Below are 61,422 nucleotides of genomic sequence, written 5' to 3' on the forward strand. Positions count from 1 at the left end.
TTCAACACGATATCGTAATCACATGTTAGGCATGTATTTTGCCAATACATGCAAATAATATATATTCAAAGTAGGTAAGCACAATAAAATAATGTCTATGATATTTACGATGAAATGTATGCGGGTAATTATGGAAATTGAATAGCCCCGAAAATTACTTAAAATCACTCATATTCCGTTGTAATGAGGTTCCCTTTTCGGGATTATGCGCCATTTTTTTGTGCTTTTTCCTTACGGAATATACCCGAATACACTTGGTAGTTTTTACTGCTTTAATAACCCTCCAAATTGTAAACAACGTAATGATAACTTTTTGTAGCAATACATCTGACGCAGGTGGAGATTTGGCCTCTCAGAGATAAACTCGGATGGTAAACAACCTCTAACAACGAATCGTAATATCGCTGCGTCAGTACGCAGCGATATTAACATTGGTAGACCTTAGGTCGTTGAATTAAGGCACAGGAATGGTTGACTGTGTCGAGGATGGTACCTACGTACAAGCCAATACTTACTGTTATCTATAACATGATAAACCTCTCAATCAACAGTCGCCGTTGTTTTGTCAACTGAGGCCCATTCAAGACGTTTTGATGGCCGCTGGTAATATTGCCGATACTCTGATATGGTAGCCATTCGTGTCATATGGCGGCAGACCAAACTTTCTAGAATTAATAGCTAGAATTATTAACAACCTACAGGGTGGGGTTCTCTGACCAACTCTCTGGAGTCTGGTAGTTAACTCACTGTTGGAAGAACTAAACAAAGGCCCAATGCATACGGTAGGGTATGCAGATGATTTAGTGATTCTTGTACCTTTCTTGTTTGACGACCGGTCTGGCCTAGTGGGTAGTGACCCCGCCTATGAAGCCGAATCCTGGTAAGGGCATTTATTTGTATGATGATACAGATATTTGTTCCTGAGTCATGGTTGTTTTCTATGTATTTAAGTATTTAGATATTATATATATCGTTGTCTGAGTACCCACAACACAAGCCTTCTTGAGCTTACCGTGGGGCTTAGTCAATTTGTGTAAGAATGTCCCTATAATATTTATTTATTTATTTATTATTATTGTACCTAAACGGCAAAGTCCCGGGAACAGTATCGGAAATCATGAATAAAGCACTGAAGCAAGTGGAGAGATGGTGCAACTGTCATCAACTCTCCATAAACCCAGGCAAAACAGTGGTAATCGGGGGGCACGGCAGTGCCCCCGCCAAGTCGAGCGCGAAGCAAACACTGCCGTACCATCCTTTACTGGAACCATTTCGCCGCATTTTCAGGTCCCTATTTGAGAATCTCTGGATAAGACCAGAACGCAGAAATTTTCGTCATCCAGTAAGCTATAATCACATACTTAAAATCCAAAATTTCAAGTCTGTAGGTCATTTAGTTCCGAAGTTAAGCGAAAGCAAAGTTTCGCATTTATGACACACACTCACTCACTTATGATCATCAGAATAGAACTAGTACTTCCCATAAACTCAGAGAGCTGAAATTTGGTACAGAGTTAGGGTTTAATGGCCACATAAAGGGAAAACTATAAAAACTAGGATAATCGAAGATCTGGAGTACCTGGTGACCCTGATTAGAAAACACAAAAGCCCAACCAAACTATTGTAGATCGACATACCGCCTTTACAAAAAATATTTAAATTGGTGGGCCGCTTTATTTGATGTCAAAAATCGAAGGTCTGAAGTATCTGATGAAGAACCCTCAGCTGGTCTCAGCTGTATTAAGGCTCCGTCAGACATAGGCGTTTTGCTTGGTGCAACATATGTACACACTGTTTTGGTCATCCGACACGCCTTGATGAGCATTTGGGAAAGTAGTACCCAAGATGGAGCTGATGCTGAACCCTGGCTGTACCTAGTGGAACTCAGGCTTGGTGCAACATATGCACACACTGTTTTGGTCATCCGACACGCCTTGATGAGCCTTTGGGAGAGTAGTACCCAAGATGGAGCTGATGCTGAACCCTGGCTGTACCTAGTGGAACTCAGGTTTGGTGCAACATACGCCCACGCTATTTTGGTCATCCGTCACATCTTGATGAGCACTTGGGAGAGCAGTACCCAAGATAGAGCTGATGCTGAACCCTGGCTGTACCTAGTGGAACTCAGGTTTGGTACAACATAGGCCCACGCTATTTTGGTCATCCGTTACATCTTGATGAGCACTTGGGAACGCAGTACCCAAGATAGAGCTGATGCTGAACCCTGGCTGTACCTACTGGAACTCAGGTTTGGTGCAACATAGGCCCACGCTATTTTGGTCATCCGTCACATCTTGATGAGCACTTGGGAGAGCAGTACCTGAAATAGAGCTGATGCTGAACGCTAGCTGTACCTAGTGGAACTCAGGTTTGGTGCAACATAGGCCAACGCTATTTTGGTCATCCGTCACATCTTGATGAGCACTTGGGAGAGCAGTATCCAAGATAGAGCTAATGCTGAACCCTGGCTGTACCTAGTGGAACTTAGGTTTGGTGCAACATAGCCCCACGCTATTTTGGTCATCCGTTACATTTTGATGACCGCCTAGTGGAACTCTGCAACAGGCACACGACGACAAGTCGGTTAACCAAAACAAAGTGTGCCTATGTTGCACCAAACCTGAGTTCCACTAGGTACAGCCAGGGTTCAGCATCAGCTCTATCTTGGGTACTGCTCTCCCAAGTGCTCATCAAGATGTGACGGATGACCGAAATAGCGTGGGCTTATGTTGTACCAAACCTGAGTTCCACTAGGTACAGCCAGGGTTCAGCATCAGCTCTGTCTAAGGTACTGCTCTCCCAAGTGCTCATCAAGATGTGACGGATGACCAAAATAGCGTGGGCTTATGTTGCACCAAACCTGAGTTCCACTAGGTACAACCAGGGTTCAGCATCAGCTCAGATCTATGTATACTAAAACCTTTACCAGAATGTAACAAACACTTTTCTGAAAACCGCATCAAAATCGGTTCAGCCAAACGCGAGATAATCGCGAACAAACATACATACGGGTCAAACTGAGAACCTTTATTTTAAGGCGGTTAAAAATACATCAACTTTGACATTTTTGGCAGTAATGCGCCGCAGTCGGCAGCTATACTGCAGCAGGATTGCAGCATGCACTACTGCCGACTGAATTACTGAGGTAAATATCAAAAATTCGGTCAGCATCATCGTATTTGACATTTGCTGCAGTAATGCAGTCGGCAGTATTGTCGCAATATACTGTTGCAGGCTACAAAACGCTCGTGAAACTATTCAACGTCCATGATCATGCTTTCCAACGTCCAACGTTCAGTAATCGAGTGACCGCTCGCTGTACATCATTCGATACCTCCCATTTAGGGAGGTATGAGAGGCCGTGCCCGCCTTTCGGCTGCGACGGCTGTGGCGGGTCGCTCCCCACCGCGTGGGGAGGTCAGTCGTCATCGTTTTGGGGATGACAGTGTTGCTGGTGACCGCTCGCAACACGCGCTGTGTTGTGTGTGACTGCGCGGGCGTGATCAAAGCGGGTCGCGCGCGCAGCGCGCCGGCGGGCCGCTGCGTCCAAGCGCAGATCGCGAGCGCCACGCGCTCGCGTCACGCTCGCATCGTGCCCCGCTCACGCCGCGCTTTGAAAACGCTCATGTGTGACGGAGCCTTTAGAGATATGGTAATAAAAAAACTACTCCTAAAAAGAAAAAAAATGTGTCAAATAAGAAAATCTAATAAAATAAATCAATATGCCCACGTTTCTACAAAAAGAAGTGAAATCCCACCAAAAACATTCTGTAAAAAACTAGCCAAGTCTCGATGGAGCTGCTTGTTTATCTCTAAAAAGTAATGAAATCTAGACAAAGTCGTGCCAAGTCTAAGGTTCCTTACTGCGATTTCTTTATTATTATAGTTAATGTTGTGTGACTTGGCCGTTGAAGGGTACACAAGGGTACAAAACCAGGTGCTCCATGACACCAAACATACAGTATAAAAAATTATTTCCAGTACAGACGGACTTCTAATCATTGATAGAAGTCCGTCTGTACGTCTATTTTATGTTAGATCGATGGTCGATTTGACGCTTCAAAAAGAAGTGTTTGTTTCAGGCTCGCCTATATCAAGCCTACAATTGACTGGTTATTGAATCAACGTTTTCCAAGTGGCAATTTTCCATCGTCAATGGGTAGCGTTTCTGGCGACAGATTGGTGCAATGGTGTCATGGAGCACCTGGTTTTGTACCCTTGTGTACCCTTCAACGGCCAAGTCACACAACATTAACTATAATAATAAAGAAATCGCAGTAAGGAACCTTAGACTTGGCACGACTTTGTCTAGATTTCATTACTTTTTAGAGATAAACAAGCAGCTCCATCGAGACTTGGCTAGTTTTTTACAGAATGTTTTTGGTGGGATACCGTTTACCAGGAAAAAGACCCGTAATGGCATGAAGCAGCTGAAGCTTTATGGAAGGGTACTGGAAATGTCCAATGAAGTGAAATATCTAGGCGTTACACTAGATAAAGAACTGAACTGGAGAAAGCATGTCGATCTTACAATCACCAAGTCACTTAGAGTGTTTGGAATGTGTAGATCGGCTTATGGCAAAACGTGGGGTCTAAACCCAAAGGTACTAAGATGGATCTATACCATGATGGTAAGACCAATCATCTTGTACGGATGCCTGGCATGGTGGCCAAGGACACTAAAGAGCACATGCAGGGATGCCCTTATGCAAATACAAAGAACGGCATCATGCATGGCTATTACTGGCGCGTTTATTAGAACGACGCCAACAGCGGCGATGGAGGTACTACTAGACCTCCCGCTGCTACAGGTTGGCCCTAACAGGCATCTGGAGCGATAGCAAGCCACACAAACATGGAATGTGACAATTTCATGAAAAGGATTACGAATATGGGCTGCGATAAGATGCAACCCAAGTTTGTATTCCATAAGAATTTTAACGTTAAAATTCCAACAAGGGCTTAATGGACCGAAGGTCTTGAAGCACCAATCTCTGATGAAAACGACATCATATGGTACAGACGGGTCTAAGACTGAATCTGGTACGGGGGCAGGCATTTATGCAAATGACTTTAGTAGTAGTAGTGAGCCAGTTCATGGTGTTTGAGTGCGGTCGCAAGAAGACAATGGAAGTTCCTGCCATTTGCCTCAATGGTACCCCTATAGATAGAGTGGACCATTTTAAGTACTTAGGCCATGTGATCACGACCGACCTCAAAGACGACCTGGACATGGAAAGGGAACGAAGGGCCCTGTCGGTCAGGGCGAATATGATCGCCCGCAGATTTGCAAGGTGCTCTAAAGAGGTGAAGGTTACTTTGTTTAAGGCGTTTTGCACTTCCCTCTACACCTGCAATCTGTGGGCGGCGTATACGCAACGGGCATATGGGTCCAGTACAATAATGCGTTCCGGGTGTTGATGGGACTGCCTCGTTTCTGTAGCGCATCAGGGATGTTCGCGGCGGCGCGCGTGGATTGTTTCTATACTACCATGCGTGCACGCGCAGCATCCCTGGTGCGCCGTGTGCGTGGCAGTCCCAACAGCGTCCTTCGCATGATAGCGGATAGGGTTGACTGTCCCTACTTGTTACACTGTGAGGGATTCCATTCGCCCATCAGTGTTGTTTTGTTTTAAAAAAATAACCCTGTACCTACTAACCCCTTAGTTTGTAAGCATTACTAATAAAAATTGTGTCCATGTGTTACACGTAATAAATAAAAATATTCATTCATATTCATAAACATGGGCAATTACGCCACTGTCTTCCAAGCCGAGACATTCGCTATAATTGCCTGTGTATATGAGAATATAGTTAGGCAAACCCAAGGGAAGAAATCTATATACTCAGCGAGAGTCAGGCTGCACTCAAAGCGCTTGAAGCGCCTAGAGTGGACTCTAGACGGGTATATAATGGCGTCCAAGCTCTGAACGAGCTTGGAAGGCAAAACAGAGTGCAACTGATATAGATAACACAACAGACACAGAGTGTAACTGGTGACTGAGTTAAAAAATGTCACTCAGTTCAGGTATCTGGGGCACTGGGTCACCGAGGACCTATCTGACGACCTTGATGTGGAGCGGGAGCGTAGGGCATTGGCGGTGAGAAGCAACATGTTGGCTCGCAGGTTTGCACGTTGCACGAGGACCGTCAAAATAACTCTTTTTAGAGCATTTTGTCAGTCTTTTTATACGTGCAGCCTGTGGGTCAAGTGTACGCAGAGATCTCTCAATGCCTTACGCATTCAGTATAATAACGGTTTCAGGGTGCTGTTGGGGTTGCCTCGATTTTGCAGCGCGTCGGGGATGTTTGCCGAAGCTCGCGTGGATGGCTTCCAAGCCATAATGCGCAAGAGAGTGGCCTCCCTGATGCGCCGAGTTAGGGACAGCCCCAGCAGCCTTCTGAACACTGTTATTGACAATTTACAGTGTCCAATAGTGCTCAAATGGAACGCTATGCACATGGACCATAATAGAGGTGCTAATTTAGTTATTTAAGTTATTTAAGAAATAGTTTTAGTTTAATTAAATTTATTGTATGGATCTTGTTATCTGAATTAAATATTATTATATTAAATATAGATCCCACGGCACGAGGGATTCATAGGCAATGCATGAAAATACAGGAACTTGCCAGAGCCGGATCTGTAAGTAACCTTATAGGTCCGGAACCATTCGTGGGGCTCTCACAGGGAACTATCACAACGGCTATTAGAGACCATACCAAGACTAAACATCAGGAAGAATGGGACAGTCTGACGGGTCTAAAGTATGCAAAGCTCTTTATGCAAGGAGTAGACTCCGGCTGGAGCAAAAAGCTTTGGAAACTTAGCAAAAGACAACTCCAAATCATAACGGGGGTGTTTACCAGCCATTACGGGGTCCAAGGAATTAAGTCTGGCCAAGATGGGACACTCTGACAACACCGATTTAGTGTGGCGAAGAGGAAGAGACAGTGAAACATTTAATGTGTGCTGAATGTCACGCCCTCGCCAGACAAAGAATAAAGGACTTTGGAGCAGGATATCTGGAACCAAAGGACTTTAAAACGCTACCCGTGAGCTCCATCATCCAACACATGGATATGGTGGGAAAAGCTCTTGAGTAGTTGACAGATCTTCTCTAGGGGGTAATTGCACAAAATATCCCTATGGGTCGAAGTGTATCCGCAAGGGCCCCCGAAAACAATATAATAAGATTACCAACCTAATAAAGGTTCCGTCACACAGGCGCGTTTTCCGGGCGGGGCGTGAGCGTTTTATATGTAAAAGCGGCGCGCCCCGCTCACGTCCCGCCCGCAAAACGCGCCTGTGTGACGGAGCCTTAATATCTCGATATACCTACCTGTATAAACTTACAAAATAAAATAAACTCAAATCGCCCTGTGTTTTTTTATTAATCTTAATTTAATTGTATTTTATCTAGTACCTATGTAAATGTAAACGTTTAATCTTATATGGACATTTTTTCTGCAATTAAATACGTGAAATCGTGAATGTCATTTATTCATGGCATTTAAACATTTTTTTTTTCGAACACCCCGTGTTTATAATGTTCGTTATATCACTATTAACTATCAAACTACTCGAATCGCGCCCTATTGCGTGAACGCTATTTCATAAAATAACGTAGGTATCTAATCTACGTAGCAAGTACACCTACGTACGTTTCTAAATCGCTTTAATACATATAATATGTGGATGGAGGTACCTTATGTCACCATGCAAATTATAGTTATTACTATCCATGCGATGTTTTATTTCAATGAGTCTGCTGTTTGATAACGACACGTCTTGGACATAAAAATAATATACAGTATTATGTATTGTTTAGATGGCGTATAATACATACCTACCTGCATCGCCTAACACATGTAGTTAAGCACAGGCAGTGCAGTGGCAGATACCACGGAGAGATGAGATACGATCACAAATCGCAGGCACAAGCAGGGCGCCCGCGCCCGCCACTCAGGGATCGCACGGGCCACTAGTCTGAGTATTGTGACCCATCAGCGTAACAGCTGCAACAGCTATTGAATTGAAAACTCAGTAATTTATTGTTTACCATATTCTCGGGCAATAAATAAGTTCTTAATTCAAACTAGTGTTCTATATAATGGATGTTGAGACTGTTTATGAGCAGTGAGCGTAAATAGGCAAGTTTGCTTTTAAATACATGTGAGAAAGGTGCATCCCTGATACTGTCCGGTAGCTTACTGTATATTAGAGGGCCGAGGACATACGAGGACAGACTGATCGTTTGGATTTCGCGAGCTTGTGGGGCACGGGGGCAAGCTGGCCCGCGTTTTTATTGCTACGCAGACTATATTTTGTGTTAGCTGATTTAGTTGCAAACTCTTTGCTATTATTGTGCGTAAATATTGCCACATTTTGGATTAATAAAGATAGAAGTGTTAGTATGCTAAATTGTCGAAAGTACTCGCGAGCAGAGACATCGTCAGGGACACCTGCTATTGCCCGAACAGCTCGCTTTTGGAGTACAAATACCCTGTGCCAGTCTGCTGGTGTAGCCCAAAGTTCGGTACCGTACGTGATATACGCGTGTACTGTGGCAAAGTAGCAGCTCCTGACGACATCTCTGGTCGCAGTACTAGCGAGGCGCTTCAGCGCGTAGCACGCGCTCCCCAGCTTGGCGCACAGCTGGTCGATGTGCGCGTCCCACCGTAACCCGCTGTCTATAGTGAAACCCAAAAGTTTTGTTTCGGTTACCTGCTGGACAGCGTCATCACCGGCGCACACCGTCGATCGTTGGATCACGTGACTGTTAAGCCTAAACTTCGTCCAGAAAGTCTTACTTTTGTTGAGGGCCAACCCGTTCGCGTTAAACCATTGGCTCAGTTGGTGAAGGGTACTGTTGACGTTTGTTTCCAATTGTTCGTGGGATGCGCCTGTGACGACAGCTGTCACGTCATCAACATAGATATAAATGTTGGGGCCCTTTATGGCCTGTGGGAGGTCATTGAGGAGAATACTGAATAGGGTATTCGAGAGGCACGAGCTTTGAGGTACCCCGAGTAGGCATTTCATTTCCTCTGACCAAACGCGACCGCCATCACCTACGACCACTTGGCATCTATCGGACATAAAAGACATAAGTAATGCTAGTGCCGGCCCACGAACACCATAGTGCCCTAGTTTGCGCGCGATAGGGCGGTGGTCGGCGGTATCGAAGGCGCGCGAGAGGTCGCCGCACACCACGGCCACCTGCAGCGCGGCCTCTCGCGCGCTCAACACGTCCCACACCACCTCGCGCCCCAGGTCGGTAGTCGAGCGCCCGTGACGGTATGCGAATTGTCTATCTGACAACGTATTTTGTGTATACGTTAATACTTACTTAGATATCGTCAGTCTGTCTCTACCTATTTACAGCATTGAAATGCGCCTCAGGGGCCTTTATTTGTCTCATTTTTTTAAATGTAAATTAGAAAATACCGATGTAATTATGGGTATAATGTATAAATTATTAGTATCTGCTATGTCGGTTGTGTTGCGTGTGAAGCAGAGGGCGCCATGAAGCGGTCAGCGTGGCCTTGTCAGATAAAGGGATCGGCGTCTGCTGCGGTCTGCGGACAGCGGTGGGCCTTTACTGGGAACAACTAATATGCTTGATTAGTACTTAGTAGATGACGATTCAAAAATCGCTGTAAGCATAAGTATGTAAAATTTGAAGTGTTTATTTTTAAATATTTCAGTCGGTTAAAATCCATATTCAAAGTGCTTGTTCAATGGCTGATAAGACAGTTGTTCGTGGCCCCCAAGTTCCCCAACATGTCTCGTATTCCAAATTATTAGCTCCACTCCTCTCGATCATAAAAGAGCCTATCAATAACCAAATTGAGTCCCGGAACTGGTGTGTAGTGGAATGGAGATGGTTCAGAGTTCAAATTAATCAGAGTTTGACGCACGGGAATGGGTCGTCACGACTCACGGCTCGTCAGGAGGGAGATGACTCAATCAGTGGTCAATAACAGACGCTGCGATGTCGTCGTCTTTACGGTGTCGATTAAATGTCGTCATTAAAGTTGAAACATATCAAGGTAGTTACTGTGCGTATGTTATTGTCAAACCACAATACTACTACTGGAATATATAGGAGCACTATAGCATTCGACTAAGTATAGTTCATCAGTTTCAGCTGCTGGAAAAAAAATCTTAGATGACCATTAAACCTTCAAGAACTTACAACCCCTCTGGTGGTGTGGTGTGTTACGGGTGTCCATGGGCGACGGTCATTACTTACCATCAGGCGATACGTCTGCTCGTTTGCCTCCTATATCATAAAAAATCCACAGATCTCGTGCCTCTCACGACCTTCGGGTACATTGCAAATGAATTAAAATAAATCAGTTTTAAACATTTTTATTTCTTAAAAATTCTTAACAATTAAAATAATACGATACTCGAAAAGAAAAATAGTAAAGAAGTAACTACCCCGCATGCGCTCCTAAATGACACAAGATAAATAGTAAAGAAATATACGTTGCACTATAAGTGTACAAATTATTTTAGATAGTAGATTATATAGATATAATAAAAAACAAAAAAACAGAGCCACACGGATGAAACAAAACTACCACACGTGGGCTCCTAAATGACACGCTTAAACTTAGTTATATTTTTATTCGAAATCACTTTTTTATTTATCGAAAAATCTTTACAATTAAAATTATACGATACTCAAAAAAAAGGAAAGAAATATACTATGCACTTGAAGTGTACAAATTATTTGAGTTTAAACACACTTGTACACACACATTTTCACTTCAGAAGTGAGAACGTAAATATTAGACATCCTGAACCTGAAAATTTTAGGTAATCCTTCTTCATCACACAGTAGAACACGAGATCAAAGTTATTTACATCTCGTGCGCTTTTGAGTCCCTAACTAAATATGCAGGAATTGTTTCTACTGAGTTTTACAGAGTAAAGTAACGCAAGTCTTACCGTTTGTTTACATTAGGGAATATTTTGTTGTTATAGTCAGGCAAGAATTCTTATCACTGGGGTTTCAAGTTGCAGTTACCAATGACTGTTGTTGTATTTCGAGGTAACTTTAAGTGGTTCATTCATACCCACTTATAAGGGTATATGGGCGCTGTGAATATGAAAAGTAATAACGCGAGTAATTTTTTTTTAATTTGGCTGAATAAGGTTGAATGTTGAATGACTTTATATTTGAAACAAATTTTACCGGATTATATCGCGTATAGTATTTAGGTTGTCCACGTATGAATTCTGAGCTGTTGCAATTATTATTAGCGCGTTAGGTACCGATGTTCGTTTTATGTTGACGCAAATTGCAATGCACACCACTAACACATTTTGAGAGTGCATTGGAATCTAAGAATGACTGGCCTTTTTTGAGCGATCTTTCGAAGTGATTCGACGTAGTGTGGTCAAGTGGTTATGGCTTGCATGTGTAGGGGCGCTCGGTCTGCGCTTTTTTTCCCTTGCCTGCCCGACAGCACAAAACAGTGTTCCTGTGTGTTACACCAACAATGCTGAGTCAAATAAACTTACAACTTAATTACAGAAGCTACCGTACTAGATTCGTAGATAATTATTGTTAGTTATCTTTGATTTCGAACATCACTACATTTTAATACTTCCATCAATTGCCAACGGGAATGCTCCTTCCTGCTTTTCCAAGGCGAACCCTCTTGACGTCTGAGGGCCTACCGCGAACCATGTTCGAGGTGTTGCCTCTCTGCCGCACTTGTTAAATTGTACGTAAGTGTGACAGGAAGCCAACACGTCGAACGTGGTTCGCGGTAAGCCCTCTGACGTCTATCCGAATTTTCTCGACGTATGTACCTATAAACTAAATTGTTTTAGACTCTAGTCCCACTAAACAGATCTCACACAGAATCGAATCACTCTCCAACACCACTAATCACTGATCACCAACACAGTAAGTAAACAAATGTTGAAATCACACTTACCTATAACAAACAATGTCAGTAATTATGTGCACTCATGAGCACACTTAGATATTAAACCATCTAAATAATTTTGGAAAGAAATAATAGTTTTGGAAATTATTTAAAAAAATCACCATTTATATTTATTTCAATAACATATCAAGCTTTAACTATACAATAATCAACAAACTTCAATCATACTACTTGTATAGGTATCCCGCGCCGCGCACGCCTCCTGCGGTATCCTGACATTTCGCTACATAAAGGATAAGCCACAGCCTAGGCCGTAAGAGATAGAGAGGTCCGGTTTTTTTCAAAATGTAGCCTAACTCGATACCCCGAGGGTTTTTTTTCATTTCGATATCGCTTTTCGTTTTCGATAAATTGTCGATTTAGTGCGAAAAGACACCGAAAAAATGCGTCATTTTTCTACATTTTTGAGATTTACGAAAAGAGTTTTAGACTATTTCAAAATATTTTTTCACCATATTGTAGCCCTTGTTAAGACGAATCTTTTGAGACCTGTACGGTTACCATCAGTTTGTCACTGACATAAACGCCGTCGAGAACGTAATTTACTTTCTATACATCTCGCTCGCACTCGCATATTAGTGCGAACGGGATGTATAGAAAGTAAATTACGTTCTCGACGGCGTTTATGTCAGTGACAAACTGATGGTAACCGTACTGGACCATTCATGTAGCCCTAAAACTCACGAAACCAGGGCGATGTCTCACTCTGGCTGAAATTGGAGGGCTATAATACTGATGCGATCGAAAAAACATTTTCAATGTTAAAAGGCAATGTTGTACATACAAGTAGGTACGTAATAAGCGCGTAAGTATAACGGTTGGCGCTGCGGGGGGGCGGGCTGGTCGCGAGTGTCGCGACGGCGAATAATTCGGCAGCGCCCCACGGCGCACGGAGCCCGGCTCCCGCGGAGGCCGCACCGGCACCCGCGGGGTAACACCTCGTAAAGTCTGCCGCGCCCCGCCCGCTTTACCGCTGATAATTAAACATGTGCCACAAGAACCTATTATATATGATACACGTGTGTGCCAAAATGAACTGGGATAACTTTCTCTGGAGACTGGACGAACACGAAACTGAACTGAACTTTCCGTCATTGCGTTACTAATCGAACTGAGAATATTATCCTTACCCTTGAATCTTGACTTTAGGTACATATTGACAGCAGTAAGAAGGCAACTTTTATCCAACGGTCTATATGTATAATATTAAAGGACCGAATGAATACACAGCAAACTCTTTGTTAACGTAATATAGAAGTAAGAAATGCCTTCCAAGGCCAATTCGAACAATGCTTATAAGGCGTCACAGCGGTACGATACTGATCTGTCAGTGTCAAGTGACATTTCTTCAACCTACAATACAACATAAATTTGACACTGACAGACTGCCATTAGGCCGAATGTGACGCTTTCCAGCCGGAGAGCAGAAAAAGTTTTTTCAAACTTCATGGTTGAAGCTTCAGTAAGATTTTTTTACAGTTTTGTATGGAGATTGGGGTGCCAGATATTAGAGGTACTAGGTGCCAAAATTTAATTTAGGGCCTATTGATTAGAGTTAAGTGGGAGTTCATACATTTACTACCTACTTGAGTTTAGTAGTATAAATAAATAAATAAATAAAATAAATAAATATTATAGGACATTTTTACACAAATTGACTAAGCCCCACGGGTGCCCACGGTAAGCTCAAGAAGGCTTGTGTTGTGGGTACTCAGACAACGATATATATAATATATAAATACTTAAATACATAGAAAACAACCATGACTCAGGAACAAATATCTGTATCATCATACAAATAAATACCCTTACCAGGATTCGAACCCGGGACCATCGGCTTCATAGGCAGGGTCACTACCCACTAGGCCAGACCGGTCGTCAACCACCAGTCGGTCGTCAGTATAAGTTGAACTAAACACTCATGTATAAATCTGTACGCCCTTAGGTAAGCTAGGTAGGCATGGAATGGATTGTCGACTAACGTACTAGCATTTTAATATGTTCTGTTACACACTAGATGATGAATATAATAGATAGGTAGGTAAAGAATAAAAATATGAATAAAGGAACCTGTAAATACTATAGTAGATAGTCATGTCAACCATGATTTCATCACCCATTGTGGTGGGTTAGTTAATCTTTGAATGGTTTTATTGCCATGTTAATAGTCATGTTTTCAGGTGACTCGATAATATATCTAGTACATAAGACGATTGTAGGTATATGTATAACACACGTGTAAACCACATTTTACGTACCTATTGATAAAGTGCTGTAATTTCTGGCGCCTATTTCACCACGGTGACAGGTGCGACAATTGTCGACATCACTGTTGTCGACGTCACAGCTAGGCCTCCATAGGCTACAGTAACCACTTACCATCGGACGGGCGGTGTACTTGTTTGCCACCAACACTTTGATTTAAAAAAACTCCATTATATCGCCAATAAATAAGTATGTACTTATTTTGCGAAGCTAATGACAATTGTCACAAGAAACAAGAAACACGACAATTGTCACGAAATTTCGACAGAGAACTCATTTCCTGTCAAGAATTACCGAAAATTCTTTTAAATCTTGTGACAACTGTCATCATCGTCATCATAAACTTCGCAAGAGAAATACCTATTTTTTGCCGATATACCTCACCTCACCTCCGTTGGCTCTTGGCTCAGCGACTCAAAATGAGACTTGGCCTCCGACACAAGACAGCGCCACTTTTCTCGGTCCTGTGTGACCTCTCGCCAATTGTTGACTCGAAGTTCGCGCAGGTCCGCCTCCACCATGTCGCACCAGCGATATCTGGGGCGTCCGATAGGACGTCTTCCTGCTGGTTGTGATATAATAAAGTTTTTTTTAATAATACAATTATGGTGACAAACAGGAATACAGCCCGCCCGATGGTAAACGGTAACCGTAGCCCATGGAAGCCTGTGACGTCAGCAACAGTGACATTTGTCGAATTGTCGCACCTGTCACCGTGGTGAAATAGGGGCCTGGGTTTTTCCCGTCGTGCAACGTTTCCCTGTCATGCGACATTGGGGCTCACCAGCCAGCCCGCTGGATACGACGTTTGCTATCTCATCAGTACTCATCACACAAGATGGTTGGGCTTTTATCGATTACCATCGTCAGTTTATGTTTTTCATGATGTAAACATATCACCGAGGCAAGGATGTTTAAACACAATGAAGTGTAAGTAGGTACCTAGCCTAGCTAGAGTAACACTAACGACAATTACTTATAGGTAAGAGGAGAAGTTCTAGGTCAGAATGCGATCTTTACTTTCACAAGTACTCTCTAGCAGACATGCAGGTACCTACTCGCGTTGCAATACCTCGCAATCAACCTCGGAAAAATGTCTGATAACAGCTCTTGAACTGCTGATAACAAATCAATGACATCCGCCATTAAATAATACTGATTGATCTTATCTGTGACATCTAACGATAACAATAAAGACACGTTCCAAGATTTTTTGCGTTTATTGAAAAAAATAGGTACAGAAGACCTACCTAATAGGTATATGAATACATCATACATTATAACATGGAATACATATACTGAAAGGTCAAGTAGAAAAGATTCCTGCGATAAGTGCTTTCAATTTGGGTTATCCCAATATAAATAGCAGTTAACTTATGTTTTGTATAATAAAAAGTGCCAGTAGAGTTGGTGGAATCTAATAGGATTGACAGTAGGTAAAGCAAAACTTAAATAGCAAGTGGTCAATCCCATGACACGGCAAGGAAAGTATTTAGGAACGTAAACTAGCAATTGTTATGTAAGTTATTCATGCTCTAATGATAGAACAACGTCCACGGCGATCGCTCCCGAGCTGCAGTGGTCGTTAATGGGTAGGTACTATTTATATCACCGGCGCCGCGCCGCGGGCCGGACGGCCGCGGGTCAACGGAGGCGCGCTACAATTGATCTCCAATTTACGGACTAAATTGAAAAGCAATTACTTACTGAGCCATTGAATTGTATCAACGAGCGTTCCGCCGAGAACGCACTGTGATGTACTAACAGTAAGACTACCTGACAATAATACACCTTATATTGTTACAATAAGATTGACGAGTGGTCGGTGAACTGTGTCAACAATGGTATCTCCTGCTGCCGGCGCGGCGTCGCAAATGCGAGCTCATTTCATTTTATTTGCGACGCACATCCACGAAATGCGGAACCGTTATTCAGCAGATAGTAAGTAAGTAGGTATTTATCTCAATTTTCTGAATTTGGTTATTTTTTGCGAATGATGCTGGTCATGCTGGTGGCTTTTATGTGATTGAACATCTAAATAGTATTAATTTACCTGCAAAAACATTTACTAAATAAGTGCTACTGCCAAACCCGGAGTCGGGGAGATAAGTTATATTCTTATTGTGTTTAAAGGAAATGCCGCAAGATTGGTTGCTTGTGGAGTTCCAATCATTCCAACATGATTATGTTGTTCTGCTAACATATTGCAGTTCTCTATAATTGAGCAAATTAATTATCTACAGGGAAGTGGGAGTATGTAGGTACCCACAGGTGGCAAGCGTCACTCGCTTGTTCGCTCAGACCTGTAGGTACAGCCAGCAACATAGTGGACAGAACATCGGTAGATCTTACACCCTTACAATAAAGGCTATGAAAGGTCAGAGCTATGTCCATGGTCGTAACTAGTACAAGCACAGAGCCCTCCGACCAGCCTCCGACACGTCGTCGTCGAACGCCAAACAGTGCGTCGAGATTTTTATCGCATGACGCGTTTCTTGATATACTAGTACGTACATAGGTACTCACGTATGTAATTATTGAAGCGACTATCATTGTTATTATTGAATCAAACACCAACGTCAATATTTGCCGGTAATGCACTGTAAACTTCTGTTTAAATGTGATCCTACTAGCTTTATATTCAAGACAAAAGTTGAATTGGTCAAAACAGTCGACATCAGAGGTCATATGATCATATTCATATATGTACTTAATATGTGAGACACGCCATGAAGTCATATAATAATTTCGTGCTTTATGCCAAGACTCGAAATGATATATTTATACATATAAGGCCATTATAAGGCAATGGAGTGTATAAACATACAAACGTACCCACATAGCATTAAGTACATAACATCTCTCGGCTGAAGGGAGCTTGTTCTATGATTGCTCACATGATAGCGGCATTGACAAACATGTACTTAAATAGTTTAATACTTTAATGACTCCCCGCACTGTAATCTTATCAGCCCATTGTAACGAAGGTAATCAAGATTAAGGGCAATCGTAATATCTTGTCCATAATATGATCATTAAGTGCGCACTTGAATCACTAAACTTGATGAAGATTGTCGAAGCGAGAACGCGCGCCGCGCCGCGCCGCCAAGTCTCGGCCCGCGTCCTGAGAACTCACCGTACCTATGCGCATAGATTAATTATGATTGCGTATTTACAATATTGTACATTTATAATGTATACGTATCTGTATTGTAGTATGTTAATGCGCCCGGTCACGCGCAAGTGACGTCGTTTCTCTAACCGCTTTTATTAATCACCAGCCAGAGTTTTTATTAGGTCGGTTTTTCTGTAATAACCCGTTTGGCAGCTTTTATTGAAATTAATTAAAATAACCTGTTGCAGGTTTTCCTTAATCAACGACGGCTTTATTTTGCGGCAGATAGGCTACTACCTACAGGTTTCTAATGCAATACAGCTGTCGCCGTGGTTGTGTGTTTCTAAGTAGTAAGTATAATGTTGTAAACATCGACTGTTCCTCTTCCTTTCATCTGCCAATTACTTACCATGATCCTCGCTGAGTATACAGGGTATCCCATAAGTGACACGTCACATTGACACTGGAGGTAGACCAGGCCAAGAGGACCCAAATCAACTTAACATGACCCCAGTAAAAGTGGCACGGTTTTCGAGTTATTGCCAAATTAAAGTTTTTCATGAATTTTGACCGTTTTTAACATTGTTAGTGCCAGTGTGCACTCGGAAAGGTCTTGAAGTTAATTTTTTTTATGTGTACGGCATCATGAATAGTTAATTAAGATAACAGAATAGGTATTTTATCGATAAACAATGTAAAATTAAAAAAAATACTGGTTCAATCTTGAATTAAATTCACAGCGAAACATTAATTTTTGACTTTGACCACCTGTCGTGAAAAAAAAATACTAGAAATGTAATGAGCAAATAGCGTCAAGCTATTGAGCATATTATGCAGATTCAAAAATGGTATGACACATGTATCTTTCGGCAATAAAATAGGAATTATTATCATCTTTCGAAAGCCTCATAAAAAATTTGTTATAACTAGGAAATCGGCAATCCGTTGCTACTTAGTAAAAATAACGATTTATGTTGCGATATCTAATTCTGGATACAGAAATAAAAAAACGCCTATTCAGTATTTGCCAAATACCTAACAGAAAGAGATGGAAAACGGTTATCTCCCTTTTTAAGGATATCATTGATTTGATAATCAAAAAAATCAAAAAATCAAAAATATACTTTATTCATGTAGGCCTAGCAACAAGCTCTTATGAATCGTAATTAATCTTAATCTAATTATCAGAGCAATTTATTGATGTTAATATTATTCCATAATAAAATTGGATTATTATACATATCAAATTTAACACTAAGAATTTCACAAAAGGATCGTCAAACATTAAAAAGATTGTATAAAAAAATACTAGTCTAGAATTTCTAGAATAAAATCTAAATGTCAAAAAAAAAAAGCATAAGTAACAAAAGAAGTAGATAGTATTACATCGGAATATCCATTTCCTCATCAATAATCAAATGTACCTAATAAATAAATAATCATTTCGAATAACAATTAATCCCACGTTGTAATATCATTCATGTAGTCTTGTGTGGTATAATAAGCTTTAGAAATAAGTTTACGCTTTACATAATTCTTAAATTTATTAATAGATAATTCAGTAATATGGTTTGGAAGTTTATTATAAAATCTTACACAATTACCCATGAATGATTTTTTAATTTTATGGAGCCGAGTGAAGGGCACTGCGAGCTTATGTTTATTTCTAGTATTAATATTATGAATTTCACAATTTTTCCTAAAATTTACAATATTTTTATGTACATACAGAATATTCTCATAAATGTATTGACAGTGCACTGTCATTATGTCAATTTCCTTAAATTGATCTCTAAGTGAGTCTCTATGGTTCATTTTGTATATTGCTCGAATAGCCCTCTTCTGCAGAACAAAAATGGTATTTATCTCTGAAGCACCGCCCCACAGTAAAATACCATATGCCATAATGCTATGGAAGTAACTAAAATATACTAATCGAGCTGTTTTCACGTCAGTTAACTGACGGATTTTGCTCACTGCAAAAGCTGCAGAGCTCAGTCTATTCGAAAGAGTAGCAATATGGGGACCCCACTGGAGTTTAGAATCTAAAGTTATACCAAGAAAAACTGTACTATCAACTAATTCCAATTCCTCATCCTTCACAATGACACTTGTTTGCACATGCCTTACGTTACTACTAGTGACAAACTTAATACATTTAGTCTTTTTCTCATTTAACAATAAATTATTAACATTGAACCAATTTACTACTTTTGAAATGGCATTGTTTACATCATTGTAAGCTTGTTGCTGTCGTTTGACTTTGAAAATAAGTGAGGTGTCGTCTGCAAACAATACTATATCATGGTGGGTCTTAACAAGGAATGGCAAGTCATTTATGTAGATAAGGAACAGGAAAGGTCCCAATATTGATCCCTGTGGTACACCCATAGAGACCAATGACCCAGGTGATCGCTGTCCATTCACATCGACCCTTTGTATTCTACCATTTAAGTAGGACTTAAGTAAATTCAGTGCCGATCCTCTAACTCCGTAATAATGAAGTTTCCTGATTAATGTTTCATGACAAACACAGTCGAAGGCCTTAGATAAATCACAGAAGACACCTAAAGCATCTCGTGACTCCTCCCAGGCATCGAAAATATGCTTAATTAGCTCAACACCGGCATCGGTTGTTGAGCGACCCCGTGTAAAACCAAACTGCTTATTATGCATCAAAATATTAACGTTAAAATGTCGTACTAATTGAGAAAGAACTAATTTTTCAAAAATCTTGCTAAATGTTGGTAGCACAGATATCGGTCTAAAGTTAGTGGGGTCAGAGCTGCTACCAGATTTAAATAAAGGAATTACTTTACTATGTTTCATTAGATCAGGAAACTCGCCGCAATCAACACTGTTGTTAAATATAACTACCAAGTCAGGCGCTACAATTTCAACTAAGGATTTGACAGCATGGACAGAGACTCCCCAGAGGTCATTAGTTTTTTTGACATTAATTGATTTAAACGCCTTTATTACATCTGAGGTACAAACATGTTCAAAATGAAGGTCTCCACAACACTCTGGAGCGTTATGTTTTAATAATGTAACAGCAGATGAGGGTGATGAATTTAAATCCTTAGTTGTGGATACTGGTACCTCGGTGAAAAATTTTTCAAATTCTGTAGCTACTTCTAAATTGGAATCTATAATTTTGTTATCAATGTTTAGTTTAAGCTCTTTAATTGTGTGTTTAGAGCGACCAGTCTCCACATTTATAACTTTCCAGGTTGCTTTAACAATGTCGGAACTACTTTTTATTTTCTGACTTAGATAATTTCGCTTAGCTATATGACAATCTACTTTAAACTTCTTCGAATACTCCTTCACATGTTCTTTAAATTCATCACTCTGATTAAACCGCCGTTCCTCATATAAGGCATACAGTTCACGTCTTCTTTGATGTAAGTCCGCAGTAGCCCACTCACTAAAAACTGATGCACCACTAACTACGACCGATTTTGAGGTGAATATCGCATTATAATGATCCATAAAAGTGTGAAAGAATGAATTATACATACTATTAGGACTCATATCGGAAGACAAAAAGGGTAGCGCCTGAACTAAACTTAGCTTCATTCTTTCCACGCGGTCCGAGGTTACTGGTACAAAAGTTATTTGTTTTCTCATGGTATTTTTCCTTAATGCCTCAAATACCATTAATTGACCTAAGTGGTCTGATTCTAAATTGCTGATGACTTTTTTAGCAATAGGAAAAATATCTGTGAAAATATTATCTATACAGGTTGCACTAGTAGCAGTCACTCTAGTGGGCTCCATAAACATGTGGTTGAGATTACAAGATTTAAAAAGATTCAATAATCTACAAGACATTGTTGAATTTTCCATAATATTTACATTAAAGTCGCCGCATATAAGCAATTTCTTACTAGAAGATGATATTTTAAGTAGGGCAGATTCCATTATGTTTTCAAATAATTCAAAATTACTTAATGGCGGCCTATACACACAGACAACAATAAATTGCTCTAATTCTACTGCACTTAGTTCTATAGTCCGTTCAACAGACATGGATACAATGTCCTTACGTTCCTTAAATTTTAACTGACTATTTAATATAATTAATGACCCACCATGTATGGAACTAAGTCTGGTGAACGAACTTCCCGCCTGGTGATTATTAAATTGGGGCATTAATTCATTATTATTTAACCAATGTTCAGTAAGACATAAAATATCAATATTAAAATCATTCAAAAAAAGTTCTATCTGTAAATTTTTTCCTCTAATACATTGAATATTTTGATGCACCAGGTGGATATACTTTCCATGTTTGCAGTATTTTTCATTATATTTATTTAAAACTAAATTGCCAGAGACAGAATCTTTTGTCTTAACACCTAGTTTAAATCTATTAAATCATTGGTTATGACTGGAACCAATTCCATGTTCATACTGGGCTGCTCAATAGGAGCAGAATTGTCTGCCAAATTCTTGGCAGAAATGTCAAGTAAATATGATAGCGATAAAGCTATTTGTCTTTTGTAATAATTTGAAAGGCAACACTTGCCTTTAGTCAAAAACACCATAGGCATATGGTATTTACTAACAAAATTGTTAGTGTCAATTATGCTAAACTTACTACTATATGTACAAAGATTATATAGAGATATATTTAACTTATGTCTAGTGGTATTTTCTGCCTCTGACATTTGCTCACAATAGGGGAATGTGTAAAAAATAATTTCATGCACTGCAAGCGAGTTTAACTGTTCAAAGTATTTAATTAAATTATTTTTGTTCACATTACCCCTATTCCCCATAAGAATAAGCAGTGTTGTCTTAGAATTAATATTACTGTCATTTAAAATTTGTTTTAAGATATTTTCAAAGCTACTGTGAGGCAGACAATTGCTGATTGTACTAAGTCCCTTTAGGTAAAAGCTTAAAAATGAGCTCATATTGCTTCCAATTTCATCAGAATACATAATAATATTAGGTTTAGGTGTGCTTTGTTGTGTAGTGTGGAAGGAGCTATTATCATTTACATGCTGTTGTGGTAAACCGTCACACAGGCTTAGGTCGAGTAAACTTGTCGACGAATGTTCAGTCACTGCACATGACTGGGCATTGGTCAGTGACTCAAACCGTTCTGAATTAAGCTTAATCTGGGATATTAAATCATCCATGGCCAAAGAATATTCATTAATCACCTTTTTAGAACTCTCATTTATTTTTTCTAAGGATTCTATGGAATCCTCCAAACTCTGAATTTTTAATTTTAAAGTCTGTGTGTCGGTTTCATATTGCAATTGACTATTTTCTAACTGGGCAGAATATAAATCTAACTTATCCACTAAATTAACATTAATTTTACAAAATCTCAATTTTTTTAAAAACAATTTATTTATATTTGACAAGTTTCGGTTTTTTTTTATTAGTCTATTTAATTTAATATATTTCTTTAGTTTGTTCCCGCTGCAATTTACTAACCTTGGTGTGGTAGTATCATAGGCTAAATCTGTAGGGGCCACAAGGTTTTCAATTGGTGCTGCAACCAACTGAGAGTCGGGCCGGACCAGTTCTTCGAACAAGCTCTGAGTGTGTGCCACTGCTGCATTGTGTTGGGCCTCCTGTAGCTCATAGATTTGTTCGTGGGCGTCGTGCAGTGCTCTCTCCAATGAGTTGATGTCCTTCAGGGCCTGCTCATACGCAGCACTACACTCAGTGAACCTGTCAACCGTCTCCTGAAGCCGGGCCCGCTCTGAATTTACATTATTGTAGTCAGTTTCTAATGAGCAAAGTTCCTTTTTAAGCTTATCATTGCTATTAAGTACTAATAATAGTTCCTTCTCACTGTCTTCCCTTTCACTGAGCAATTGAGCACAAGATTCCTTGGATATTTTCAACTCCAGCAAGGTAAGTTGGAGTTTATCAGTCTCCTGCTGGCGAGCCGCTGCGGCTGCTCTGCGGGTAAGCATTGTAGACAGTTTTGCAATTGAAATTAAACCCAAAAATAAACAAGGAATCGCTCACTCAAGCTAAGTGATATTTAGGTACGTACTTACGTGAAATAGTGACGATTGACTGTATCTACACTGCGTTCTAACCCTGTACAATGATCAACGCTTTATTATAAACACACTTAGTAAATATTTATTAAAAAAGGTTCAAAGAAAATAAAATACTGCAGGTTGAAGTTTAATCAATTTATTAAAATAATTTTATTTTACAATAGGTTGCTCGAATTGTTTTACCCCGGCTCGTATCGCACGCTTGGTAAATTTTCATAAATAAATTTCGGATATGTTTCGTGCTGCCTCGAACATGCAGCCTTAGTTCCTCTTGGGACGTTATTGACTTGGAGTAAAATTTATCTTTTAAGTATCCCCAATAAACAAAAATCTAATGGGTTTAGGTCCGGGAAACGTTAGGCCATGCCACTGGTCGGCCGATCCATCTTCTTGGAGCTGGAACCACAGCAAGATGGCTGCCCAGAACAATACGCTTGCGATGTTCGCGACCACCTCACACAGAAATTCCCAGATAGCAGCCGCGTTCCCCGGACCTAAACCCATTAGATTTTTTTTCATTGGGGATGCTTAAAATGCTTAAAACATAAAGTTTACTCCAAGCTAATAAGGTCCCAAGAGGAATTACGGCGGCGTATGTTCGAGGCAGCACGAAACATATCCGAAATTTATTTAAGGAAATTAACTTGACAAGGAAATTAACTTGAAGTTTTACAAGACGGTGCCAAGCTTGCATACGAGCCGGGGTAAAACAATTCTAGCACCTATTGTAATTTTTTTTTTTTTTCAATAAATTGATTAAACTTCAACCTGTAGTATTTAATTTTCTTTGAACCTTTATCAACTCAATGATATCCTTAAAAAGGGAGATAACCATTTTCCATCTCTTTCTTTTAGGCATTCGGCAAATACTGAATAGCCGTTTTTTTTATTTCTCTATTCAGAATTAGATATCGTAACATATATAGTATTCCTAGTTTTAATTTTTTATGAGGCTTTCGAAAGATGATAATAATTCCTATTTTATTGCCGGAAGGTACATGTGTCATACCATTTTTGAATCTGCATAACATGCTAAATAGCTTGACGTTATTAGCTATTACTTTTCTAGAATTTTTTTTCACGACTGGTGGTCAAAGTCTAAATTAATGTTTCGCTGTAAATTTAATTCAATATTAAACCAGTACTTTTTTGCATTTTACATTGTTTATCGATAAAATACCTATTCTGTTATCTTGGTTAACTATTCATGATGCCGTACACATAAAAAAATTAACTTCGAGACCTTTCCGAGTGCACAAAGGCACTAACAATGTTAAAAACCGTCCAAAATTCATGAAAAACCTTAATTTGGCAATAACTCGAAAACCGTGCCACTTTTACTGGGGTCATGTTAAGTTGATTTGGGTCCTCTTGGCCTGGTCTACCTCCAGTGTCACTGTGACGTGTCACTTATGGGACACCCTGTATATCCGTTAGAATAAATTCATAAAACATTATTTCCTTGACAAATACTTCTTTAGCGTCTATAATGTGTTATCGGCAGGTAATAAATAAATAAGATGTTTTGGAGTGTATTGCTGCGAAGCTATAGTTCGTTTTTTTAGCATTAGAATGAACTTGAAAGAAGGTAAGCGATTTTGACATGTCTTTTAATTGAAAAACGCTTTTTAAAAATCAAAAACTATTACTTATGAAAGCAGAAGAATATAAATGATCGTATTAGATTCATAATTGTTACATATTTGCCGTAACTTATTTTTAAAATGTGTTTTTCAATTAAAAGACACATCAAGATTGTTTACCTTATTTCTAATGCTAAAAAAACGAACTATATGAAACCACATGACCGCGACCGCGGCACCGATATCACGTGATGGGAGTAGGACTGGAATGCAGCCAGGTAGCTGATGATGGTGATTGACGGCGGGTGACCTGACGCAACCGCTGTGGAGTCTTGCAGCAACGATGGTGGATCTCGCTCGGCTCCGCACAATGTTTGTTATGAGGGTACATTGATGACTTGATGCTCTCAAAAACATATAATGTCACTTGACACAATCATGACAGCAACACATGGCCGAGTATTTACCATGAGGGGAATCTATTTTCATATGGTACCTACCTAATGACTGTGACGCAGACATTACGACGTGATAATTTCTGGTATTAGGTAAATATTTAAACGATATTGCTTGTATCAACGATAACGATATCAAAATGGTCTAAAATAGTCGAAATTGTAATCGAGACGAGAGTGTGCGCCAACGCCGCAGAAAAGAGATGAACGAACATATATGTAGTATTGTAGTCTTATTTCCAGCATTATTTTTGGTCATCATCATCACTCCAGAACGAGTCATGATCTATTCTTCAGTGTAAAACATTTATTATAGAATCTCTAGGTAAGTCTGGGAGTCCGGGATGCGCGTGAGTCGGGTCGGGAGCGACGGGTGTCGGTGACGTCACTCGGGTGGCGGTGAATGGCGGCGGGCGGGGGCGGGGCGGGTCAGGCCGCCACGCCGCCCGCGGCCCGCACCCGCAGTCACATGACGCCCCCCCCCCCCCCCTCCTTGCAGCCTGCTCCCGCCACCCGCGGCCCGCGGTCGACGACCCCGCCGAACCATGACCGCGGCGCGCACGCACCGCAGACCTTGACACCGTCGCAAGTCGCAATATGCAACGGACCACTTTTCTCCGCGAAGCTTGCCCAACTTTTATTGATGAAAAACAACGGAGTTTAGTAACCGGCGGTGAGTTGCCTATTAGAATGTTTTACTTTATTAACGTCACCGCGGTTTCCAAAGACTTTGAATTGTCATCGAGTGACCACCGAGTCGAGTGAGTAATCGTTTAATTGTCCCTAACCGCGAGTAGGTACTTGTCTTCCCGCGGGGATTGGTAGATCTATGTGACGCGCGCGCACCGTGGCGCGGGGATTGTTGACAAGCCGCCGGCATGTGCGTGGCGCGGGTGTGTGCGTGTGTGTGTGTGTGCCTATGCTATGTGTGTGTATGTAGGGCGACGATCACGTGCTTGGAGAGTTTACTATCACCTGCCGCACCGCACAGGGGAAGGGGGAGCTATCCCTACTTTGAGACTGAGAGCTCTGTGATACACGCTAACAGAGCTTTTTGTGTGTTTATGTTTATACGTTAAATTAACGATAATTAGTATGAGTATGTAGATTTCGCAAACAGGTTCGATCGATGACGCAGTGCGAACAAAGAAACAAGCGAAGTCTTGGTCGCGAGTCGCGCGCGATGCGCACGCGACAACGGGCCGTTCGAAAGACATCAACGCGCACCCACGATTAGCGATTGATGCATTGGGTTAATCGGGGTGTTTATTAGGGTTCCGTACCCAAAGGGTAAAACGGGACCCTATTACTAAGACTTCGCTGTCCGTCCGTCCGTCCGTCCGTCCGTCCGTCCGTCCGTCCGTCCGTCCGTCCGTCCGTCCGTCTGTCTGTCACCAGACTGTATCTCACGAACCGTGATAGCTAGACAGTTGAAATTTTCACAGATGATGTATTTCTGTTGCCGCTATAACAACAAATACTAAAAACAGAATAAAATAAAGATTTAAGTGGGGCTCCCATACAGCAAACGTGATTTTTGACCAAAGTTAAGCAACGTCGGGCGTGGTCAGTACTTGGATGGGTGACCGTTTTCTTTTTGCATTTTTTCCGTTTTTTTGCATTATGGTACGGAACCCTTCGTGCGCGAGTCCGACTCGCACTTGCCCGGTTTTTTTTTACTTGTTGTAGTAAATAATGGTCAATAATTTAAGTCTGACGATAGATCGGAATGAATTTGGATGTCAAATAAACGATAAACAACTACTACTTAGTTAAAAACCATAGCGCCCTAATAAAACATTTGGGGAACTGGTTGATGATATTTGGTAGTAGTGCCGTCGCAATTTCTGACACCTTCAGGCCTACCGGCCCCTTCCCCCCGTATGCATATAGTTGCAGTTGCAGCAATGTATCGTAAATAGTTACCTACGTAAGCGTAACTTCACGTTACGTGCTAAAACAACCACAGCCCTTCTGTTGTTTTGACTTTTGAGTTTTGAGCAACAAAGCTGAGAGTCAACATAAGTTGCGTCCGCGGAGTAAATATTGACTCGTGTTGCCCTGCGACCTCGCCGCCCTCGGCTCGCAACCTCCGACCGCTCGTTCCGGCAGCCGCTAGGTAAGTACATATATTTCGGCAGAGGCCGACAGGAAGACATAAATGTCGGTCACCGCAGCCGAATATGCACCGCGTCCTCCGCCAGTGTCGGGTGTCATGTACGTACATATATATATGTATATACATTGTGTGCATGCTCCCATAACGAGTATAACGTAAACATTATGTAAACTGCGGCACGTGCGCGGTGCGCTGGCGTCGCGGAAAAGAGATCAACGGCTGCACGCTCATATCAATGTTCTGGGGGATTCATTATGAAATGAGCTCCGTCTAGTTAAGTTGTAAAGGAAATATTTTTTGAAATGAAAGTTTCGTACGTTAGACTCTTTACTAATACTAAAATTCAGTATGGCAATTAAAGTTTCGAAAAAAGAAGTACTGGAAATATTTGCTTGTGATATAATGATCAACTGGTAAAATATACGAGCATTGAAAAACGCTACATGAAAAATCGCTGCATTAAAAAAGACGATTAATGAAATTTGCGATCATGAATCGTGATAAAATGCGATGTGAAAATTCGCTACTCGGAAAATATGCTTTTGTGAAAATTGTCTAACAAATCAACTTAGGCATGTTTTTGGCTTTAAGTAGTTCATTTTAAGTTATAAGACTTTTCACTAGTTGCGTGATGTAAGTATATATGTTGTGTGTTTGTTTTAATTTTAACTTCTATTGAGCTTAATTTGCATGTGCTCGTTGAGATGAACGGGTAGTGACTAGTGACCCGAGGGCGGGGCGCGGGGGGCGGTTAAATAAATCCCGTTGATTAACTACTGACACGTGCCGAATTGATAACCAAATATTATACGTAGGTACTATACATACGCAGAATAATATTTATTATCGATGATCCAGCGGTTTTCGCTGGATAAAACTGCCGTCCGTCTGTTCCCTACATATTATCAAATTGTAATACTTACCTCTAGGTCCTACTTACGTCCAAAAATTAAAATTTTACGCTTTGTATAATTTTGACTTTACCATACCATCGTCGCCAATTTGGGTATAATTATAATATAAGTACTAGTTATAACTATAATATAAATATCTATTGTGTTGTAAGTTACACATACACATTGGTTCTCGTTTAAATACCTGTACAGGGATCTGACTGACTGACACCAACATATTATACGTAAGAATTAAATTCAATATAGATTTCATTGGTTTGGAATTTTGTTGCGTTGCACGTGACCGTAGTTACCAATTCAATTTCAATTGGATTTTGGTTGTGCAATGAACAGAGACCCCACTTCAGATAAGAGTTGTTGTCACAGCCGCAAATTGACATTATCGTTAATAAAAACATAAAATAAAAAACAGTGTCATTGTCAATTTTAAGAAACACTGATTTAAACTTTCACGATTATTAAACATTATCAAACTGCACAACCACGACCACGACCACCACCCCTCCGAGACCACACCGCCACGACACGGGGACAACGCCGTCCTCGAAACGTCGGAGGTAAATCTTAAAAATTAAATACGCGATTAAGTCCCGTTGTGCAGTTTGATAATTTTAAGAAATACATTAATTACCGATATGTTTTGAATCGACGTATAGTATAGTGAGTTAATTAAGCTTACTTAATAATCGATCAGTGATGAGGGCCCGGGATCGCCGGTGCAGGGCTGCACGCTCACATACGCGGTGCAGCACGAACGTACACACGCGCGCTGATAACTCCACGCAATCTGTTATCGCTGCGCGGTGTGCACTGCGCGCGCCGTGCGCGCCGCAGATTCGCCGGCGTCGTGCGGAGCGCGCAGTGGACACGACGCGCGGACACGGCGCGGACGGAGGGCCGCGCAGCCTCCCGGCGCACTCAGTCGCGCGCCGACCGCGCTCTACACAACACGTCTCCGGTGTGCTCCACCGTGCCTTCGCCGGCCCAATCCCGCTACCGACCTCGCGGCATGTCACTTAGTAGCTGACACCACGACTACGATTCGCCCAGTGCACCCCTCCCCGTGCTCGGCCAGCCCGCAGCCCCTCGCAAGTGAGTCCGAAGTGCCCTCTCACCTTTCAGTGATCGATCACCGGTTTCGAAAGTAAGGACCCTACGAATTTTTAAAGGTACCCTAAAATAAGTACAATTGTAGAAAAGCCTAATTAAATCTGTAAAAGTCGCGCGGGACCTTTGTGAAAAGTTATTTAATTACGAGCGAGATTTATTGTTTGCGAAAAAATCGAGAAAGTGCTAATACAACAAATATGTAGATATCTGTCAGATCGCGGATGCTCACCGCGAACTTTCGCTGCGGCGCCGCCGCCGCCCGCGGCTAACACTAGACACCAAATAACAACAAATTACCTAACACAAATACCCTAATACCATTACTAATTTACGGTATTAATTAACCATAAAATAAATTCCAATGTTTTAATCACCGTCGTGCGACATTTGCATTCGGAAGTGACTAAAATTCTTGGGTTTTCCTGATATCTCGTTTCGTGTTGCCGTTGTGATTGTCACACTCACCTTACCTACTTACATGTTCTCAAATTTTAGATCAAAAGAAAGCTTAAAATAAACCGTTACAACCTACTATTATACATATATTCAATGTATACCCAAACGAAATATACGTAGACTAGATGTTTGTTAGTCAACACACCGTCATCGACACCGCAGTCACCGCACCGACCGCCGCCGTAGGGCCTACTTTACTACGTAGGTACGCGTCAATTGAGAAAGGTCGGTAGTAATCGGTAGACGACCCAACGGTTATTGGTTATCTATGCATGAATACCTAAGTCATCATTAAGTACTGAACACGTATTATCGCCAGTTCCTGTGGGTCGGGTCGGGGAAGGAAAGTCGATATCATTTAATGTAGCTTGTACGAGGAAAACAACGGTTTCCTCGTAATATTTACCAACGAATGTGAGTTACGGCGCCGGCGGTGCGCGATTAGGTTGAGGGCAATATCGCGCACCGCCGATAGCTTTATCCTGTAATAATGTTAGCGGTTTGCCAAAGAACGCTGCGACGGGTGTTAAAAGTATGAAAATCGGTACGATTGATCTAAGGCCATTTGAATCAATTAATTTGAACCGGAGCAACAAAAAAAAATTGTTCAGAAACCTATCGTGTGTGGTATTAAATGAAAGTACTTTTTTAAGTCGATTCTAAAAATGTATTACATCATTACATTTTAGTCATTTTTTTTAATTAGAATAAAAATCATTTTCAATACATACCAAGTTTGGGCTTTTCCAGATACGATACCGTTCAACATTTTTTTGTAAAAAATACCTCAAATTATACCTTATATCCTCATATCTTCCACCACTTGCAGCATATTACTGAATTTCGGGGTGTACCGCTAACACTAGTACCTACTGAACTTACTGATTCCATAAAAAACGTAGGTAATAAGTACATATGTGCCTATTACATAATTAACTTAATATTTTTGGAACAACTTATAATATTCCAATGTTATTCCCTATATTTCCCCTTTTAATTTGATATTTTTTTATGTACATTTAATCAACATAAAATTTAAGTAAGTATGTAATTTAACCAAATTGATATACTTAATTTGCTAAATAACGGAGTGACTGTATATAATTGCACCTATATGCTTTGTTACGTGACGCTAAATTAAAACATCTACGATCGTGTTTCTTTTATTTATCGGCTAATAACAGCATCCGATGAACAACAGGTTTTAATTAAAATGTTAATACATACGTATTATTTACGGCTCGGTGAGGTCTCACTGCATTTTTACATAAAACAGATTTTTTATCACTGCGTTAGATTAAATAAATAAATAAAATAAAAATTCTTTATTTCAGGCCAAAAGCAATCCATATTTTGTTAGTAACATTTTAGACTTAACACTATGTTAATAACCTATTAAACGTAGAGTGACAGCCATGACAGGCTCCCACATCCCGTTTGTGGAGTTATTATCTACATCAGCTAGTCTTTTTCGGAAGAGAAAGGTACCTAACACGTATATATCTCTAGCAGAAAGGGTCGAATTGATAGATCTAGTAACCCCTTTACTTACATACCAAGTCCCTACCTAAAATGCATTCCCAAAATGTTTGACAACAGTGGTCAATAAATGCATGATCAATAAATGATTACGAAGCGAGCGCGAACATTTTTCGATATAAAAACGCAATTTCATAGACAGTTGTACATTTTTACCCTTAGTATGGAAATCAGTCACATCATTTTATCACGAAAATTGACAGTGCTGCAGCAGTAACGTTGCAACAGAGTAATGCTGCTGCAGTCGCCACCCGAATGTCACCTTTATCATCCATTAGAAAATTATTGAAAACGCGAGCGAAGCGAGCGCGAATATTTTTCGATATAAAAAAACTCAATTTGATAGACAGTTTAGTCCCAACCAGGCGCGAATCCAGGATTTCATACAGAGAAGGGATGGGATAGTTTTCTATCAGCCTCAAGCTGCAGCCCAGCTGAGCCAGCAAGGGTCTCAGCGAGGTTGTTTTCATACAGAAAAGATGCAAGAAAGCAGAGCTTGGAATTGACCAAGTGAATTGAATTGGCGAAGTGTGAGCAAGGCAGAAGGCCCAGCTGCGAAAGAGGAAAGCTTGGATTTGGATCCACGCCCAAGTGTAATTAAGGCAGAAGATCAACTTTGCCGTAAGGCAGAAGGCCTCGCATAAGACCTAACGCCGAACTGCAAAAGAGTGGCTTGAAATCGAATCTATGCATGTAATCACGACTCTTCTACTGCTCGCTCTTTGGCTTCACTCGAAAGCGCTACTTGATAGGATGCTTTTAGTTTTCGGCTTTCACGGGGCCCCTTATAACACTGACAGTTAGGTCTCAGGATCGCAGCTAAGGAGCAACTCGGCTTGGCCGACAAATCTGGCGTGCAAGAGAGCAAAATTCGCTGTAAAATCGGTAACCTATGTCGAAAAAATCGGCTGGCCGCAAGCCCGAAAGCAAGATTTTTTTCCATGACTTTAAGGTCCTCCGCGTAAGGTCAAATCGAAAGCTTGACGATTGGAGATGTTCTTTACGTACCCTCACTCTCTTACTTGATCCCTACGACCCTTCGTTATTAGATGGGTATTTGTACACGTATAAAAGTTTCATGTAGGTACCTACTCCACGACGACTGCAATGCTGATGCAGCCTGCGCGTTTTTTTGCCTACGGTTTCGGTGCCCCCTAGACGTGGTGCCCTAAGCAAGTGCTTATTTTGCTTAAAAGGGTTAATCCGGCACTGCAAATGACAGAGGTCAATGTTTTTTTTTTTCAAAGTACCCATTTTCGTGGCCATTATTAAGTGCTTAATACGTATGTATATGGATTTGATATGGATGCGATATAATTACGATTAGGTATAATTCATGACGGAGAAAATTAATAATTTTAAATAATTATGCAATTAAACTCGTGTTGATAATTATGTGTGTTTATTTTACCACTACTCATTTTTAGTTTTCTTGATTACCTACTTAATGTTTACTCAGTTCCCCAAAAGATGGCACTGTGCAAGTGTGCAATGTGTGGCAATTAATTTATTGTCGTCTAATTTTGTTGTCATTTTGTTAAATCAACACAATCAATTATTCAATTAAATTTGTTGATATCCGTACCCCCTCTTCTTGACAAAATCCTTACTCAGTGGCTTATTCATGTCACAACGTATCAAATTCAGCGCCATCGGTTAGATTACCACGGTACGTTTATAGTGGTAGCACATATTTGAAAAAAGTTTGCCCCTCTTTCCTAAGTAGCGCCATAAGATTCAGGGGCAAACTTAAGTCAATCGAGTGTTGTGGCTACCCCTCCCCCCCCCTTTTAGGGGTTGAATTTTTATAGCCTATAACCTGGCCGGGCATTTTCTCGACTGATTAGTAAAGAAATTATTAAATTCCGTTCAGCCGTTTTCACGTGATGCGCGGTCAAATAAACAGACAAACAGATAAACAGATATAAAGACAAAAATTCTAAAAACTGTTGGAACGTGTTCTGTTATCGATTCTAAGTATCCCCAGCCAACTTTTTTTCAAATATCTTCCATGCACAGACTTTCGACCCTCTTCAGCTTTATTATATGTATAGATAGATACATCCTCCCGACTGTAGGACTTGGTCAGTATAGCATTCTAGGTATTGACTGGTCATTCATTTCCTGAAGAGCTCAATTACGGCACTCGGGATAATCGTACAGTGGGCATCTGTAAACCCTAAATATTGATTAGAAAAAGCTTTCGGGACTGTAGGAATTGATGCAAGCAAAAATTTTTCTTCCCCCTACAAGTGCAAAAAGTAGAAATGTGCAACGAGTGGCGAAGAATTAAAACACGACCGAAGAGAATGTTATACAATATGAATCTACACGAGTTGCGAATTAAGTATTCGCACGTGTACCTACCTATCGTACAACGTTTTACAGTAAAGTTCATCTACTTAACCCTTTAAATTTTAGATACATGCACGTATAGTGCTAATTACTAATTACCGCACTAGGGCTGGAAAGCAGCACCATATTTCATATTTATTTATTTCGTATATGCACCCGTGCATTACACGTCAAAACATTTTAAAGATAACATGTACTTACTGTAAATAATAGTAAATGTTGTCATACAGTTTCGAGTACGTATAATAATATACTGCAAGTATTGGGTCTGGAACCGGCCGGGTGTGGGGCTCCCCTGGCCCGGCCCGCGGCTCGCGGTCGATGGGCCGCGTCCTTGCGCCCGGCGGGCCCAAGGCCCCTAAACGTATTAATAGCGACCCGCAGTTTGACATTACGTTGCACCACTATGCATGCACTCCGGCTTGAATACACGTCTCATGCCAGCGTCACGTTACCTTACAGCACACAGACAATCTCATATGGTGTTTGGTGGGCATTATGCACAATTATGTTATGCCAAATCTGTTATGCGAATTCATATTATGACAATTAATGTTAGGCGTATTAAGGGGCACCCGTTTGGTGGTGGTTTATAATTTGTAAATAAAACAGACTTTTACACGACGTACCAATTAATAGTTATTTACAGTACAAATGGTGCTACTTTACCGCCCTAGTGCGGGAATTAGCACAATACGTGCCTATTTAAAGGGCCATATGTAGGTAGGTACTGTAAAAACGTTGTACAATACAAATGCGAAAAGGTAATTCGCAACTCGTGTCGATTTAAACCGCTCCCTTCGGCCGTGTTTTAATTTAGCGCCACTCGTTGCGAATTAACTGCTTTTCGCACTTGTAAACTACTAAATGATAGGGTGCCCCAGATTTAACGATTATTAAAATTAACAACGCATACTCTCTAAATATAATATGTATTGTTACTAGTGTTACTACCTCAAGTCAAAACACCCCAAAAAAATCTAAATTAAAACAACTCTGGCAGGGTTACCCTGCCGACTTGCATGTGAAATTATTTTTCTTTTGGTTTGTTTTCTGTTCGCATCGAGATTTTTTTGTAAATAGTATATACCTACTCGTACCTATAATATGTGGTTGATATGAAAAAAAAATGATTAATCGGCACGGGTTATATATTTCTGTAACCTTAATTTTATTTTCATGCAGACTGTTTTGGGGTAATAGTCTGATCTAAATACTTGAAATAATAAGAAGAAACCAGGTATAAGTTTGTGTGAGAAATACGATATATACCTACCTAAACTCTAAATCATAATTAGATTCCAAAAAATGTTACCACTGCAATAATTTGTTTGTAAAATAGTAAATTCCTTTTTATAAATAAATACGCTAAGATTTACGCCTACGATTTAAAAAAGTAATTTTATTTACTTATTTTTACATAAATACAAGACGCGCTAGTAAAAAGTGGCAACATTGTCTACTTTTTTTGGAATCTAATTATGATTTAGAGTATAATGTTGCGGGCAAAGGCTCCCAGAACATGCGTTAATACTCGGATGTACCTACAGTAGGTACAGTACAGTACAGTACACGGCCAACCCGCGGTATGTCATTGCTGCACTAAATAATATTAATAAAATAGCTTGCGTGTCTGTCGTGGTTACGGCAACACCTCTGAATACAACAAATAGCCCCTATTTTTAGCGAATCACGAACGAATGTCACAGGTTCTTGTTTAGGTACGATTTATTTAAATATTTAATAGGTAGGTGACGTAAACGAGTTAATTTAATCAAATACCTACTGCGCTTACATAGTACATAGACCATGTAACATCTGATGTTGTTTATAGAAACTTTTCTTAAAATAATAATAAATGAATAGGTACATAATCGAGTCTTAGAATTGGCGTTGTAAGCCTTCGTCTGGTAATATAATGATATATAATATTGGTTTAATTTTCCGTAGCTTTCAATAAAATAAATACTGGTGGTATAATTTCACCTGCCTACTTAATATTTTTTTATTTGAATTGGTTTTTAAAGTTATTAACTTCCAAAAAAATGGATACTACAGACAGAATAGGTACTAGGAGTTGATCAAAACACCAGCCCACTCCTTCCAGTCCAGGCCTTGAAGTCCCGCACAATCCCGCCGGCACCGCGGGAGCCGGGACCCGCCGTGACGTCATTACACCTCCACCCCCCTTCCTCCCCGCCACCCCGCCCGCGCCTCGGAACACACACCTCCAATCGTCTACCTTGTACCGATCCGCGCGGAAACAATGCTGGATACTGATTAGATTCAGAGAAAGTAAACACGAGACGATCGCATTTGACAGATAGAGTAGGCAGGTTCGCTCTGTTGACTCACATCCCTGGTGACTTGTAGCGCTCAGTTGCCTGCCATTTCAAGGACCCGATATCCAACAACTTGACACCGGCAACAGCATTTTAGCGCCATTACTTACCTACTTTACCTACCTAGGTAACTACTAGGAGATATTTTACAACTTTTGATAAACTTCCTTACACTTGCTAGGTAGGTACTGATTACAGCAAGCCTAATATTTATGACATAATTATATATATTATGCCAGTCTTCAAACCGACACGAACTTTAAATGTTTGATGACTGCTGAGAGCCACATATGTGGAGGGTATGTATTTAGACTCAACCTTCAGGCGAGCGATGCTGTGTATTGATTTCTCACGGTCGCGGGTCGACGAGGAATTCGGCGACACGTGGTCGTCTGCGGAGCACCACTCGACACTCTGGACACGACTCCCGACACACGGAGTCTTCACAGCTTATATGTACGTACAGGCTGCTGGCATATGTGTAACAACTATTAAAATAGATGCTGTACAATATTATGCTGTTTGCGCAATTTGCGTTTTCCAAATTCAGATGTCTAAGTTAGTTTCACGCCTGAAACACAGGGAATCCTAGTTCAGGCACATGTAAACTATCACTATTTTTAAATCTTTTTTTATATGAATATAACCATGAAATATGTGTTTTTAAATAAATTATGTTTATGTTTAGTTAGTGCAGGCAGAGCAGCTAGCTAGACTGAAACGGCTTGGCGGCTAGATTTCAATAAACCCGATTTTACTAGGGTGAAAAGTGGTGCCATTTCCCTCCAGCCCGTAGAAATCCTACATTCGCCTTCAAAAAATTTACACCTTTTGCACAAATCTGAATTACACCTTAAATAAGCGTAATTGCACTACTTGCCTGATAAACTAATATTGATCAAAGTAATTCATAACGTGGTCATGCACTTCCACCGCCGACTGCACAAATCTTCACGAAAAAAACGAAAAATAAAATACAAGTGTAGTGTACACACAGCAACAGTCCTGACTGTACATCGGTGGACCTTATTACAAACGGCATAAGGTCCACCGACGCGATGTACAGTTAACAGCGTGGGCGATGATATCTAAGTAGGTACCTATACATATATTATGTAGTACTCGTATAACTTCAGTAAGCCGAGCTCGAACCTGCGCTAGAACTATCACCCATAAAAAATGCAATTAATTTATTTCTTATTACCGATATGCTATCACTAAATATATCAAAGTCTAAATTAAGTAAAACTTTATTTAAACTCATGCCTGCCCTGCACAAAAACTGTTTTTTTCTATATTTAGTGGAAGCCTCGTTAATACTAATGGGACGAAAGTGACTTAACCTTCTTAAGGGAACAGTGAAAGAAATTTTACTTACTAGGACAATCGACATTTAAAAAGTGTAAGGAAATAATATAGCATAACAGCAATAGATTAATAAGATAACGGCCCGATTCGAACTTTAAGATACGTCAAATACGATACGTCTAGATACGATATGGATTAGATATGTCAGTGTCAAAAGTGGTGTTTCTTCAAACAAAAACAGATATCTACACACACACACACAACGTAACAGGTATATCTATCAGATAGGTACTTATGTTTATTAATCGTGTTCGTGTAGGTACATACCTATCATTATCATTTATCTTAAAAGTTATAAAACCCAACGTAGAGGAATCCAAAGATAAATGGCCGGTCGCGAATACTTATAGAGGGAGAGCTAGCCACGGAAATAGGTATGCAATTTATAGAGCGACGAAATCCCTCTAGTTAGTGTGCCATACTATCATTATTAATCAATCCGGGCGCCTGGCAGCTATTCCGCGGTGGGTGCGGGAGTGGATGGGCAACAAAGGGGGTGAAAAATCAATTGAAGGTGTGCAATTTATAGAGCTCTGAGTTTGATGTAGTATAATAGCTAATTATGTATTTAATTCGAATATAATACTGCCAGGCGTTTTAATTGGGGGAAAAATAGTGCCAGGTGACGTACAAGGTGCGGAAAAAAGTGCCAAAGTTGTCTCATTTATAGAGGTCTGGGCCTTTAATTTTTCATTAGAGTGGACCTTCAAAATCGTGTGTGCAAAAATACAAGCTCAAATATTCAGTCGATCACCCCGCCAGGCGACGACAAAGAGCAACTGGCCTCGCGCCGCCCGGGCCGCCCGCGTCGACCGCGCTGCCGTGTCACGCCCAACGCTCCGCAACTTGAGTTCTTTAGATGTGTTACGAATAACCAGTCTAAATCATCTTTAAAATTGTTGACACATTTGAATTAGTACGGGTTCGATAAAACCGGCCAAGTGCGATTAGTAATATAGTCCCGTTTTCAAATCAGCGCAACCCCACCCAAGTAACGAAACACGATACAATTTGACACAGTAAATGAGATGACTTGGTACTTTTTCGCGCATCTAGGACATGGCATTACTTTTCCCCCAAACAAAACGCCTGGCATTGTTATATTTGAATTAAATATATAATTAGCTATAATATCACACCAAACACAGAGCTCTGTAACTTGCACATCTTCGATTCATTTTACAACCCCTTTGTTGCCCAACCACTCCCACACCCACCGCTAAACAGCTGCCAGGCGCCCGGATTAATTAATAATTATAGTATTGCACACTAACTAGAAAGATTTCGTTTCTCTATAAATTGCAAACCTGTTTTGGTACTTTTTCGCGAATCTTGTACGTCACCTGGCACTAGTTTTCCCCCAATTAAATCGCCTGGCATTGTTATATTTGAATTAAATACATATTTAGCTATTATATCACACCAAAATCAGAGCTCTATAAATTGCACATCTTCGATTCATTTTACAACCCCTTTGTTGCCCAACCACTCCCACACCCACCGCTAAACAGCTGCCAGGCGCCCGGATTAATTAATAATTATAATATTGCACACTAACTAGAAAGATTTCGTTTCTCTATAAATTGCAAACCTGTTTTGGTACTTTTTCGCGAATCTTGTACGTCACCTGGCACTACTTTTCCCCCAATTAAAACGCCTGGCATTGTTATATTTGAATTAAATACATATTTAGCTATTATATCACACCAAAATCAGAGCTCTATACATTGCACACCTTCGATTGATTTTACAACCCCTTTGTTGCCCAACCACTCCCACACCCACCGCTAAACAGCTGCCAGGCGCCCGGATTAATTAATAATGATAGTATTGCACACAAACTAGAAAGATTTCGTTGCTCTATAAATTGCAAACCTATTTTGTTACTTTTTCGCGAAATCTTGTACGTCACCTGGCACCACTTTCCCCCCAATGAAAACGCCTGGCATTGTTATATTTCAATTAAATACATATTTAGCTATTATATCACACCAAAATCAGAGCTCTATAAATTGCACACCTTCGATTGATTTTACAACCCCTTTGTTGCCCAACCACTCCCGCACCCACCGCTAAACAGCTGCCAGGCGCCCGGATTAATTAATAACGATAGTATGGCATACTAACTAGAGGGATTTCGTTGCTCTATAAATTGCATACCTATTTCCGTGGCTAGCTCTTAGACCATTACAAACAACCCTTACGTGTCACGAGCAAATATGCCTGCCTGCCCTGTCCAAACATGTGCACTCGTGGGGCAATAATACCACACTCCAACGTAGACGAAGCGAAGGTTTGGACAAAGCTAATATAGGTGTAGGTAACCACGGAAATCACGGAATACAATACCTGTAACAATTACCGCACTTAGCCCCAATTGATTTTTTTTCTTTGCAATTTAAAACTTACCTACAAATGAGGAAATAGATATATGTACCTACATATCTCTTCCTTGAACCGTGTTTCTGGTAAACACAATCCGCAAGTCAACAAACGCCGCGTATCGGTAGCAGTAGGATTGTTTTAATTGTTACTCATCACATGAGTGCTTGCTCAAGTGCGAACGCAAATAAGTAGGTAGGTATGTTGTTTGGAGTCAAGCGTGTTTCGTGTTTGCACAGCCGGCCATCCCGTGATCCGCGGTGCTGCCGGTGACGTGCCGACTGGCCCGCATCCCGTGCTGCCGGTGACGTTGGGGGCTGGGGATTACATTACCTATACCCGTAATATGTATTACATATTATTATTTTTTATACAAACCATTTTATTATTGCAAAAAAGAGCACGGAACATTTATATCAGTTAGGGTCATGTGTTTCACCATATGTATATTCACCACGTGTTTCACCGTTGGTATTCCACCCTTAGGGCGATACTCGTTTGAACGCCTTGCAGGTAGCAGGTAGGTAGTAAGGATTAAGGTAATTTTTTCTTAACTGGAACACCTGGAACGCAGGCGATTGTAGAAACCTTTCAGAAAAAGCAAAATGCTAGAAATAATCACATTAATCACAAAATATTATATATGTATATGTATGTAGCAATAACTAGATCTCGTGTTAAGAGAGTAAAGAAATCCTTAGGCAAGACAGTGAACAGCTATAAGTACAAGTTTTACAATTAAGTTACCAAGGCAAGCACTGGATTTACCATTCCCTGGACTTAAAAAATACCTACGTTAAATCCGGTCTACTGCATGGCACATATATTATACAGTCGAAGAGAAGAGACTATTTATAAATGAATTAATTATGAATAATGTAATAACTGTATAAAACTAAAATTAACTACAATTCAAATAACTAAAGCTAAAAAATAATTACCTATCAAAATTTTGAGTCCTTCGTAGGGTGCCTATCACGCAGGCAGCGTTCCCGCGCTGGATTGCTATGGCCAATCTTTGCGCGAGAAAGCTCCCTGCGCGAGGGTCACCTGTGGCCTCCCTTAGGCGTTTGCTGAGCGCCTTGTGGAGCCCCCCGTGCCCCCCTACCGTAGTAAATTATAATTGTTGGATTTTGTATTTTGTAAGTTGTTATTTATTTTTTTAAAAGATTGATAGGTTAGGTACCTAAAATCCTACTTGAATTTTTACTTTGGATTTTTTTTAATATTTTGAACCACTAATTTGCTGTCAACTGAACGGACCAACGTTTTAAAGCCAATGTAGGTACCGTTGTTTTTTCCTCAACCCAAATCGACTTGAAAGACTATAAGGTAGGTTGTTACTAAAGTTTGACTGCTTTTGTTAAGATTTCCACAATATCCGATTATCAGAACCAAGTTTACCTGTGCCAAGATAATTAATAATACTACCTATACTTACCTATTTGATATTGAATGAAACCATTCCCCATCTTTTATAAGGATAGGTATGAGTGACTCTGACTCTACGCCATGTTTCTATAGAATGTAGGTATTCATATTTAACAGGTACTTGTTTACAGTTTACGCTGCATTAGTGTCAATCGACTCAATCGTATCGCAGCGTTCGATATTATCGCGGTGGCGGCGCGGCCATGGCGCGGCGCGGCGGGCACGCTTCATTCAATCCATTACGCGCATTGGTCGCACTCACGCGTGTGCACTCCACGACCGAACGTGACGCTCTTACCGAGCCAGTCATCGATACAGACTACAGCCTGCTAATTACAGGATTGTCTGTGATCGCTTTAATCATTAGATAATGAGAATCGGGGCATTAAGCGATGTTTAGCTAGTTAGCGAGCAGTGACGGCAGGCGCTGGCCCGCGACGGCGACCATGCTGAAGATGAATCCGTAATATACCTACAAAGTACTTACGTAACTGGCATTCTAAAACCATGCAATTATTGAAACAATCAACTGCATCGAAAAGTAATACCATCTCCATATTATATGGATATTTGCACGACAGAATATGTAGTTACAGTAAGTATGTATAGTGATGTGCGTTTCGTGCACCTTTACGGCTACCACCAGTTTTGACATTGACATAACGCTCACGTTTAAGTAACTTACTTTCTATGCATCTCGCTCGTACTCGCATATGCGAGCAATAGTGGAAGCGAGATGTACAGAAAGTAAATTACGTAGACGTGAGCGTTATGTCAATGTTAAAACTGATGGTAGAGGCTCTTGCGTATTATATGAAGTCATGAGGATTACCAATCGGTCACAGATATCTGCAATATTTAAGATTTATTGGGTCAAAGTGGGTAAAACCGGTATATACAATGTTTGGTTGGGAAGACTGTCGTAGGGCAAGAACAAGAACTCTTCGTATTTGAATGCGTATATTATACTTCGCTCAGACACAGTCAGAACGGAAGAGCTTTGCTCCTTCTTTTCTACCGACCTTCCAGTGGTGTATCTGTGGAGTGTGGGTACAAACGCAAGAGTTAGGAGCGACGAAAGAGCTTGTACATGGTCATACCTGATGGACGTACGGTCTCCACATTGACCTTACCTTAAATGACCATTAATAATATGAGCAGCAATATCACTAACAGTAGGGCGATGCTATCGTAAGTAGGTTGTATTCATTACTTTTTCCAAATTTTCCACATTCCGCACCGTTCCAAATACCTACATATTGACAATATTGACAGTAAATAATAATTATTTGTTAATGGTGTTAAAATTCGAACCATAATTGCTGCTAGCGACTTGGATTATTAATTATTAGGAATAAATTAAATCATAGTGACAATGCAAAGCAATGGCGGTGTAACTTTAATCGGTCGTTCTCTGGGAACTCGTAATTACCATTGTTACGGCATATTTACTACCTTAATTGACACAATGCGGCAGGGTTCCACGATTTAAAATACTGCCGATTAATTAGTGAATTATTGTTCAGGTACTTGATGATGATAATGATGATGATCCTCCCGGCCGGTTTCGAGTTTCGACCAAAGCGACCACTTCGACTCCTAGTTAGCTCGGCGCTCGTGCGCCCGAATATGGCTGACGTAGGACGTAGCCGATCTTTGAGGTGAACCCCCGCTCACATTGAGGGCACGTGAGAACACCAGCCACATAGTGGTAGTGAATGGAAGCAGGCTGGCGTGCTGTCAGCTCATCGCCTTTAACGTCGAGGTCAACTTTACGTTGCTCGTAGGTACTTAACCGAATATTTGACGCGATGTGTCAAACTATGTATGACAGTATGTATTGTATCAGTCATTAGTATACCTAATGTATTCTTTAAAGTAGGTATAGGTATCTATTTAGATAATATTAGTAAGATAGATTGAATACGTCATTTAAATAAAAAGTGTTAATAATAATAATAATAAGTGCGTGCGGCCATTGCGGGGCCCACTCAATGAGTTGGCGAGTCACCACCTGTCATGTACAATTTTGAGCCTGATTGTCACGGCAGGTGTCCGCTAGTCTCTCCCATAGCCCATTATCTAGTCCATCCAACTTTCAAATCTATAGCCCATGACCTTAGTTCCCATCGCAGCACAAAAGTGCTGCACTGCAAAAGTCTTTACACCTGGCGGGGACAGTATCACATTGTGCGTTCGGGGATGGTATCCGCCACGTGTATCCCTTTTTACTTTTTAGATTAAAGTGTCTTAAAGGGCCTCTGCGCTGTTGGCTTCGGCCCCACGTACGCCTCCCAAAGGTCCGGGACCCCATGGTCCCGAGATATGGAAAAGACATACAAATCATCATATATATAAAATCGAAAAACCAGAACGGGATAAAAAACGAGCGAAGAAGCGAGATGGCGCCTTACAAATATCTAAAAACGTTTTTGACACGTATCTCGAATACGACGCACGTATGATAAGAAAAAACTGTTTAAATCTATTATCTAAATATGAGAATAGAACCAGAGCATACAAACTATCGCTTTCGATGCGTATTTAATTTACAATAAGCAAAAGAAAATTTCATAACAATCTTCATTTTACGATGATCGATCATTTTCGGCAACTCTCGGTTAGTTTCGTTTCGGTGGTGGTACAGACAAAATTATTTGATGTGGTGCTACAGACATACCCAATGTTTATGTTTGTCATGTTGGTATATAGTTATTGCGGCGTTTTATTACACGAAGTAAAATAAAAAGTGCTGTCAACCTCAACCTTAGTCTATCTATAACCATACGAGTGACTTAAATGCCATAAATGACTTATCAATCAAATTAGTATTATCGTATGATTATCGTGTTAATAATTTGTATTTTATTGTTTTAAATTTCTATTTGAGTTATATTATTCAGATTGACTTTCACGGCTTCGGCAAATATTGCCATTCGTCCGGGGAACGGGCTGCCGAGATGGGCCAAAAATATCAGTTCAAGGGATGGTGCCCGTAATGATGTGTGTGTGTGTGATAATTATACTTTAATGACTTTACAGATATGTATAACCAATTCGGGAACTGTTTTCTCGCGTAATACGATACGACTCGACCAGGTAGGATTTTTTCTTCTTGCTGAACAGTCCCCATCAGATATATCGGAACGGCCGAGGTATTCACAAATATCTGAACAATGTAAATTATAATGTAGTTAAAGTGTATGCTCAGATATTTTGGAGCTCAAGGGCTGACAAGATCTGCTCAACCTCGGCCATGGCGACTGGCGAGAGCTATCGCAAGACCGGGAAACATGACGTGATCTGTACGGTTACCATCAGTTTGTCACTGACATAAACGCCGTCGAGAACGTAATTTACTTTCTATATATCCCGTTTGAACTAATATGCGAGTGCGAGCGAGATGTATAGAAAGTAAATTACGTTCTCGACGACGTTTGTGTCAGTGACAAACTGATGGTAACCGTACTGGTGTCGGAAGCCAGGACTCATTTTCGGTCGTTGCGTCACCGTAGCCGTCGTAAGTAATATCAATATCCAGACAGGGAACTGGGGACTATTTACGTTTGTATGAAAATGCGATTTATGGGCGGTGGTCGTACATATTCATCTTAAGGCGGAAATTAATCTAAAGAACGTTTTTGCAATTGGGCTTATAAAAATAAATAATAATTTTGGGTTAGCATTTGAATCACGCATTAAAGGGAGTGGCGGGGAGAAGGGTGGCATTTTACAGGGGTTGGTCACCGCTTTCAAACGACACCCGATTTGTGTCTAGGAGACGCGTAGTTTTTTTTATAAGTGTTTGAAATTACGTGTGACGGAAGTGACGGAACGAAATACAGTGCCAGAGTCACCGTTAGGTACGACGACGAGCGAAGCGAGGAGGAGTGTTAGGTATCTTGCGTTCACAACACACCCGACTCGCTGTCAAAAAAGAAATACATTGGTCAAAACCATGTATACGGACAAGGTGCTCAAAAACATGTATACGGACAAAGTGCTCAAAAATATGTATACGAAAAGTCCAAATTGGTTACCCTTTCGTACGCTTTAGTTATTTTATTGAACATAACCTCAAAAAATAAAAAAAATATTTTCGTGGTAACTATTGATTTCCTAACTTTGGGGATGGGTTCGGGGGGGTTCCTACTCCCTCCCCCCTGCCTATAATGCGTAATTCAAATGCAACCCCATAATTTTATGTTGAAACCAGTTTTAAATAAATACCTACGTAGATGAATAAAATACAATCTTGCCTTTTATCAAATCACATCATTTTTTGAGAAATTTGCGAATTAAGTTATCCAAATATCGGTTACAAATAAGAAGTCCCTATCACAGTTATAAACCCTGGCAGGGTTCAATACATAATAATATCGGTATTTAACTAAACATAAGACAAACTCTTTATTTCATTTACGCGAGCGGAGCTGCGGGCCCGTCTAGTAATAATAATAAAATATTTATTTCGAAGCACATGACTCCATAGGGTATTAGTATACAGTTATTAAATTAAATTACAATAATTAAAATAATTAAAACTATGTTAGTGCCTAGACTAAGATAGATTAAAATTAAAACTACAACTAAAAACTAAAATACTAAGAACACATAGGTATGTTGAAACTATAATTAATCAACAAAATTGTACTGCCACACTTTTAACTTGCCCTAGCCAGTAAACAATGATCGGGCAATCAAACTTGTCAGCAATCACATTCAGAATGCTATTGGGACTCTGTCTCACTCGCCTCAGCAGGGATGCAATCTTTTTTCGCATGATTGCAGGAAACCCATCAGTGCGCCCCTCGCGAAACATGCCTGAGGCGCTACACCTGCTGGGCATGGGCAAGCCCAACAGCATTCTGAATATGTTGTTGTACTGCACTTTCAGAGCATTGTAGGCACGCTTGGTATACCTCACCCACAGGCTGCTCGAGTAAAAAGATTGACAATAAGCTTTAAAAAGAGTTATCTTTACTTCATTGGAACATCGAGCAAACCTGCGGGCAAGCATATTTCCACGTACCGCCAGAGCCCTGCGCTCTCGTTCTATATCTTAAAACAGCATGGGGCAACAATATGTACGACAACAATATAGTCCAAACACGATACGGGTACCTGCGCTCGGGAATTTCCCCTGCGGAGATATTGATATTCGTAATAATGCCGGGACGGTGCTATAGGAGGATAATGATTTGTAAAAACTTAAAAAGTATCCGTTCCATGTGGGCTACCTGCGCTGCGGCTGCGGGGCGACCCGGCAGCGGAGCGGCGGGCCTACCTGTCACCGCCCGCCGCGGCCCTCTCGCCCTGTGCCTGCTGATGACGTGTGCTATTTGTAAAAACCCGGCGATCTATAGTCACCTTCGGGCCACCAGCGAGCGCCCGCATTCCGACCTCCTCCTGTCCTGTTGCTATCCACCCCGGACCCCGGACGGCATCGCACCTGCAGCATTCGGCACATAACAATCACATTATTAATCCTTCTTTGGTAGCAACCGTGATCGTCTGGGTAAATTTTTGAAGAGGGTGTTTTTTCGACATTTGTATGGCAATTTATTATTTTTGGAAAATCTGATTTATAATCATAGTTTCAGGAAGGGTTCTTAACAACAAATAATATACTGTACGAGGCACCACTCTACTTTTTACAGTTAGTTAGATATGGACGTTTAAAGATTAACATTTGTATGGCACTATTTAGCCATTTGTAAGGCGCTTTTGACAAATATATTGCATTTTTTCGACATTGTATGGCAGTATCTATTTTTGATGGCACTATTTATTATTTTTGTGGCATTTATAAGACCCTAGCGACATTTGTATGGCACTATATCGACATTTGTATGCCACAATCGACATTTGTGCGGTGAAAATTGCCGTATAAATGTCGCCATACAAATGTCGCCAATAATATTTTTTTGCGAAATTTCCTACACAATACAACCGATTCACTTATATATTTTAACACTACATTTGCAACTACATATTATTATAAAATACACATTTTTATTTCGACTGTGTACCAACATATTAAGCGTCCATACAAATGTCATTGTAGTCGTACCAAAATATATCGAAAGAGATTCTTACCTGTTTTTATATAAATTAAACTGTTTCCGCGTCCACACTCGATGTCAATCGACGCCCAACTATTGTGTCATGAATTTAATCTAACCGTTACCGTTATTCAATAGACAAAGAAGATTATGGGGGGTATCTTTAAGTCATAACAAAACAAGTGCCGCGCGGGACAACGATAAAAAGGTTTCCCTTGATTTATTAAATAACGCATTAATTTATCGAAAGGATTAAATCAATTCTCTAGAAAATGCTCTTTATAAAAATACAAAGTTATTCATAATACGTTGCGTACATCCAAAGTTATGATTTTTTTTATTGGGCCATGCCGCCACTGGGTCACGCGAAAAACGGCAAATTTCGCCGTTCTTGGAACTTCAAATGCGATTTTGTCAGAAACAAATAATAAATAAGGTACAGTTTTAAATTTTTTTTAGAGCTTATAATACATTGAATGAAAATAAATACATACCCAGTCTTTTCGTCCTATGGACTTCGAGTTTTAGCCGTGGGACAGCAAAAAATGCCAATTTGAAAATTGACCCCTCTGTGTGTTAATTAAAGCATTTTAACAACTCGTCCTTAAATGTAAATCGATAAGTTAATAACATTCGTATTCATTTAAATATAAAAGTTTAGTACTTAGAGTTTAGTAACTATAAACTGCCAGACCCGTTAGCAGCGAAGTTGCTAAACAGACTAGGTCTGCAAAAGAAATTAAACACAACCTGATTGTTAACATAATAAAAGGCGTGGGAAGATCATTTAAACACCTCGTCCTTTTTAGCTGCTGACTGTCCAACACTGCATCGCAACGCGGCATCTGTCGCCTCGAGGATGTATTGCGAGTTGCGACCACCACGCTGCTCGCCAAGCTAACTAATTATAGGTATATTACCCATTATTGGGGAGATATCTGCCGCTGGCCGCGCAGTAGGTACCTACAACTCGGTGACCAGGTCATTAGTGACTCACCCTATTTACGACAATAGCTTCCACTTCCAAAGAGACGCAATTCCTCGTTAGGTTGAGTTATTCTTTGGAAAACAATTCGCTGCGGCCGCCTGCAACACCGGTAGTGGCGACCTCAGGTGGAATTTGATTTTATTTTCTTAAACAGTGTTTTCTTGACAATGAGGCAGTAACGGAAATCGACAGAAAGTATAAGATATAGCTAAAGTTTTAAAGAATGATACCGTTTACGGCCTACACTGATGAGAATGACTCGACGACCTTACTATGTTGATATAGGTACCCATTTAGATAGTTTAGTAGGAGGCAAGACAGACGTAATAAGTTAGAAAAACACAACACACATGCGTGTTTGTATGTATGGCTACGAGTATGTCATCGGTCGTTATATTAGTTCGAGAAAGCGTGATGAACCCGCAGAGGTTGCGCAACGTGATCATTTGATTACGCGGAGCTCATAAAACGACAAAAGCTCCTTGTGTGCAGTCACGGGACCCGGCGGGGATAAGAGGGGAGGGGGGGCATCTGTAAGTTTACTTCGATTCATAACAGTTGTACTAACTATGGGTAGATAATCGCGGTGGTCAGACCTGACTGGCAGTTGGTATTTGGTCAACGTCACGTTTGGTTACGTCAACACCGGAATCTTGAATTTCACCGAGACCTCAAAACTTAATGCACATGAGTTGGGGAAGTTCATGGCATTCTCATATAAAGAAGTTTGTAGATTGATTTAAAGTTAGATGGGGTAAGAGTGTAAGAGAAACGCCGAGGCAAGTGAAACACTGGTAGGGAATCCTCATACTGTTTCTCTTGCCTCGAGCATAATAATAGTAAGTACATTGTGCAACGAGGGGAGTAAGCTCAATTTTGCAAACGAGGTCTTTAGATGCATGACAGCCGCAGGCTGGAGCGCATTAAAGACTCTAGTTTGCAATAGTTGGATATATTTTGATTCGTACAAATCTATTTAAATATGGTGTAAAGGGAGGCGGGAAGTTCCTGCCGGGGGCGCTAGACTGGCGTTTAATTGTTGGTTCTCATTCCGCTAATAGAACGTAAGCGGCGAGCGAGGTACTGAGTGTGACTCCACCCTCACCGGTAATTAGTTCTGTCGATGTCGCACCTGCACGCTTAACGACCCGACTCGACTGATGGTAATTACGGAGATAGCGATAGCTGCCACTGACATTGACATAGAATAACTCCTCGTCACGCGTGGTCGTATTATTGCTGTAGCAATGAACATTACTCGGAATTATTAGTAGAACTTTTCGGAAGGAAATAGGATCAACAAACGGTCACTTATGTCAGTTATCTGCACGCGTGCATTCAAATTCGAATGGTTTTGCTATTAAGTATTACGTCACCAAGATGTCATTAAATATGACACATGGCAAATCCATTCGGTTAGCTTCCCAGGACCCGGGCTAGGCAGCCTAGAATATTTATTTATCACATTTGGAGACATGACTTACTTTCAGGACTACAATTTGATACGTTAGCTGATTTTTTTAAATATTGAAAAATGTATTTACTGTATTAGATAGGCAAGTAAGGTTTACTCGGGTAATTCCGAATGTCGAAAACTGTCGGATAATTCCGAAAAGAGACTTTTATTATGATGGATTTAAGGGTGATTTTCATCTGAATTTCGGAATTATCCCACATTCGGTAATACCCGAATACACCTTACCTACATATTAAATGTATGGGTACGTAGTACCATTACTTATACGCTGCCTGTCTGTTCCAGAATGATTCCGCGACGCAAACATAACGCATCCTCGGGCTCGCTGCCCGCGCCCGACGACAAGACCGCCAGCAACGACTACATACGTGAGTACATCAACAACATCTCGTTAACGGAGCCTGAAGACGTTAACGCCGGGGTTAATCTGTTCCTATCTTATGAGATGAGACACGTCTGGAGTTGTAATCATCCTAGATAGGTTATCGACGGTACCGGCATTGCTTATGGTAAACTTACACCACCGCGTCATTTGACCCCGACAGTCGCAATCGGCTCCTGTCACCTCTCACCGCCTAATCGCCAATATCAGCCCGAGTGGCCGCAGCCGCACGTCGGTCAAGCGGCAGCACGAGCCGGGAGCGTTGTGCCGTGTCGCGTGGCCGTACATTGCGGCGCGGCGGCGCGGCGGTCAAGTTCAGGGCCGCGCCGCGCCGCGCTACACACGCCGCGCCGAGCGCCTACAGCGCGGCTGTGCCCCCAGCCAGCGCGCAGCGCGCAGCCTCCGATCACGACCTTGCCACTTTTACTGATCTGGAATGTGATTGCATTAGCTAACCGGGTGCAGGCGAGACGCACGATCGGGCGAGTCAAATTAAGTTGATAAAGTGTAGTCCGACTCGCTAAGCAATGGCAGCTCTATAGTGCACAAGTTGATACGCTTTAACACTCGTGCTATTTTTAGGTAGGTAACACTACATTTAAATAAGTATACAATGCCTAGTCAATTTCGAGGCTGACTGAACGTGCACGTTTACTCAATTTATTGGCAAGATTAGATCGCGTTTGGATAATTGTTCGGTGAAACTGAAGTTGATTAGAACATGTTTTGTTTGCGACACGGGAAGTGTAACCAGCGGCAAGCGTGTAATGAGAGGTTACCAAACTGCAGACACAACGTACTCGTTACTCAGGAGAGTCAGGATCAGGATAGTAAGTTGAATATTAACAACCAACGTTTTGTTTATTACCACATCCACCTGTGTAGGTACTTTTTTACAGTCCACGGTATATTGCAAAATAGTTAATATTGACGTAATAAATGTTAGTGCTATATAATATTTGATATCTAAGCACAGCCAGACGTAGAAGGTAAAGGAAAATAACCTCCTCTACATACTAATCCAGTAACTTTGTCGAATTTTGTAACCTGGCTCTTTTGCGTCAAATCCGGTAGTTCGGATTTTTTGCAGACTTTATTTATGATGTTGGCCCAATGAATAATCCAAGTTTGTAACTCCGAGCGCCGAACGCAACTTTGTCAAAAATCGAATAAACCGCAATTTTTTTTAGATTTGGGCGATTATAACCCTAAAGTACTAGTTGTTGATAGTAACTTCCTAGTTTAAAGTAGACTAAATTTGCTACAATAAGACACTAGAACTGTGTCTGTACATCTAATATTTTCTGAGATAAAATGTATAATTTTTTCGAACTTGTATTCGTAGGCTAAGTAAGTGCAGTGAGTATACACTTTTGTCTCAGGCGATGCCGGTTGGCACAATTGTTTCTAAAATCATTCAAAGCTGATTTGGCCCGGTAGCCACAAGATCGTACCGTGCCTACCCCCCAAAACAGGGGGGGAAAGGGTCGGCTTCCTAGGTCCAATCTATGCTATATTTCTTCCTGCTCTTAGCAACTAGGGCAAGTTATATATCATTTTCATATAAGTTAGGGACAAGGAATTCATTTTTGAAATAGTCGCTATGCCTTTCCATACAAAAAAAAACTAATTTATGCACAATAAATGAAAATTATTTGTATTTTTTTGTGATAATTTTGGCCTTTACAATCACAGTGTGGCGATTTGCACTAAATTAAATATTGGGCAATTTAGCCCATTTTTTACTTATTGTGAAAAATATTTTTTCAAAATAGGCACTCATACATTTTTTTATGGAAAATAAATATTTTGTCGAAAGTGGCGGTGATGACTTCCATATAAATTACCTACCTAACCCTTATATTATACCTAAGAACTGATGTAAAATTATAAAATGTTGAAAGGCTTTATCTCGGAAAATATTAGATATACAGAGACAATTCTAATGTCTTATTGTAGAAAATTTAGTCTACTTTAAAAACGTCCTAGGAAGTTATCAAAAACTAGTACTTTAGGGTTATAATCGCCCAAATCTAAAAAAATTGCGGTTTATTCGATTTTTGACAAAGTTGCGTTCGGCGCTCGAGGTCACAAACTTGGATTATTCATTGGGCCAACATCATAAACAAGCCTGCAAAAAATCAGAACTACCGGATTTGACGCAAACGCAAAATGTTTACTGTATTATACAACCTCGGCCGCTTGCTGATTTTACTTGTTTCAAAATGTTGGCAGCCGATTTTCTTGTTATCATATGTGACAATAAGTGGGTGAATCAACTTTTTGTTGTCACTTGTTCAGCTTTGGTTACGGTCGCCTAAGTCACTCTTTAAAATCCTGGTTTTATGGTATTTTTGTCGTAGGGACAAAAATCTCATCTACTCACTACCTAATAATAATGTAATGTATTAATGTGGTACAAGAGCTCTTCTTACAAATTGTGCTACTGTTATCGCCTTTCATCCAATTAATTTGATTTACCCCAATGGTTAATCCACACTTATGTTGTTTATGCAGTGAATGCGGGTTCGGAGAAGTGCTCGGGCGGCTGGCGCGCTGCCGTGCGCCGCCGCCTCAACCGCAAGACGCTGCACAAGCGCGTGCCCGTGACGCGCTGGCTGCCGCGCTACTCCACCCAGGACGCGCTCGGCGACCTGATCGCCGGCGTGACCGTCGGCCTCACCGTCATCCCGCAGTCGCTCGCCTACTCCAACATCGCCGGGCTGCCGCCGCAGCACGGCCTCTACGGCTCGTTCCTCGGCTGCTTCGTGTACATCGTGCTGGGCGGGTGCCGCGCCGTGCCGGCCGGGCCCACCGCCATCGCGTCGCTGCTCACGTGGCAGGTGGCTGGCGGCGTCACCGAGAAGGCGATCCTGCTGTGCATGCTGTCGGGGCTCGTGGAGCTGCTGATGGGCGTGCTGGGGCTCGGCTTCCTGATCGACTTCGTGTCGGGCCCCGTGTCCTCGGGCTTCACGTCCGCCGTGGCGCTGATGATCGCCACCAGCCAGGTCAAGGACCTGTTCGCGATCAGCATGTCGGGCACCACGTTCCTGCAGCAGTGGATCTCGGTGTTCAAGAACCTGCACGCCGCCGCGCTCTGGGACCCCATCCTCGGCTTCGTCTGCATCGCGCTGCTGCTCTCTATGCGGGTGAGTCGCATTTCATTAAGTATTTTAAAACAAAACCGCCTACTGTATTTTTAAGGGAGGTTTTACAATTAATAAAATGGTAGATTAAAAACCACATTACGTGGTTGTATGTATGTCTGTATAACGAAACTTGCATGAATATGTGTACAGTTACGCCATCTAGCCAACGTTACGAATATTCTTTTATGGCTGTTTGTTCATTTATAGTTGTTGTTATATTGTAACTAAAAATTGTTTTTTTTTTTCTTTTTGTCTGTAGATAATTAATTACATTTTTGCAAATAAATATATTTATCTTTTATTGATGGTGTAATGGCTTTTTATATGAGAAGGTACATAAATCGCACAGGAATTGTTATAATAGGGAAGTTCAAAAGTTCAGAACGAGTATCTACCTATGAATGTACTTTTATATAGTTTCATAAAACGTTGTTGTTATATTTAAATAGTGAGCATGTAAACGTTATGGAGGGTGTGTGAAGGTGTATATAACGGTCGGTTGTCTCCGGCAGCGCATCGGCATGGTGAAGCTGGGCGGCGACTCGCCGAACGCGCGGCAGCGCTGGGTGACGCGCTGCTGCTGGATGCTGGGCACGTGCCGCAACGCCGTCGTCGTCGTGGCGTCCGGCGCGCTCGGCTTCTGGTTCGTCTCCACACACGGCGCGGCGCCCGTGCGCCTCATGGGTGAGTCGATCGCACAGCCATCATCACTAGGAACGACCAAAAGAAAGAGGATTTTCGTTTTACATACGTATATACTTACTTGTATAAATTATGTACATATGAAAACGATTATTAAATGCCCTAAAACTTGAAACGCAACGTATGACTCTACTTGCCGGCAGATGGCGTTAGTAGTACTCACTTTTCGAGCGATGACACAGAATGAGGATAGTTACGCTGATCACCGAGAGATGTCTTTACTTGTACTTTAAATTAGTCGACGCTACTATGTATTTCCTTTCCATAGATTATGGCCCTCCGATAACTTCTGAAGATTATCACTGCATGATACTACCTACAATGGAGGCTAAGCGTTTTAAGAATCACAATGTCATTAATAAAGGTTACAGATATACCGATCTGGTACAATTTATTTGCGGGAGTTTGTTTGGATGATAGCGACAGCCCGACCCCTGGGTATTGTGGAGATTGGCGTTCGAGGGCCGAGGCCTTTGACCAAACAGTCAGAGCGTTTTAAAAATATAAACATGCATAAAACAATTTAAATATCTATTAGGTTAAGAAAACGTAGGACATTACATACGATAAGCAACAAAGTATCGTTGAGTATAAATTGTTCTTAATATCAATTTCAATTTCAATTATTTATTCATAAAATTGACATTTTATACGTCATTAAACAATTACAGATACTTAAACTGGGCTGAGGTCGATATATATCATCATACGATTGTCTGCCGCGAACTTTACGTAATCGTGTCTACTAACACTGTTACCAACTGTTACTTAACCTTTTGGACGAGTCGTATTAGTCTCATACGGTTATACGATTACATAAAGATCACTCGATCGCAAAATTATTTTAACCTAGGTAATAGGTATATAGTTTGCGTGTTGGCCTGCCTCACCATATAAAATCACATTTTCTAGGACAACCGACAATTAAAATAACTGATGTTATGTTTCTTTTTATGCTGTCAGCTGATAACGCGCGAGGCGGTTAGTAAATCACCAGATCAGCCTCATGTCACCGATCATGACCACCATACAGTAGAGTAGCGTAGCGACAGTACCTCTTCTTCCATTCATCTCGCTGCGACAGTCGAGTCGGTAGTGTTGGCCTATAATATTCACTACACGGCCGGTTGCACCACACCGCCTACAGGCACCACAAATTACAATTTTAGTTCGTTAAAACTTGCTTCCTTGTTGTGTTTAACAGTAACCCAGTGATAACAACTGCCGGGTTTATCGGTTCGGACTTTGCGTGCTGCAACCGGTCCCTATTGTTTTACCGTGTGACTCGACGTAACCCGCCGTGTGTGTGCAGGCTCAATCCCATCCGGCGTGCCGGTGCCGGCGCTGCCGCCGGTGAGCTACGTGCGCGCCGACAACTCCACCGCCGACTTCCTCGAGATGATCTCGGAGATGGGGTCCGGCATCATCGTGATCCCTCTGATCGTGCTGCTGGAGGACATCGCCATCTGCAAGGTGTTCTCGGACGGCAAGACCATCGACGCCACGCAGGAGATGATCGCCATCGGCACGAGCAACATCGCCAACTCGTTCATGGGCGCGTTCCCCGGCGGCGGCTCGCTCGCGCGCTCGGTCGTCTCCAACGGCTCCGGCGTGCGCACGCCCGCCAACGGCATCTACACCGGTACCTACCTACCTACCTACCCACCGTGTGCCCCCAATATATACTTACCTGTCACTTAACTTAGCTGTCACCCCTAAACTGAAGGTCAATGTGTAATCCCATACATTTGGCCAGGAAAATGACAGCCCGAGAAATTCAAAATTCTATCATCAAAAATTTATTCTGCAATCAAGGGGAGGGCAATAAGTCAATACAAGATACAAGTGACATCTTATATGTATATATGATATGTAGTGTCATGATGAAAAATACATAGCGTCACTGACTAAACATACCTACTGACTGACTGAGTAAACATTAATTACATTATAATAATTTAAAAATAAATAACTAGTACAATATAACAGAAATGTGTAGGGGACCACAGGGCAGTCGGGAGGCTCGTGCACGCCCTTGTAAATCAGGACTTATTACAATGAGGTCCCCGCGAGCCTCCCGACTGCCCAATGGTCGACTATACCTCCCCTACCTAGTCTCTAAAGTTAATAATATATTTTTGGAGATGTAAAAGGTGCTGTGACTTAAATACAACGTAAGACAAGTCGCGCTTTAAGGTACAAGCCAAAATTAAAATGCCCATATAGTCAGTCCCCACTGCGTTCCACCCGTCCGCTAACCTCACTCCATACTGACCCGGCATGTTCCTTCCCGCAGGCATCATGGTGATCCTGGCACTGCAGTTCTTCACGCAGTACTTCGAGTTCATCCCGAAGGCGGCGCTGGCGGCCGTCATCATCTCCGCCATCGTCTTCATGGTGGAGTACCACGTCGTCAAGCCCATGTGGAGAGCTAAAAGTAAGTACCTACCCACAGATACTATTATGCCAGCTTCTAAGTATCTAATATATTGCTCATATTTGCTCTCAAAATCGAATAAAAATTTCAAGAAATGAATAAAGTGTATCTTAAACAACCGGCAACACACTTAAGCGACGGTAATCGCTTACCATCAAGCGATCCGTCTGCTCGCTTGCCTCCTATATCTTTAAAAATGTTTTTCTGGTATTGACAGATTTAATGAGGCCATGAGTTGTCTTTGACAACAACGTGCACAGCAATTTTTTGTGTTTATGTTCTTAACTAAAAACGAAGCATATCATCACTCTCATTATACACAAAACTGTGTTTTCAGTTTTGTGTATAATGAGTCCCGGTTTGTTAATTTGGTTTGGTTTGTTTCAGAGCTAGACCTGATCCCGGGCATCGGCACGTTCGTGCTGTGCCTGACGCTGCCGGTGGAGATGGGCATCCTCACTGGCGTCATCGTCAACATTATCTTCATCCTCTACCACGCCGCGCGCCCCAAGTTCTCCGTAGAGATGCTAAAGGTGAGCTCTAGTACCTAGTGACATTAACGGGACCAATTGCCAGTGCCAGATTTTAAAAGTCGGGGCAGTTTTCTATCTAGCCTCCGCAACCTAAATTTCACAGAAGTTTCGAGATTGAGTGCCGTTTTATTGATCAGGATAAAATTCCAAATTTGATAGTAAGACTCGTGATGACAGCTTAATATGTCGGTTGCAGACGGAGCGCGGCGTGGAGTACCTGATGATCACGCCGGACCGGTGCCTGATGTTCCCGTCCGTGGACTACGTGAAGAAGCTGGTGACCAAGTGCGCGGGTGCGAGCTCGTGCGAGGCCGGAAGCGGTCCCCTCCCCGTGGTGCTCGAGTGCACGCACATCTACAGCGCCGACTTCACGGCCGCCAAGTCCATCCAGCAGCTCACGGCCGACTTCCACGAGCGCCGCCAGCCGCTGTACTTCTACAACGTGAAGCCCTCGGTGTGCTCGCTGTTCGAGGCCGTGGCCAAGCCGGAGCACTTCGTCACGTTCTACGAGGACGAGGAGCTGGATCGCCTGCTGGCCGCCGACGAGCGCCTGCAGCCGCGCAAGACGCTGCCCCAGGGCCAGGTGTAGCCCCGACCTAGCCCAATTGATGACTATATTTTTTGAGATTAAATTGACAGATGTGAGTGATACCTATTTAGACGCAGAGACATATATTGTTACTAAAAGTTTTAATTATTTAGATGTTGTAAATACGTTTCCTAGAGTGAGCTCCGAACTGATCGACGCGTGATAGCGTCGATGTAAAATCGCGCGCCCGCGGCTCGGGCCCGGCCCGCCCCGCGGGGCGACAGACTAGACTAGTATATAGGGACTATATTCATAGCTATATATATTTTGTTAGAAGTGTTAAGGCGGAGTCCGGCCGGCCGACGCGACGAGGTCGGGAGTCGGCCCCGGACCGGACTGATCGTACTTAGACAGTAACGCGCCTTGCGCCACGTTGTGATTCTAGCTCGTAACTAATACAAGTCTCATTCTATCATGAATATTTAAACAAATTTACTTAGCGACCACCAGTTCTGAAGAATCCGCAGAATATTTGCTAGTTCGTTTTTACCGCTTATTTAATACCGTGGATATCTACACAACACATATTTGGTAGTTTGCAAAGTAACTTCGCATTCTAAGCAGACCGACAAATAATGCATTTCCATATTAGTGTTGCTATATTGTCTAGCAATGCGGTGGCTTTGCAGCTGGAGGTCGCTAATTCTCTTCTATTTACTATCGTCGTATGCACCGCACGTAGTGCGGCCTCGAGGCATATTCAGATACGTAAAATATCGCAACAATTTAATTTGAGTACTTAATATAACTGCACGTTACGTATCTAAATATGGCTCGTGTGATCATTCTAGCGGAGGTTTGCCCGCGCCCGCGCCCGCGCCCGCGCTCGCTCGAGTGCCGCGCGTAGACCTACTCGCATTCTGAAATACCTACAGTTTATAATTATATTAACTATGCGTCTTATAAATGAATACACCTTTAGGAAACTTCAAGTATTAAAGGAATCTAAAATTACATTTTTATGGTTCCACTTTCATGTTTGTATGAAATTAATGTAATGTAATTATCTGTGGCTTTTTTCCGTATTTTTAATGTAGGTACAAGTAAATATAGACACAGTTACATCAGTTCCAGTTTTAACCAGTCTGGTGGACGAATCGTTTGTATAGTCACTAGTATTTAAAAAGTTAATCGTGAATCGTGATTAACGAAGGCTATTTACTTTGTCCCATAATAAGTAGTAGACTGGTGATTAAAAGTTAATTTGTCTATAAAGACAACTTTGAGTTGAATGGGAATATTACGCGGTACGTCGAGCTGTGACGTTGCATCGTTGGCGCGGCGTAAACGTTCCTACAGAGTGATATGATATCGTAACATAAATTATTTATTTTGTAGATAAATAAAGTACAACTTAGGATTTAATGTTAATAGTGTAAAGTTAAGTTGTAAAGCTTTAAGCGGCCTACAGAGGGCAGCGCCGGCGCCCCCCCCCCTCGTCCCGCACCCCCCCCCCCCCCCCCCCCCCCCACCCCCCCCCCCCCCCACCCCAGCAGCAGCAGCTCCGACTGACAGGCGCCGGACCATTACAACAAAACTACATATATCTACAAGTACCTGTAAAGTACCTATAGAATAAATACCAGATGGACTATTTTGTATCCGATTTATGTATTGTAAAAGACAGGGAAGGATAATTATTATTATACCTAATGGATAAAATCGTAAAAACTGATTGATATTTACAATTGATATTTTGTAATGATTTAATAAAATAAGTGACAGGAGTGATGTTAATAATTATTGTGATAAGAGACGCCATTGACGCCCCCTCTCCCGGCCCGCATCCTTCTCCGTTAGCCTCCCCCTACCCGCCCCTGGCTGTGGTGCGACGTCGGCGCTGCCCGAGGAGCGCGCCTAGCGCGCGGGATAGTATATTGTTGTGTTCTAAGAACAAATTAATAAACTCTATGAGGGTTACAAACTTATGAGCCGTTTTATTTGTCCCCCGACTTCCTCCCCTGGGCTGAGGCGCCGTGACAACGTCGCTGGCTGGAGTATATGTTTGACGTCGGACGTAGATAAGTCGGACATTTGGCAATCCAAACAAATATCTCGAAAACTACAAGTAAACAAGTTCAGTTGCTTCTTGCTCGATCGAACTGGTATTCCTGTGAACTGGTAGTCATGATTTTAACACATTAACAGGCCTATTCGGATTTCGAGATAATCACAAGATCTTGAGACGATTTAGAGATCAACTAGACATCTACATTAGATATCGACTAGATGTGACTGGGATATCTAAGTCATAACTTGTCGAAATCGTTCAAGAGGATCTCCAGAATCGCGGAAACGTCAAATTTGACATATCTATCTTACAAATATCTTTAAATTATCCGTATCATAACTTGTTGAAGTCTAGTAGAAATCTAATTCATTTTCCGAATCGAGCCGTCAGTGCCAGTGACCTGATAATCGGGTTCTCTGTTCGTAGTCGCTGTTTTTTTTTTAGGGTTCCGTACCAAAAGGGTAAAATCAGGACCCTATTACTAAGACTCCGCTGTCGGTCTGTCTGTAGTCTGTATGTCTGTTTGTCTGTCACCAGGCTGTATCTCATGAGATACTAAAATATAAAAAAATAATTGGCCAAGCACGAAGTCAAGACTACGGTGTTCAGAGCACCTTTCCCTTTATACGCCCTCTATACGCCTTACTAACTCTATGTGCTCTATTGTGAAAAAAAAACACAACGACAGTGAAGAACGGAATTCTTAATTTGATTTTTTTCAGATAAACTGCAATAATAAATATGATTCTTACTGGGCACATTGAGATAGTCAATTGGTTGGAAAGCCTGTTCGAAATTTAAACTTATTTGCTATATAATAAGGTTGTATTTTGTAGATCTCTCTCATACTTATAGTAGGCTATTCAGAAAAAAAAATATCCCACAAAAATAAGCAAGCAGAATTAAACTTTGTATCAAAGACATAAGTCATAAATTTCAATGCCAAAGTTTTAACTAAGGATCTTTCTCGCTAAAACTACTTCCTAATATGAAATGACCAGTGTAAGCATCAGTTAGCTAGCCCTAAGCAACCAAAGATCAGGCTGCAGTTGAAAAACTAATAAAGATAAAGTTAAGCTGATAATTTTCCCGCCGTCTCCATGCTTCTTTAAGTTGGGTATTGACTGGTCAGCTGCCTGTTAGCTATAGTTTTCGCGAAAATCGCCAGGACGGAGGTGAAAATTTTTGTATCAAAACTTGCAACTTTAAATGCATTTTTTATCGAAACTATTGCACTCAGTCCATCGACTCAATTTTTTGCAAGCTTTCTAATGGTACCCCACACGATTCTTACAAATAAAAAAAAATTCAAGCTACCCCTCTCAACCCCCTAAATTTCCCCCTAAAATCAGAAATAAGCAGTTTTGACTTATTCACAGTGTTAGTGATGGTACTTGCCATAACTATTCGATTTTGAATAAGGTAAGAAATCTTTTAATGAGTCCGCTAGATGGCACTGATCATTCAAATCGCTCCAAATAGATCGCACTGTTAAAATTTTTCTACAAATAGTCCAGTCATTAGACGAATAGTGGTTTGGTGAGGTTCGGAGTTAGGTTAGGTTTTTTTGAGTTAGGTTAGGTTTTGAGTTAAGTTAGGTTTTGAGTTAGGATAGGTTTTTTTTTTTTTTTTTTTTTTTTTAAT

At 41.2% G+C, this 61,422-nt stretch overlaps 1 protein-coding gene across 1 annotated transcript; it reads left to right on the forward strand.

The window, feature by feature from the left end:
• The first annotated feature begins 29,306 nt into the window (after positions 1–29,306).
• Positions 29,307–59,695, forward strand: LOC134791537 (sodium-independent sulfate anion transporter-like). Its single transcript, XM_063762584.1, has 8 exons — positions 29,307–29,554; positions 50,261–50,343; positions 52,875–53,506; positions 54,019–54,190; positions 55,521–55,850; positions 56,505–56,645; positions 57,033–57,178; positions 57,375–59,695. Exons 2-8 carry the CDS (start codon positions 50,262–50,264, stop codon positions 57,765–57,767), a joined length of 1,896 nt encoding a protein of 631 aa, XP_063618654.1. The 5' UTR covers positions 29,307–29,554; position 50,261; the 3' UTR covers positions 57,768–59,695.
• The last annotated feature ends 1,727 nt before the right edge of the window (positions 59,696–61,422 follow it).

Source organism: Cydia splendana, chromosome 6 (genome assembly GCF_910591565.1).
Source record: "Cydia splendana chromosome 6, ilCydSple1.2, whole genome shotgun sequence".
Taxonomy (NCBI): domain Eukaryota; kingdom Metazoa; phylum Arthropoda; class Insecta; order Lepidoptera; family Tortricidae; genus Cydia; species Cydia splendana.

Excerpts from the sequence above, each read along its gene's own strand:
- LOC134791537 (XM_063762584.1), top strand. The coding sequence starts at position 50,262 with ATGATTCCGCGACGCAAACATAACGCATCCTCGGGCTCGCTGCCCGCG. Across the intron at positions 53,507-54,018 it reads CGCTGCTGCTCTCTATGCGG|CGCATCGGCATGGTGAAGCT; the intron begins GTGAGTCGCATT and ends TGTCTCCGGCAG. Across the intron at positions 56,646-57,032 it reads GCCCATGTGGAGAGCTAAAA|AGCTAGACCTGATCCCGGGC; the intron begins GTAAGTACCTAC and ends GGTTTGTTTCAG.